The 72089-nt window shown below is 43.3% G+C and overlaps 1 protein-coding gene across 1 annotated transcript; it reads left to right on the top strand.

Annotated features, from left to right (window-relative positions):
- Positions 1-18834: 18834 nt before the first annotated feature.
- On the top strand, positions 18835-65058 carry MTMR7 (myotubularin related protein 7). Its single transcript, XM_044296065.1, has 12 exons — positions 18835-18954; positions 22848-23005; positions 24707-24835; positions 27162-27296; positions 31003-31135; positions 39477-39586; positions 39851-39976; positions 40064-40113; positions 41844-42044; positions 46378-46512; positions 62950-63076; positions 63505-65058. Exons 2-12 carry the CDS (start codon positions 22952-22954, stop codon positions 63865-63867), a joined length of 1563 nt encoding a protein of 520 aa, XP_044152000.1. The 5' UTR covers positions 18835-18954; positions 22848-22951; the 3' UTR covers positions 63868-65058.
- Positions 65059-72089: the final 7031 nt, after the last annotated feature.

Genomic DNA, 72089 nt, shown 5'->3' with positions numbered 1-72089 from the left:
TGTACTGTGTCTTCTCTATGTACGGTATACCTGTGCTCTGTACTGTATCTTCTCTATGTGCGGTATACCCGTGCTCTGTACTGTATCTTCTCTATGTACGGTATACCTGTGCTCTGTACTGTATCTCCTCTATGTACGGTATACCTGTGCTGTGTACTGTATCTTCTCTGTGTACGGTATACCTGTGCTCTGTACTGTGTCTTCTCTATGTACGGTATACCTGTGCTCTGTACTGTATCTTCTCTATGTACGGTATACCTGTGCTCTGTACTGTATCTTCTCTATGTACGGTATACCTGTGCGCTGTACTGTATCTTCTCTATGTACGGTTTACCTGTGCTCTGTACTGTGTCTTCTCTATGTACGGTATACCTGTGCTCTGTACTGTATCTTCTCTATGTACGGTATACCTGTGCTCTGTACTGTATCTCCTCTATGTACGGTATACCTGTGCTCTGTACTGTATCTCCTCTATGTACGGTATACCTGTGCTCTGTACTGTATCTTCTCTATGTACGGTATACCTGTGCTGTGTACTGTATTTCCTCTATGTACGGTATACCTGTGCTCTGTACTGTATCTCCTCTATGTACGGTATACCTGTGCTCTGTACTGTATCTCCTCTATGTATGGTATACCTGTGCTCTGTACTGTATCTCCTCTATGTACGGTATACCTGTGCTGTGTACTGTGTCTTCTCTATGTACGGTATACCTGTGCTGTGTACTGTATCTTCTCTATGTACGGTATACCTGTGCTCTGTACTGTGTCTTCTCTATGTACGGTATACCTGTGCTCTGTACTGTATCTTCTCTATGTACGGTATACCTGTGCTCTGTACTGTATCTCCTCTATGTACGGTATACCTGTGCTCTGTACTGTATCTTCTCTATGTACGGTATACCTGTGCTGTGTACTGTATCTTCTCTATGTACGGTATACCTGTGCTCTGTACTGTATCTTCTCTATGTACGGTATACCCGTGCTCTGTACTGTATCTTCTCTATGTGCGGTATACCCGTGCTCTGTACTGTATCTTCTCTATGTACGGTATACCTGTGCTCTGTACTGTATCTCCTCTATGTACGGTATACCTGTGCTGTGTACTGTATCTTCTCTGTGTACGGTATACCTGTGCTGTGTACTGTATCTTCTCTATGTACGGTATACCTGTGCTCTGTACTGTATCTTCTCTATGTACGGTATTCCTGTGCTCTGTACTGTATCTTCTCTATGTACGGTATACCTGTGCTCTGTACTGTATCTTCTCTATGTACGGTATACCTGTGCTGTGTACTGTATCTCCTCTATGTACGGTATACCTGTGCTGTGTACTGTATCTCCTCTATGTACGGTATACCTGTGCTCTGTACTGTATCTCCTCTATGTACGGTATACCTGTGCTCTGTACCGTATCTTCTCTATGTACGGTATACCTGTGCTCTGTACTGTATCTCCTCTATGTACGGTATACCTGTGCTCTGTACTGTATCTCCTCTATGTACGGTATACCTGTGCTCTGTACTGTATCTTCTCTATGTACGGTATACCTGTGCTCTGTACTGTGTCTTCTCTATGTACGGTATACCTGTGCTCTGTACTGTATCTTCTCTATGTACGGTATACCTGTGCTCTGTACTGTATCTCCTCTATGTACGGTATACCTGTGCTCTGTACTGTGTCTTCTCTATGTACGGTATACCTGTGCTCTGTACTGTATCTCCTCTATGTACGGTATACCTGTGCTCTGTACTGTATCTTCTCTATGTACGGTATACCTGTGCTCTGTACTGTGTCTTCTCTATGTACGGTATACCTGTGCTGTGTACTGTATCTTCTCTATGTACGGTATACCTGTGCTCTGTACTGTATCTCCTCTATGTACGGTATACCTGTGCTCTGTACTGTGTCTTCTCTATGTACGGTATACCTGTGCTGTGTACTGTATCTTCTCTATGTACGGTATACCTGTGCCCTGTACTGTATCTCCTCTATGTACGGTATACCTGTGCTCTGTACTGTATCTTCTCTATGTACGGTATACCTGTGCTCTGTACTGTATCTTCTCTATGTACCATATACCTGTGCTCTGTACTGTATCACCTGTGCTCTGTACTGTATCACCTGTGCTCTGTACTGTATCTTCTCTATGTACGGTATACCTGTGCTCTGTACTGTATCTTCTCTATGTACGGTATACCTGTGCTCTGTACTGTATCTTCTCTATGTACGGTATACCTGTGCTCTGTACTGTATCTTCTCTATGTACGGTATACCTGTGCTCTGTACTGTATCTTCTCTATGTACGGTATGCCTGTGCTCTGTACTGTATCTTCTCTATGTACGGTATACCTGTGCTCTGTACTGTATCTTCTCTATGTACGGTATACCTGTGCTCTGTACTGTATCTTCTCTATGTACGGTATACCTGTGCTCTGTACTGTATCTTCTCTATGTATGGTATACCTGTGCTCTGTACTGTATCTTCTCTATGTACCGTATACTTGTGCTCTGTACTGTATCTTCTCTATGTACCGTATACCTGTGCTCTGTACTGTGTCTTCTCTATGTACGGTATACCTGTGCTCTGTACTGTATCTTCTCTATGTACGGTATACCTGTGCTCTGTACTGTGTCTTCTCTATGTACGGTATACCTGTGCTCTGTACTGTATCTTCTCTATGTACGGTATACCTGTGCTCTGTACTGTATCTCCTCTATGTACGGTATACCTGTGCTCTGTACTGTATCTTCTCTATGTACGGTATACCTGTGCTGTGTACTGTATCTTCTCTATGTACGGTATACCTGTGCTCTGTACTGTATCTTCTCTATGTACGGTATACCCGTGCTCTGTACTGTATCTTCTCTATGTGCGGTATACCCGTGCTCTGTACTGTATCTTCTCTATGTACGGTATACCTGTGCTCTGTACTGTGTCTTCTCTATGTACGGTATACCTGTGCTCTGTACTGTATCTTCTCTATGTACGGTATACCTGTGCTCTGTACTGTATCTCCTCTATGTACGGTATACCTGTGCTCTGTACTGTATCTTCTCTATGTACGGTATACCTGTGCTGTGTACTGTATCTTCTCTATGTACGGTATACCTGTGCTCTGTACTGTATCTTCTCTATGTACGGTATACCCGTGCTCTGTACTGTATCTTCTCTATGTGCGGTATACCCGTGCTCTGTACTGTATCTTCTCTATGTACGGTATACCTGTGCTCTGTACTGTATCTCCTCTATGTACGGTATACCTGTGCTGTGTACTGTATCTTCTCTATGTACGGTATACCTGTGCTCTGTACTGTGTCTTCTCTGTGTACGGTATACCTGTGCTCTGTACTGTATCTTCTCTATGTACGGTATTCCTGTGCTCTGTACTGTATCTTCTCTATGTACGGTATACCTGTGCTCTGTACTGTATCTTCTCTATGTACGGTATACCTGTGCTGTGTACTGTATCTCCTCTATGTACGGTATACCTGTGCTGTGTACTGTATCTCCTCTATGTACGGTATACCTGTGCTCTGTACTGTATCTTCTCTATGTACGGTATACCTGTGCTCTGTACTGTATCTTCTCTATGTACGGTATACCTGTGCTCTGTACTGTATCTTCTCTATGTACGGTATTCCTGTGCTCTGTACTGTATCTTCTCTATGTACGGTATACCTGTGCTCTGTACTGTATCTTCTCTATGTACGGTATACCTGTGCTGTGTACTGTATCTCCTCTATGTACGGTATACCTGTGCTGTGTACTGTATCTCCTCTATGTACGGTATACCTGTGCTCTGTACTGTATCTTCTCTATGTACGGTATACCTGTGCTCTGTACTGTATCTTCTCTATGTACGGTATACCTGTGCTGTGTACTGTATCTTCTCTATGTACGGTATACCTGTGCTCTGTACTGTATCTTCTCTATGTACGGTATACCCGTGCTCTGTACTGTATCTTCTCTATGTGCGGTATACCCGTGCTCTGTACTGTATCTTCTCTATGTATGGTATACCTGTGCTCTGTACTGTATCTCCTCTATGTACGGTATACCTGTGCTGTGTACTGTATCTTCTCTGTGTACGGTATACCTGTGCTCTGTACTGTGTCTTCTCTGTGTACGGTATACCTGTGCTCTGTACTGTATCTTCTCTGTGTACGGTATTCCTGTGCTCTGTACTGTATCTTCTCTATGTACGGTATACCTGTGCTCTGTACTGTATCTTCTCTATGTACGGTATACCTGTGCTCTGTACTGTATCTTCTCTATGTACGGTATACCTGTGCTGTGTACTGTATCTTCTCTATGTACGGTATACCTGTGCTCTGTACTGTATCTTCTCTATGTACGGTATACCCGTGCTCTGTACTGTATCTTCTCTATGTGCGGTATACCCGTGCTCTGTACTGTATCTTCTCTATGTACGGTATACCTGTGCTCTGTACTGTATCTCCTCTATGTACGGTATACCTGTGCTCTGTACTGTATCTTCTCTATGTACGGTATACCTGTGCTGTGTACTGTATCTCCTCTATGTACGGTATACCTGTGCTGTGTACTGTATCTCCTCTATGTACGGTATACCTGTGCTCTGTACTGTATCTTCTCTATGTACGGTATACCTGTGCTCTGTACTGTATCTTCATGTACGGTATACCTGTGCTCTGTACTGTATCTCCTCTATGTACGGTATACCTGTGCCCTGTACTGTATCTCCTCTATGTACGGTATACCTGTGCCCTGTACTGTATCTTCTCTATGTACGGTATACCTGTGCTCTGTACTGTATCTTCTCTATGTACGGTATACCTGTGCTCTGTACTGTATCTCCTCTATGTACGGTATACCTGTGCTCTGTACTGTGTCTTCTCTATGTACGGTATACCTGTGCTCTGTACCGTGTCTCCTCTATGTACGGTATACCTGTGCTCTGTACTGTATCGTCTCTATGTACGGTATACCTGTGCTCTGTACTGTATCTTCATGTACGGTATACCTGTGCTCTGTACTGTATCTCCTCTATGTACGGTTATACCTGTGCTCTGTACTGTATCTCCTCTATGTACGGTATACCTGTGCTCTGTACTGTATCTCCTCTATGTATGGTATACCTGTGCTCTGTACTGTATCTCCTCTATGTACGGTATACCTGTGCTCTGTACTGTATCTCCTCTATGTACGGTATACCTGTGCTCTGTACTGTATCTCCTCTATGTATGGTATACCTGTGCTCTGTACTGTATCTCCTCTATGTACGGTATACCCGTGCTCTGTACTGTATCTTCTCTATGTACGGTATACCTGTGCTCTGTACTGTGTCTTCTCTATGTACGGTATACCTGTGCTGTGTACTGTGTCTTCTCTATGTACGGTATACCTGTGCTGTGTACCGTATCTTCTCTATGTACGGTATACCTGTGCTCTGTACTGTATCTTCTCTATGTATGATATACCTGTGCTCTGTGCTGTATCTTCTCTATGTACAGTATACCTGTGATCTGTACTGACTTTTCTAAATTTAGATTAGTGGTATACGAGTCCCTATCAGATTGGAACAGTTTCATTGGAGTCCAGGAGAAATGGGACTACTTAAAAGTGGCACTATTGAAGGCAACAGAAAATTGCATTAGGCTTGTCAGTAAAAGCAAAAAAAGGAAGAGACCACTGTGGTACTCAGCAGAAGTAGCCAAAATCATTAAAAACAAAAAGATAACATTTAAGAATTATAATTAAAAAAAACACGGATGAAGGGCAAATTTATAAGATTAGGCAGAGAAAGGCCAAACAAGTTATAAGAGCTTCTAAAGCACAGGCAGAAGAGAAATTAGCTCAGTCAGTGAAAAAAGGCGATAAGGCATTCTTCAGATACATAAATGAAAAAATGAAATTAAAACAAGGAATTACCAAATTAAAAACAAAAGAAGGAAGGTATATGGAAGAAGATAAAGAACTAGCTGTTGCCAATTGACCTAATTAGTGTTAATTGGCCTTCCAGCTCTTCGTTATGCTCAAATTTACTTTTTCCAGCCTCTTATTGCTACTTGTCCCAACTTTTTTGGGATTTGTTGACACCGTGAAAATTTGAATCAACGTATTTTTCCTTTGAAATGATACATTTACTCGGAATAAACGTTTGATCTGTCATCAACGTTCTATTACAAATAAAATATTGACATTTGCCATCTCCACATCATTGCATTCAGTTTTTATTCACAATTTGTTTAGTGTCCCAACTTTTTGGGAATCCGGTTTGTATTATTCTAACATCAGACCCTATTCATAAACCTGTTGATCCAGGAGAAGGCGAAAACCCCTGGACACATTCAGCCAATTTGTGGCACAGGGAAAAATTCCTTCTCGACCCCGGGAAAAGGCGATTAGTCCTAGAACCCTGGATCAAAATTATGGATCTGACAATCAGCTAATACTACAGTACATATTTAATTACCACTAATGGTTATTATTATTATTTATGATATTTTAAGTTTATGTTTTTTTTTTACTATTTTTATTGTATTAAGACTATTCCACTATTAACACTGCTATAGCTTATTATACTATTACTATTGTTCATTTTTACTCTAACTTTTAATTCTGCACTATGACTACGCTGTTGATCCAGAAGAAGGCAAAAACCCCTGCCAATTTGTGGCACAGGGGAAAAATTCCTTCTCGACCCTGGGAAAAGGCCATCAGTCCTAGGCCGGAACTGCCTGCCGGATCTGTCAAAACATATGCAAACTGATGGCATTTGTCAGGCGGATCAGGATCCTGATCTGTATGACAAATGCATTGAAATGCCGGATCCGTCTCTCCGGTGTCATCCGGAAAAACGGATCCGGCATTTTTTTATTTTCAAATTTTTTGCGGTCTGATTATACGCAGACCGCAATGCCGGATCCGTTTTGCCGGAACATTTGGGGCTGGATCCGGCATTAATGCATTTCAATGGGAAAAAATGTCACATTCCGTCAAGTGTTCCAGAATTTTGGACGGAGATAAAACCGTAGCATGCTGCAGTATTTTCTCCGTCCTGAAAAGTCAAAAAGACTGAACTGAAGACATCCTGATGTATCCTGTACGGATTGCTCTCCATTCAGAATGCATGGGGATAAAACTGATCAGTTCTTTTCCTGTATTGAGCCCCTAGGACGGAACGCAATGCTGGAAAAGAATAACGCTAGTGTGAAAGTACCCTAAGTATACTCCTATTAATGGTAATAGTAATGCCCAAATGTGCCCCCTCATTAGTTATGCCCAGCTGTACCCCCTTCATAGTAGTTATGCCCAAATGTACCCCCTAGGGTAGGGGGCATGCCTTTTGTCCACTGTGGGCCCCCTTACCCACAGGCCTCGTAGCAGCTGCATGGTCTGCCTCCATTGTAGGTACGCTACTGAGTCTCCATACCCCAGTAGGGATAGTATACACAGAATGTTTTTCCAGTCCTTTAAGGACTCATGCACACGACCGTTGTTGTTTTGCGGTCCGTTTTTTATGGATCCGTTGTTCCATATCTGAGGGTTTTTTTTCTCTAAGTCCTCTTCCGTTCTGTTATTCCACAAAATGTATCCGTATGGTTTCCGTATGCAATCCGTTTTTTGCGGATCGGAAACAGTAACTTATTAATCACCAAACACATGAGCAATATGGGCTAGGCATAGCATTTCTACAGTATGGATCCGAAAAATACGGAAGAAATACAGATGACATACGGATGTGTTCCGTGTGCGTTCCGTATTTTTTGGGGACCCATTGACTTGGATGGGGCCTCGGACCGTGATGTGCGGACAATAATAGGACATGCACAACTTTTTTGCGGAACGGAAATGCTGACCCATTGAAGTGACCCAAAAAAACGGAACGGAAGCGGAAAGAAAATACGTTTGTGTGCATGAGCCCTAACGCTGAGTTCACGTGTATATCCGTTGTTTTCAGATAGTTGTTTTACGCCAGAGCCGGACACAACTGATATCATTTTTCAGCACTTTGTGGACCATTATGACATCCAGCTGGAGGTAGCCAGATAAAAACATGCCCCATGCTATGTTCTTCTATCCATGGCTGGGAGATACCAGACATTACAGCTAATGTGCGGCATACCAGAAATGATCCCATTAGAAAACTATGGGCTTGATTGTGGCATCAGTTTCCTTCCAGTGTCTCTGTACCACTGAAGGGAAATTACAATGGACTGCCATGAGAACCCAACCTAAGTCCACTCATGTATAAAGAGCTATTTTTTTAGGTTCTTGGTGGTTCAAGGTGTGCAGTCACATCTTATTGACCTGTCATTGAGGGTATAATTGTGATAAAAGTTGGTTTCATGCCCATCTCAGACATTAATGGCATATCGCTAGGATATGCCATCAGTGTCATATTTGTACGGGTTCCACCCCTGGGATTCGCTCCTATCTCCAGAACGGGTTCCCAAAGTGTGCCGACATGAGCACTTCGCTCGACGATGCCATTACCTGTAGTCCGCACGGGCGCAGACTACAGCGTGTAGTGCGCACGCGCGGGATTTCAAACAGGCCCAGGGATTCCGTCAGCGCGTCGGCTCTTGAATATATTGTATTAGAGGCGGCACTAGACACAGGCGTTGCTAGAGCTGGTGTCACCTGGTGCGGTAGAAAGCCATAATTCTTTAGCCATATATGGGGGCTATGGTGGTGCTACTGCCATAGAGGGCATCCGTTAGCTCAGCAGATCCCCCCCCCCTAGCAGTCAGAGCCTGGTCTCGGGAGGGGCACTTCCAGATTATTTTCTGTCCGCCGCCACAAAACAATGGTGCTTATAGAACAGACTACACAGTGTAGCGGTATACTGTATATTGTGTGGCACAGTGTATGCTATATGTGTATAACAAACATATTTCATATGAAAACTTACAGTTACTTGGCTTGGCCCTTGGGGATCTCGGACACCACTTCCACACTTTGGCCGGGGGCTCGGCGGAGCTGATGTGTTTTATCCTAATGAGAAAGATTTCATAATAAGGATTTGGAGAAGGGGCAGAGGAATAGCAGAGCAGGGAGAGGCTGGTGCTGCTACTAGGGGGTCATACCATGGGGAAGTAATAAAGCCCACCATAATGCCCCCCCCCCCCCCCCCCAGTAGAAATAATTATCCTTATAATGTGACAGTGCAAAAAATACCCCCTTGTAATGCCCCTAGTTGAGCTAATGTCCCCATAGTGCCCCCATAATGTCCCAATATAAAATACCCCTATATAGTGCCCCCAGTAAATTCCCTCATAGTGCTCCTCTCCCCCCTTTCTGCTAGTGCCCCCCATAATGTACCAGTATAAAATGCCCCATATATAGTGCCCCAGTAGATGCTCTCAGTGTCCGGCCTCTGATAGGCTGCTGGCCTAGTGTCCCCCATAATGCCCCCCAATAATGTGCCAGTAAGTGTACATCTATGCACATGACAGCTGCCCTAACACACCCAGCACTGCTATATCTCTATATTACACCTACCACTGCACACTCAGTGTGCTGGGGCAGCTATCATATATAGAGATATAGCAAGCTGACTGTGCTGGGACAGCTGTCATATAGAGATATAGCAGTGCTGGGTGTGTTGGGGCAGCTGTCATGTGTATAGATGTACACTTAGCCAGCTATAACAGTAGAAGTCTCATATTTTTTCAGTCAGTGGCAATGCAGCTTTTATGGCTTTGTGGGTATGTGCTTTGCCTTTGATACAGAAGGTTGTGGGTTCGAATCCCAGACACATCCTCTCCTGAGGATGGCAATACAGATGACTATGCCTGGGATTTGTAAATGAGAAGTGTGCAAGTTGTGAAACAGGCAGGGTGCTGCTGGTGTCACCCGATGCGGGCTGCAACCCCCTTGCAACGCCACTGGGTGCGGCTGGGCACCAAGTTAGGAAAGGACATCCCCTTGGGCACCTTATGTAAGTCATTAGCATATCACTAAAATCGATTTTATAAAGAAATAAATCAAGACTATTAGTTAATAAGGGCATCATTTAATACAGCTCAGGGAGACCTACAAGTAGCTATGTTTTACTGTAGGGGGTATAATGTGATGACAGAATCCCTTTAAAAAGGAAGCACAAAGCACATTAGAAGGTTGTATAGCTTTCCCTCATTCAGAAGTATATAAAAGTATGTATGTACACAGATGGATGTACGCAGATAATAAGACTACTACTACTCTCACTGTCCTTTTTACTTTTCCTCCTGAAATATCTCACGTCATCATGTATAACATTTCTGTTCCTTTTTATCATTAAAGGTTGAAAACGTCCGCTTGCTCGACCGGATATCTTCTAGAAAGCCCGTCCTGGGAACGCTGTATCTCACAGCAACACATGTCATTTTTGTGGAAAACATTTCAGAAACTCGCAAGGAAACCTGGGTTTGTTAACGTTTACTTTGTATTTGGTAGATACAGAATATTCCTTAGATGTCCATTATTCCCTTCACCTTTCACCTTATTGATTGTTTTAGATTTCTATAGTCTTCTGTTCATCATAGCTAGAAGTTTATGTTATCATACTGCGTTGTTTTATACAGTCGTATCAGATGAACGTTGCTCAAAAAGTCCCCAGCTCTATCTCCTAGTCCAGGGGTCAGCAACCTCTGGCACCCCAGCTGCTGTGGATCTACAACTCCCAGCAGGCCCCATTCACTTCTATGGGAGTTCTGAGAACAGCCAAGCAATTGTGCATGCTGGGAGTTGTAGTTTCACCATAGCTGGAGACTAGGTTCCTGTCCTAGTCTATAGTGAGAGCTGCCTGATACTGCAGGTCACACAGCTCAGTTCATTGAAGTGAATGAGCCTGAGGTGCAGTACAAAGCACAGCCACAACTAAATGTATGGCGCTATGCCTGGTAAACAATGAAGAGACTGCAGTGCACAGGTGAGGGTGAGTGTGGGGTTCAAACCCTAAACAATCAGATATTGATGGCCTATACTATCTATATTATAGTCGCATAAATCCCCTTTAACTCCTTAAGGACCGGGCTCATTTTCACCTTAAGGACAAGGCCATTTTTTGCAAAACTGACCAGTGTCACTTTATGTGGTGATAACTTTAAAACGCTTTGACTTATCCAGGCCATTCTGAGATTGTTTTTTCGTCACATATTGTACTTCATGACACTGGTAAAATGGAGTAAAAAATTAATTTTTATTTATAAAAAAATACAAAATTTACCCAAATTTTGGAAAAATTTGGAAATTTTTAAGTTTCAATTTCTTTACTTCTATAATACATAGTAATACCTACAAAAATAGTTATTACTTTACATTCCCTATATGTCTACCTTATGTTTGGATCATATTGGGAATGACATTTTTTTTTTTGGGGATGTTACAAGGCTTAGAAGTTTGGAAGCAAATCTTGACATTTTTCTGAAATTTTCAAAAGCCCACTTTTTAAGGACCAGTTCAGGTCTGAAGTCACTTTGTGAGGCTTACATAATAGAAACCACCCAAAAATTACCCCATTCTAGAAACTACACCCCTCAAGGTATTCAAAACTGATTTTACAAACTTTGTTAACCCTTTAGGTGTTCTACAAGAATTAATAGAAAATAGAGATACAGTTTCAAAATTTCACTTTTTTGGCAGATTTTCCATTTTAATATTTTTTTTACAGTTACAAAGCAAGGGTTAACAGCCAAACAAAACTCAATATTTATGGCCCTGATTCTGTAGTTTACAGAAACATCCCATATGTGGTCGTAAACTGCTGTACGGGCACACGGCAGGGCACAGAAGGAAAGGAATGCCATACGGTTTTTGGAAGGCAGATTTTGCTGGACTGGTTTTTTGACACAATGTCCCATTTGAAGCCCCCCTGATGCACCCTTAGAGTAGAAACTCTAAAAAAGTGACCCCATTTTAGAAACTACACCCCTCAAGGTATTCTAAACTGATTTTACAAACTTTAACCATTTAGGTGTTCCACAAGAATTAATAGAAAATAGAGATAACATTTCAAAATTTCACTTTTTTGGCAGATTTTCCATTTTAATAATTTTTTTCTAGTAACAAAGCAAGGGTTAACAGCCAAACAAAACTCAATATTTATGGCTCTGATTCTGTCGTTTACAGAAACACCCCATATGTGGTCATAAACTGCTGTACGGGCACACGGCAGGGCGCAGAAGGAAAGGAATGCCATACGGTTTTTGGAATGCAGATTTTGCTGGACTGGTTTTTTGACACCATGTCCCATTTGAATCCCCCCTAATGCACCCCTAGAGTAGAAACTCCAAAAAAGTGACCCCATTTTAGGAACTATGGGATAGGGTGGCAGTTTTGTAGGTACTGGTTTAGGGTACATATGATTTTTGGTTGTGCTATATTACAATTTTTGTGAGGCAAGGTAACAAGAAATAGCTGTTTTGGCACCGTTTTTATTTTTTGTTATTTACAACATTCATATGACAGGTTAGATCATGTGGAATTTTATAGAGCAGGTTGTCACGGACGCGGCGATACCTAATATGTATACAATTTTTTTATTTATGTAAGTTTTACACAATGATTTCATTTTTGAAACAAATAAAATCATGTTTTAGTGTCTCCATAGTTTGAGAGCCATAGTTTTTTCATTTTTTGGGCGATTATCTTGGGTAGGGTATGATTTTTGCAGGATGAGATGACGGTTTGATTGGCACTATTTTGGGGTGCGTATGACTTTTTGATCGCTTGCTATTACACTTTTTGTGATGCAAGGTGACAAAAAATTGCTTTTTTTGCACCTTTTTTTTTAAATTACGGTGTTCACCTGAGGGGTTAGGTCATGTGATATTTTTATAGATCAGGTTATTACGGACGCGGCGATACCTAATATGTATACTTTTTATTTATTTATGTAAGTTTTAGACAATAATATCATTTTTGAAACGAAAAAAAATCATGTTTTAGTGTCTCTATATTCTGAGAGCCATAGTTTTTTCAGTTTTTAGGCGATTATATTTTGGGGTGCATATGACTTTTTGATCACTTGCTATTACACTTTTTGTAATGTAAGGTTCTTTTTTTTTTTTTTTTTTTTTTTTTTTTACACGGTGTTCACCTGAGGGGTTAGGTCATGTGATATTTTTATAGAGAAGGTTATTACAGATGCAGCAGTACCTAATATATATACTTTTTTTTTATTTACTTAAGTTTTACACAATAACAGCTTTTTAAAAACAAAAAAATGATGTTTTAGTATCTCCATATTCTGAGCCATAGTTTTTTTTATTTTTTGGGCTATTGTCTTATGTAGGGGCTCATTTTTTGCGGGATAAGGTCACGGTTAGATTGGTACTATTTTGGTGGGCACACGTCTTTTTGATCGCTTGTTGTACTTTTTGTGATGTAAGGTGACCAAAAAAATGGTTTATTTAGCACAGTTTTTATTTTTTATTTTTTACGGTGTTCATCTGAGGGGTTAGTTCATGTCATATGTTTATAGAGCCGGGGGGGGGGAGAAGTACACAGTGGGGGAGATTTATCAAGACTGGTGCAAAGGAAAACTGGCTTAGTTGCCCATAGCAGCCAATCAGATTCCACCTTTCTTTTCCCAAAGGAGCTGTGAAAAATGAAAGGTGGAATCTGATTGGTTGCTATGGGCAACTAAGCCAGTTCTACTTTACAGCAGTTTGAAAAAAATGTCCGCACTCTCAAACACTTTATTCACCCCTGTGGTTACAATGTTTTCAGCTCATTCACAGGGTGTTTTTTCAACCTATGAGCTAAAATGTTGCGACTAGTGTTGAGAGAACTTGTGTTTCAAGTTCGGCGTACAAGGTTCAGGTTATCTAAGAATTCCGTTATGGATTCCGCTACCACGGACCATAAGGGTCCATTCACACGTGCGCAAATTGCAGATTCACCAAACACGGACACCGGCCATGTGCTTTCCACATTTATTTTGCGGGGCCGCGGAACAGAAGTGCGGATGCGGACAGCACATGGTGTGGTGTCCGCATCTTTTGCAGCCCCATTGAAAATTAATGGGTCCGCACCCCTTCCGCAAAATTGCGGAACGGATGTGGACCCCTTATGTGGACGTGTGAATGGACCCTTAGTTATGGTCCGTGGTAGCAGAATCCATAACGGAATTCTTACATAACCCGAACCTGAACCTTGTACGCCAAAATTGAAACACAAGTTCGCTCATCCCTAGTTGCGACCACAGGGGTGAATAAAGTGTCCATTGGCCTGCACCTCCATATTGATATTTGGCCTGATGTGCTGCCATTGTTATATATTAGGGCTATTCCTGCAGTATATAAATCTTTTGCCAGAGGTACCGTAGTTGTGCATTGCGTGTGTGTGTATATATATATATATATATTACTTTTTTTGCAAAGCAAGGTAACCAAAAAATGGCTGTTCTGGCACAGTTTTTATTATTTTTTTCTTACAATGTTCACCTGACAGAGTAGATAATGTGACATTTTTATAGAGCACATAGTAATGGTGCGGCAATACCTAATATGTCTGTTTTTTTTGTTTTTTTTTATTTACACAATAAAAATATTCTTGAAAAAAATCACATTTTGGTGTTTCCATTTTCTGAAAGCCATATTTTTTTGGGGGCGATTGTCTTAGGTAGGATCTCATTTTTTGCAGGATGAGTTGATAGTTTGATTGGTACCATTATGGGGCACATATGACTTTTTGATTGCTTGGTATTAAACGTTTTGTGATGCAAGGTGATAAAAAAAATCGCCAGATGGCTTGGATCACATACTTTTTTTTATAGAACAGGTCGTAACGGACATGCCCATACCTAATATGTGCATTTTTTTAAACTTTATTTGAAACAATATCATGTTTTTATGTCTCCATTTTCTGAAAGACATATTTTTTTTATTTTTTGGACGATTGACTTATGTAGGGGCTCATTTTTGCGGGATGACTTCACGGTTTGATTGGTACTGACTTTTTTGATCACTTTTTATACAATTTTTTGGGAAGTGCGGTGGGCAGAATTATAATTCCATCATATTATTTTTTTTTTTTTTTTATGGTGTTCACTGTGTTGTAAAAGTAGCATGATCCTTTTATAGATCAGGTCCTTATGGATGCGGCGATACCAAACATGTTTAGTGCTTTATATTTTTACATTGTTAACCAAGTATGTGTGGATATAGGAAGTTTTTTATTTATTTATTTATTTATATTTTTTTTTACTTTTTTTACCCTTTTTTATTTTTACTTTTTTTGGGACCCAGAGACACTTGGTTCTTGAAGATTCAGTGGGTCTAATGCCTCTACAATACACTGCAGTACACTGTATAGTGTACTGCAGTGTATTGAACTTAAGCCTGATCAGGCTTAGATATACCATGGCAAGCCGGATGCCTTTGAAGGCATCTGGTTGCCATGGTAACTATCAGGATGCTGCCACAGCGCAGCGGCCTGATGGTCAGGGGAGCACCCAGGAATTTTGTCTAGGAGGGGTCCGAAAGGCAAAAAAATGTGGCATGTGTAGTGCGCTGTGCTAATTAAATTTTTCAAAGCCCCTTTATATTTAAAAATGCAGGGAAGGGGTGTAGTGTGTTGCGCTGATTCTTTTACTTGGCGATTCTATTTTTTGGGCCCCGCCCATTATTAAAAGCCCCTCCTACATATAATAGGCCACTCCCAACAAACACTGTACAGCTGACATTCTATAGTTGCGGCCTGTCTCTACACATCATACGGAGAGAGGGGGAGGTCTGTCCTGGCTGCACTGCCTGCTTCACATTATACAATAAACACCTCCCTCCCCAGATCCTGCTCAAGGCCTGTGGTTCCCCCCACCATCTGCCACCCGCCCGTGGCCTGCTGCCCCCCTTGACCATCCTCACCCAGCTCTGAATCCTCCTTCTGCAAATGGCAGGGGGAGGAGCCAGAGCATCTCCTCTCCTACATAGCGCCACATACCTCTTACATCCAGTGATGTCACCTTTGTTGTAGACGTTCTCTTTCTTTAGCTTCTCCATTCAGACCAGACCGCCATGATGATTTTTCTGCCATCTCCCATCTCTGCAGAGATTAACAAACAGACATTAGTTTCCCACATTTCCATCATCTTCACATCTTCTGAACACCCTTTCCTGCCACCCCCAATACTGTGCCCGCTGTGCCCCCAATACTATACTGCAGAAACAGTCCCCCTGGAAATACTACTACCACACAGATAGTGCCCACTTCAACAATTATTGGCACACAGTGCTCTAAAAAAATAACTGCGCCCAGACACTAATAGTATAAAGATAATGTTCCCCAAAAATGATTGTGCTAAGCTGATACTGTGGCAGGGTGCCCCCCAAAGTAACAGGGCTCTCCAAAATATAAATAATTCTCTGCCAGAGCACACTTAGTAGTAATAATGCCCCTATAGTGCCCATACTAGTAATCATGTTCCTCATAGCCCCCCAGTATTAGCAAAGCTCAGCATAATACCTCCTAGTACTAATAATTCTCCCTACAATATGACTGTACATGAAATACCCCCGCTTAGTAACCGCTGTTGAGCTAATGTCCCCATAATGTATGCCAGTATAAAATACCCCTATATAGTGCCCATTAAATGCCCTCATAGTGCTCCTCTCCCCCTTCCCCATAGTGTCCTCCATAATATGCCAGTACAAAATGCCCCTTCTAAGTGCCACCATATGCCCCAATAGTGCTCCTCTCCCCCATAGTGCCTACCATAATGTGCCAGTAAAAAAATGCCCCCTTAGTGCCACCAGATGCCATAATGCCCCCATAATGTGCCAATAAGGATAAAGGCCCCTTTAGAGCCCCCACTTCCCCTTAGTGCCCCCAAATAATGCCCCTATAGTGCCACCAAATGCTCCATAGTGCCATTCTCCCCTATAGTGCCCCCATAATGTGTCAATAAAAAAAAGCCCCTTTAGACCCCCCAGATGCCCCCATAGTGCTCCTCTCCCCCATGGTGCCGCCCCATAATGTGCCAGTAAAAAATGCCCCTTCAAAGTGCCACCATATGCCCCAATAGTGCTCCACTCCTCCATAGTGCCGCCCTCCCCTATAGTGCCTCCCATAATGTGCCAGTAAAAAATGCCCCCTTAGTGCCACCAGATGCCATAATGCCCCCATGTGCCAATAAGAAAAAAAGGCCCCTTTAGAACCCCCACTTCCCCATAGTGCCCCCAAATAATGCCCCTATAGTGCCACCAGATGCCCCATAGTACCGTTCTCCCCCTATAGTGCCCCCCATAATGTGTAAAAAAAAAGCCCCTTTAGAGCCCCCATAGTGCTCCTCTCCCCCATGGTGCCCCTTAAATAATGCCCCTATAGTGCCACCAGATGCCCCATAGTGCCGTTCTCCCCTATAGAGCCCCCGTAAAAAAAAAAAGCCCCTTTAGAGCCCCCATAGTGCTCCTCTCCCCCATGGTGCCCCCCAAATAATGCCCCTATAGTGCCACCGGATGCCCCATAGTGCCGTTCTCCCCCCATAGTGTGTAAAAAAAAAAATCCCCTTTAGAGCCCCCATAGTGCTCCTCTCCCCCATGGTGCCCCCCAAATAATGCCCCTATAGTGCCACCAGATGCCCCATAGTGCCGTTCTCCCCCCATAGTGTGTAAAAAAAAAAAAAAAAAAAAAGCCCCTTTTAGAGCCCCCATAGTGCTCCTCTCCCCCATGGTGCCCCCCCCCCCCCCATAATGTGCCAGTAAGAAGTGCCACCCAAAAAAAAAGTACCACCAGATGCCCCATAGTGCCGTTCTCCCCTTTAGTGCCCCCATAGTGCCAGCTCCCCCCCTCCAAAAACAAACAAACAAACAAAAATAAATACACTGATACTTACCTCCATCAGCAGCGATGCAGCCCTCTTCTGGCCTGTGTCCCTGCTGTGTGCTGCCCGGCTCAGGCGGCGCGATGATGACGTCATCGCGCCGCCTGAGCCGGCCTCTGATAGGCTGCAGGCATTAGTGCCTGCAGCCTATCAGAAGAACAAGGGAGGGACACACCTCTCCCTCCCCTGCCGCAGCACAGCACAGGCATCTGTATCGCTGTCCTAAGGGCAGCGATACAGATGGATTATATGGAGATGAGCGCTTCCACAATGGAAGCGTTCATCTCCTACTGCCCCCCACCACCACCGCAAATGCCCGCATTTACATCCAGGGCCGCGCCGCCTGTGGTGATCGGCGGTGCGGCCCTGAAGGATAAAAAATAATTTTTTGGGCTAGTTGTTCTGGGGGGGAGGGTCCAGACCCGCTGGACCCCCCCTGTAGGTGCGCCACTGCCGATGGTTAGCCCCTCCATACAGCAGTCCCTGGGGTTTGCGGAATGGAAGGGGTTATATGGCCGGCATCGGTGCCAGCATGTCGGCCGTTACATTACACTAACTCTGCCCCGCTGCCGCTCTGCCATCCTGATAGGGAGGGGGGATGCTGCACGCTCTGCATCTTGAAAAGAGGGGGAGGGGGAGCTGCGCGCTCTGCATCTTGAAGGGGTGGCGGGGTGTTGTGTGCACTCTGCCATCCTGGGGGGGGGGTGCATCGCCACCACTCGCCCATCTATAAAGGAGGGGGGGATTATCCCTTCAAGCATCGGGACGCTGCCAGGGCGCGGCCCAATACAGAAGGACTATATAGTGCGGTCCTAATTAGCTTAATTGGCGTCCGCAGCATGGCCGCATCACAAACGCATTCCCAGTAATAAGCCTCGGCCATTATGCTCCTGCTTTCCATAGCTTTCTGCTTCTTCCTCTTGTGTTTCCTTGTGTCACCCCTATCAGCGCGCAGAAGACGTCTTATAACAGGTTTGCTGTGATATATATTTATAGATTCTTCACAGTCTGATCTCTGCCATTGAGAAACAAGCGACGACTGCTTCAGGTTGCCCCTTACTCCTCCGCTGCAAGAACTTTCAGATTCTACAGCTCATCATCCCTCAGGAAAGAGACTGCCATGATATCTACTTATCTCTAGCCAGACTCTCCCGGCCAGGTATTGTATGAACAGAGGATGAAACCCATACAGATAGTTTTGTAGTATGGATAACTGTTCCTGTGCTGATATGAAGAACTGACTCCTCACTACAGTTTTCCGTGGTCCTGTCACCTCTCCAGACCTGCCTATTCTTGGTAAATAATTGTATTCCTCATTAAATAACAAAGCTGGAATATCTTTTCCTATGATTATAGTGCCGTACCTCTAGTTTTCCTTCTAGAAGTTTATGAATAAGGGTCCAACTTGGTGTTAGCAGTTGGGAGCGTGTCCCTGACGCTGGCAGCACTGATTGGATAGTGTCAGACTGTGCAGGGACACCCGCCCTCTGGTAACACCCAGTTATTCATAACTTAGCATACAGTTATACGAATAGATGCTACAGAATAGTTATTACATGGGGAGATGCAGGCGGTTACTAAAACAGACATGTCAGGAGAGGTGACTGCTCTTCTTTAAACTTTCCATAGGAATTACAGTTTTGTGGGAATATCCATTAATTTCAAGGGATCCCTCAACAGTCGAATGTCCATAGGGACATCCAAAAGTTGGAGCATCCACTAACAATCTAGTATGTGCGAGGATTGTCAAGGCAAAATGACTGACACTTTAGGGTTTCTCAGGGAATCATTTAAAATGGCCGCCAGCAAACTGTCCTAGAATGAGAGGACTGGTTGCCTCCACTCCAGAGCTACCTGGGGGGTGAGAGGGCAGGACCTCACTACACACTAGGCCCTGGCACTTGCATATACTATGCATTGGTCAGATTTCCTGTCAGACTGTTCAGCCATGTTGGCATATCACAGACAGGATCACACCATTACCATCTATTGTAGAGCAGTGTAATGACACCCTCGCACCCCCCTAGGCAGCTGTGAAAGTGGAAGCAACCAGTCCTACACACATTCTAGGACAGGTTGCTGGTGGCCATTTTAAATCATTCCCTTTTGGATTATCGCACTTCCAACTTTGTGCTTTCCTGTAGACAACCATCACCACAGTTATCTGCTTACCATCCACTATAGATTTTACTTGTATTTATAGGGAGAGGATGGCAATGGCTGTCTGACAAATGACGTTGGAGAAATACTGATATATTATGAAGCTTATATGGCACCAGAATGCTATTTTATTGACTGTACAAAACACAAGTCTAAAAACACCCTCAAAAACATGAAACAGAAAAGGACAGTGCATGTGACCACAGTATTAATATTCCACCTATAATCACAATGCAAATGACCATATAAATACCATGGGTGATATTTACAGCATCATGGTGCAATACCTCATATGGCCCCCGTACACCATCACAAACCGTGGACAGTACTACCTAGAGTCCTCAGAGGACAACAGCTAATAGTTTATCAGTAGATACAATATCAGTCTGCCGCATGGCGATATGAGCTGCAGTGACTTGCAAAAGTTTGGGCACCCCTGGTCAAAATGACTGTTACTGTGAACAATTAAGCAAGTTAAAGATTACATTATTTCCAAAAGGCATAAGGAGTGAGTGGTGCCAGCAGGCCTCACACGCTTATCTTAATTTGTGCCGGTTTTCTCTGAGCTACTGAAGATTTTCTGGTGGACGATGACCTAATATATGATGAGATAAATCTATGTGTCTCTCTAAAATGTACTGGTATCAACTTTTAAGGGGTTGTACCAGGAGTAACATGTGTCACCTGTCCTGTACTTCATCACTGACGGTCTAACCACTAGGACCCTCACTGATCACGAGAACAGGGGCATGTGTGGAGAAGATGCACTGCCACTCCATTCAATCCCTATGGGACCTCCATTCAAATGAGAGAGAGAGGACCACTAGTTTTTATCATTGTGGGGGGTCACAATGGTCAGACCCCCACCAACCAGATACTTATGACGTATTCTGTGGATAGATGATGTGTCAGCCTTGGTACAACCCATTTCATTTCAACAATGGCCAGACAAAGTGCACACCAGCGCGAATCGTCCGTCGCCAATATGCCCATGTCTTCGTGTACCTGTGTTATGGAATAACGAAGATGTGAACCCTCCAGTGATTGCCATGTGAACTTTGTTTCTTATGTATGGATTGCCAAGCTGAACTGCTACATAGAGCACCACCTAAGATTAGGGCTGCAGCTATCGATTATTTTAGTAATCAAGCATTCTATCAATTAATCATTAAACATTTTTCTTTATTAAAAGTCATCAGCCCCCTATGTCATCATTAGACCCCCCTGCCATCAGTCCTCAGCGCCATCAGCTCCCCCCAGTGCCATCAGCTCCACTATGCCGTCAGTCCTCTGTGCCATCACCCCCCATGCCTTCAGTACTCTGTGCCATACCCCCAATGTCTTTAGTACTCTGTGCCATCACCCCCCATGCCATCAGTACGTGCCATCAGCCCCCCCATGCCATCAGTACTCTGTGCTATCACCCCTCATGCCATCAGTCCTCTGTGCCATCACCCCCCATGCCATAAGTCCTCTGTGCCATTACCTCCCCATGCCATCATAACTCTGTGCCATCACCCCCCATTCCATCAGTACTCTGTGCCATCACCCCCCATACCATCAGAACTCTGTGCCATCACCCTCCATGCCATCAGTCCTTTGTGCCGTCACCAGACTATGCCATCAGTACTCTGTGCCATCACCCCCATGCCATCAGTACTCTGTGCCATCACCCCCATGCCATCAGTCCTCTGTGCCATCACCCCTCATGCCATCAGTCCTCTGTGCCATCACTCCCCATGCCATCAGTCCTCTGTGCCATCACCCCCCATGCCATCAGTCCTCTGTGCCATCACCCCCCATGCCATAAGTCCTCTGTGCCATTACCTCCCCATGCCATCATATCTCTGTGCGATCACCCCCCATTCCATCAGTACTCTGTGCCATCACCCCCCATGCCATCAGAACTCTGTGCCATCACCCTCCATGCCATCAGTTCTTTTGTGTCATCACCAGACTATGCCATCAGTCCTCTGTGCCATCACCCCCCATGCCATCAGTCCTCTGTGCCATCACCCCCCCATGCCATCAGTACTCTGTGCCATCACCTCCCATGCCATCAATCCTCTGTGCTGTCACCCCCCATGCTATCAGTACTCTGTGACATCACCCCCCATGCCATCAGAACTCTGTGCCATCCCCCCATACCATCAGAACTCTGTGCTATCCCCCCATGCCATCAGTCCTCTGTGCCATCACCCCCTCATGCCATCAGTCATCCGTGCCCTCCACTCCTAGCCATGAGTGATAGCAGCAAACAGTGGGAAAGTCACAGGAGTGCTAGTCATCTATATTGGAAATCATTTCAACAACTTCTCATGACCCTGAATCGTCCTGGCATACTAACGTACATGTTCTAAGATGTGATGCTACACATACCACCATATAAATCCCTGCGCCTATCGATGCAAGCTTATACTGATGTCTTAGAAGAACCAAAAACAGTTATAGTTGTGTTTATCAAGGAACAGGTTTCCTCAGGGTAACAACCTCATCTTGCGCTTGATATTTGTACAGTGGGAGAATGTACTAGGTCCTGATGAAAATATGTTGTAGGTTCTTAGTCTTCTATAGTGTAATGGGAGGTTTTAGTGACATGACTGGTGTCTCTATATGTGACACTGGCCAAAACTCTCCTTATTCGTGTCGTGTTTATTACCTATAGTCATTGTATTTTGTGCTTTTATTAAACTCTTTGATATGTTGTATCAGCATTTTGCTGTGATGATTGGAGTAATGAGTGTTGCATTGTAGGCATCTTATTCTAAATGATATTCTGCACATTTCTGTAGCATTTTTTATATTAATATAGTGGGATATGATATGTTTTATATTACTTTATTATTCGCGTTTCTGTTGCTTTAATATTTCTTATGTTCTCTCGGTTCCTAGTCAAGTATGAGGAGCTGTATTGCTTTTCTTTCAACCCAAAATTGGACAAGGCTGAGCGGGAGGAAGGCTGGAAGCTAATTGACTTGAAAGAGGAATACATCCGAATGGGGGTACACAAAAGCCTGTGGCAGCTCAGCGATGTTAACCGGGACTATCGTGTAAGTAAAGACAATCCTCGAGCATCTGTAATCATATACCGTATATCAGGACAGAGGGAATAACAAGCTGGGTACCAGTGGCACTAGATAGAAGGTTCTACCGATATTTGACCTCTTTTCATAGAAAATGCATCTGCTTCCTGCATTTTATTGTCTCATGGTTTCCGAGCGCCTGGGTTGGCTTGTTCCTGTGGTGAATTTGGGCTATCGTGTTAAAATACCTCCCCCAGAGTACTGATACCTTCCTCTACATAACTAATATAAGCGAGTGCAAAGACACAGTGGTGTAACTGCGAGAAAGACTGCGAAAAAAACTGTTATGGATGCCTCGGCATCAGGTGCAGATGACAATTGCTCATACGCTATGAGTCATAGCCTCCAAAATAGATGACTATGGATCTACCCACCTTTTCCCAGAACTGCTCATCTGCAGAGGATAAAGGAGGCCATACATCTCCGATAGCTGTTGCCAGAGCACTTGTTCCGCTGACAACCATCCTTTCCACCCCCCACCCACATGCATGCTCATTAATAAGCAGCGTATCTCCTATAAGAACAAAGGATCAGGTGTGTGGAAAAACAACATGTCCAATCCTTCATTCACCTGACATCAGATGTCAGGACATTAGGACATCCATCATACGCATTAGGTGGTTGGCCAGTTCTGTCTAAATCAATGGGTTAGGTCGAAAGTTAAAGGGTAACTGTCATATTTTATAAAATTTTTTGCTAAAGTGTAGCGCAAGTGTAAGGTAACAATTTTGCAATAGACTTTATTTATCCAAAACTTTTATTTTTGGTAGAAAACTGGGGCTGAAATGGCCCTGGGAGACAAGGCTGGGCACAGGAGTCTTAGGAGTTAAAATTACATTTATATTCCCCCTTTCTATACAATCTAATGCTCCGTTACCTTCACTGACCTGCGATCCCTGTGATAATAATTCATGTAGCAGCCGCGGAAGTAGAAGCACTGTGCAGTGAGCCGGCTGCTGCTTCATGAATTATTATCACAGGGATCGCAGGTCAGTGAAGGTAACGGAGCATTAGATTGTATAGAAAGGGGGAATATAAATGTAATTTTAACTCCTAAGACTCCTGTGCCCAGCCTTGTCTCCCAGGGAAGCACGGGAGGCAGAAGCACAGAGTCTGCACAGCCCGTCTCCCCTTTTTTTATAGGAGGCGGATGGCCCTTAGCAACGCTCTTTTGAAGAGTGCTTCTAAGGGCCATTTCAGCCCCAGTTTTCTACCAAAAATAAACATTTTGGCTAAATATAGTCTATTGCAAAATTGTTACCTATCACTTGCCCTACAGTTTAGCAAAAAAAGAAATAAAAAAATATGACAGTTATCCTTTAACATGAGATCTTAAAGGGGGGAGGGGGATGTAGATGATAGATGTATGATCTCTAGGTTCTGACCACTGGCACCCCCATCACAAAAACAGGGGTTCCCATTTGGAGAGACGGTCATACGTGTGTACTACTCCATTCAATTTTTAAGGGAACTGATGGAAATAGCTAAGCACAGAATAACTGTATTTCGTATATGTCAGCCCTTTGCATGGTTTATCTGGGATATGAACAAACATCAAAGTCTAACAGTTCTGTATATATAATTGAATGCTAACTGTAAGATGCATTGTCTCTCTTGTGCACATAATATATGATGATATAATAGAAGAATCCAATTAATTTCTTTCAGGTTTGTGATACGTATCCAACGGACCTTTATGTACCTAAACCTGCCAGTGTGCCAATCATTGTTGGGAGCTCTAAATTCAGGAGCCGAGGACGATTTCCCACTCTGTCCTACTATTACCAGGATAACAATGTAAGTATAAGACAATACAGGGCAGTATACTGCAGTGTTAGGCTACTTTCACACTAGCGTTCAGAGCGGGTCCGTCTGATGTCTGCACAGACGGATCCGCTCCTATAATGCAGACGTTTGCATCCGTTCAGAACGGATCCGTCTGCATTATAGTTTAAAAAAAATTCTAAGTGTGAAAGTAGCCTGAACGGATCCGTCCAGACTTTACATTGAAAGTCAATGGGGGACGGATCCGTTTGAAGATTGAGCCATATTGTGTCATCTTCAAACGGATCCGTCCCCATTGACTTAATTGTAAGTCTGGACGGATCCGCTTGCCTCCGCACGGCCAGGCGGACACCCGAACGCTGCAAGCAGCGTTCAGGTGTCCGCTTGCTGAGCGGAGCGGAGGCTGAACGCTGCCAGACTGATGCATTCTGAGCGGATCCGCGTCCACTCAGATTGCATTAGGGCTGGACGGATGCGTTCGGGGCCGCTTGTGAGCCCCTTCAAACGGAGCTCACAAGCGGACACCCGAACGCTAGTGTGAAAGTAGCCTGACAGAGCAATCGATAAGCCAAAGGTCCCACATTCTATCAGAATGATGATATGTTCCTCTGTGTCTATTAGGCCAGGTCAGATGTAGAAAACGAATGTCTCTCTTTACTAAAGTACAGAATAGGAGATGTAGTACATTCAACAGTATCAGAACACAGTTCCAAATAATTCACAGTGCAAAGCTTCCCAGATAGCAATGTATGGATTGGAGCATGGATGGGACTTATAGTGCTCTTTCCTCTCTTTCTTTTCAAAGTCCCTTTCTACAGAATCTACAGTATGGCTGGCAATATTACTCTTGCAATGGTGGCTGTAATTTCCAACTGATACAGGGTTTTAGATACGACTTGCCAGGTTGTGTCCAAGTGTGAAGGGGGTCTCAACAAAGTCCCTTCCACAGCAGTAACTTCTATCAGCTTTAATCTGCAAATACCTTACTAACGGACTCCAGTGCTCGGCCATGCAGATTCTGGTTCTTTCCTTTGTCTCGTCCTCTTTTTGGAGTACTGTAGAAATGGTGAGGTCTTTCACTCAGTGGATAATCCTCAGAGAAGGTTATTCACTGTAACTTTGGTCCAGTCCTGAAGTGGAGCATATGTAGACGCTTCCTCTCTCTTCCTCTACTCTATACTAGACTGAGCTAGGGGCGGACCCATGATCCACTACCAACTTTTAGGAGCTGAAGCAGGGTGGTCAACCCCATCTCATCCATACCGAAGCTATGCTGGGTACATTACACAATATAAACACATAAAATGACATTAAAGAGGACCTTTCACCGATTATGACACTGTGAACAACTAAGTATACAGACATGTAGAGCGGCGCCCGGGGATCTCACTGCACTTACTATTATCCCTGGGCGCTGCTCCGTTCTCCCGCTATGCCCGCCGGTATCTCCAGCCACTAAGTTATAGTAGGCGGAGATTTCAGTCACTAAGTTATGGTAGGCGGAGTCTGCCCTTGTTCTGCTCTAGTGCTGGCCAATCACAGCGCAGAGCTCACAGCCTGGGAGGTTATTTTCTCCCAGGCTGTGAGCTCTGCAATGCGATTGGCCAGCGCTACAGAAGAACAAGGGCAGACTCCGCCTACCATAACTTTGTGACTGGAGATACCGGAGGGCATAGCAGGACAACGGAGCGGCGCCCAGGGATAATAGTACGTGCAGTGAGATCCCCGGGCGCCGCTCTCCATGTCTGTATACTTAGTTCACAGTGTCATAATCGGTGAAAGGTCCTCTTTAAAGGGGTTATCCAACCCCTATAATGACCCCCCTGATGCCCGGGCACCTCATACAGGTTATACTTACCCAGCTCCCCGTCACCCGCGTCGCACCTGATCCCCCGCATGGCCGCCACTGCTTCTCCCGTCATATGGGAGAATTTCCCGAAGTATACCTCTAATGGAATGCAGTGATATATGCCACTGTATGGGCCTATAGTGCCATACATTGGCGAAAAGCTCTTAGTATAAAAAAAATAAATCACACAGCATACCTTTTACTGTATACTGCTGAATAGAAAAGCCTGCAACTCAATTATATACAGCAACCTACCTCGTATATGGCAAAAAAGACAACCTTTCTGTATATGTCAGGTGAGCAAGGACTCATGGATACATTTGCCATATTCATTGGCAGCTTTACTAGCGCATATACCAAATGCAGTTTACAGTCTCCATGTGAGCACCATTCCATGACCAATCTGTAATAAAAAGCTAAATGTTGGGTGCATTGGGAAGCATAACTGGAGTCTTTATGTTCTGTATTTGTTACATATTTTTCCTGTAGGCCTCCATTTGTCGAAGTAGCCAGCCCCTGTCAGGCTTCAGTGCTCGCTGTCTGGAAGATGAACAGATGTTACAGGCGATAAAAAAGGCGAATCCGGGAAGTGATTTCCTTTATGTTGTTGACACCCGACCAAAAGTAAGTGCATTATGTTAAACGGCTGCTAGAAGTGAGTCTTAGTTTTTGTCTATGGGGCCATTTTTACAGGATAGAAATGAACGGAGCATGAAACGCTTGAATGTGGATCTGTATTTCCACCTCTTCATCTTACATGTAATGAACACCACTATAGTATAGAAAATGACAAAGCCAGCAAAACCCACGGCCTGGGCAGCATCTCTCTATTCTTCTCTATACACCATGTGCAGCAAGCCCCTGAAGAGTCGGAGTGGAGGATGGGAGTAGTGGTGGCTCTGGTTGCAGAAAGCCATCATATTGGCTTTCCTGAGGGTACATTCACAAGAACTTAAGCCGCCCATGCCTGTGCTGTGGACCGCAAATTGTGGTTCACACTGCACGAACACCAGCCATATAAATCCCGTATTGCAGCGTGGACCCATTCACCTGAATGGGTCCACGATCTGCAATATTTGGCAAAAGATAGGACGTGTCCTATCTTTTGCCGTGCAGAGGCACAGACCAAAAAGCCCACTGAAGTTCTTCCACGGGCTTCCGATCCGTGCCCCTGTGCCGTATCTTGAGGATTGCGGACCCATTCAAGTCAATGGGTCCGCATCCGTAATACAGGATTCACACGGCCGGTGCCCATATATTGCAGAACCGACGGTTGTGGTCCGCAAAACGGACAGGGACGTCCTACGGTCGTGTGAATGGACCCTTACACTGTTGCTTGCTAGGGCAAGTGCAGTGAAAAGAGGGCACACCCTTTCTTCTCTCGGCACACTCCCTGGTGTTAGGACGCCTGTCTGATGGTAGTTTGGGGTGCCCTTGGTGTTGACGTTTGTATTGGTGTAAGGCAGGATGTGTAGAGTGCAATGGCCCGTGTATGGTGTAGAGGTCAGTAACCTGGCCAGATTTAACAGAATAAACCTCTCTCTTTACTGTAGTGCAAAATGAGGGTTGTAGTATTCCCAGCAGTCTCAGAACACGGTTCTAACAATGTACAGTGCAAGTCTTCTGTATGGATATAGGCCAGGTTTAGATTCAATGTGCTCCTTCACTCTTGCTCTGCAGAATCTGAGGCTGATAATAATAAGATAGCTGTAAGATCTAGGGAAACGACCAACCAGGTCCTGTCTAGGTGTGAATGGTGTCGTCGCAGTATTCCACTCACAGCAGTAATGTCTATAGCTTTGGATGGCGGTGTACGTTACTGACTCCATTTTCTCGTCATTACAGATTCTGGAATTTCCTTTCTCAGTGTACAGATGGTCCTTTCTTAGATCATGCAGAGATGGCTAGTCTGTAGCACATGGACTGTAGCAATGTGTTTTCAGATACTGTAAAAATGGGATGTTGGTCATGAAGGGCACACATAGCAATATCCATAGTTTACACATCTACAAGGACATGCCTGAAATGAATGGATTAGGCTACTTTCACACTTGCGGCAGAGTCGCCGGAACTGCCTGCCGGATCCGGCAAATAGTATGCCAACTGATGGCATTTGTAAGGCTCATCAGGATCCTTATCAGTCTTAAAAATGCCTGATCAGTCAGGAAAATGCATTTATTTTTTTCATCTTTTTTTCCGTCTGTGCATGAGCTAACCGCAAGGACGGATCCGGCATTCCGGTACTTTGAATGCCGTATTCGGCACTAATACATTTCTAAGGAAAAAAATGCCGGCTCCGGCATTCAGGAAAGTCTTCAGTTTTTTGGGCCGGAGATAAAACCGTAGCATGCTGCGGTTTTATCTTTTGCCTGATCAGTCAAAATGACTGAACTGAAGACATCCTGATGCATCCTGAACGGATTACTCTCCATTCAGAATACATGGGGATATACCTGATCAGTTCTTTTCCAGCATTGAGCCCTTTTGACGTAACGCAGTGCCGGAAAAGAAAAACGCAAGTGTGAAAGTACCCAACCACAGATAAAACCTTTTATCTTCCTCCCTTTGTAAGATAGAAAGCGCTGCCACCCAAAGTCTTCTCTGTGATATGCACTCGCCACTCATCTATTTAGTTTGATTCTCTGGATATGTTAATAAACTGCCTCTGCCTTGGTGAAGCACGAATGTGCTGGATGATACGATCAGGATGGGCCCAAGGCAAAATGTGAGAATGCCCCCACATATACAGTCCCCCCAAAACAAGAATAGTCACAACCCTTCCACAGCGTCAGTCATGTATCCCTATGACCATGTCTTTACAGTGCCAGCCAACAGTGGTGACATGAAATCCAGGCCACCAAATGCTCCCCTGCCTAGGGCTGGCCCCATCGTCACTCACTGACATGTTACAGCGCTGAGTGCTGTCCCTATAAATGACAGCAGTGGTGACTTAATGCCCCCATACGCATTAGTGTCCTGTATTGTTGGCTGCACCCGCCGAGAATAGCGGTTTAGCTGATGTCAGGGGAGAGAAGGATCTGGCGTACTGAATTTTTAGCCCAATCCTTTTGTTCCCCCAGGATATAAGCTGGTTCCAGAAATATCTAGCAGTGGCTTTCCCCTCTCACCCCATTGACCCCCGTTGGGAGAGATAGGTGACTGCTGATCATGTTGGGGGGCCTTGTGATGAGCCCCCTTTAGCAGGGAATGCAGCTGCACCCAAGACAAATGGCTCTCCTGCTTACTACTGACATGGATATCATTGTGACAATATACTGGATGGTATTATTTATGATACAGGTATTTTAAACAAAATGTCCATAATGGGTTAACCTAGTGAGTGCTAACAATTCCCAGTGTGCCGTTTTCAGGTGGCATTCACACGGCCGGCACCTGGCATCATGGTCTGGACCCATTGACTTCAGTAGTTCTGTGGTCTGTATGTTGCAGCGAAGTACAGGATGTCCTATCTTTTGCGGCATGGATGAGCAGATGTAGGAGATTCACGGCAACATGCGGACCATAAAGCCTTTGAAGTTAATGGTATTCCTGTTTTGTGGATCAGCAGTTTGCGGACCATGCTAATGCCACCTTGGGGAAGGTTGTATCCCACATCTGGCCTCTGGAGAGACCTCTGAGAGCCAGGTTCTCTAATCCTTATTGCTGAAAACAGCACTAGTGGTCTGATAGGTTGAGAACAGCTGACGGACAGTAACTCACAGTGCTCCTCCCACATATCCTTTTCAGCTGGATGCCAGGCACAGTCAGTCAGATAGTACAAAGTACCTCATAAATTGGTTTTAAGAACTGTATAGTGGGAGACAACCCACTTAGGGTAATTTCACGTCTGTGGTGGCAATTCTGTAAGAAGCCTTTGGGGCAGGTTCCACCCAAAAAAAGGACAACATATTGTTGCATGCAGTGGTAGGTCATCTGGTGGAATGAAGGAAGCCATATTGTAAACTAGATAGACACCATTAAAATTGGTGATGTACACTTTTTTTGTTTCTCTGTTCCTACATTAGAACAGAAAAATGAGCATGTGCCGCAGATGTGATCATAACCTGAAGCTGTCATTTTTTATTTATTTCGAGGTTCCCCAGGAAAGGAGGACATATTTCAGATTACAAAGTGCTGTAACGTTTTATGTATACGCTGCATGCCTTGATTTCTTTTCTTGGGAATCAGGAGGAGGACATGTATAATGTCAGCTCATAGATTCCAGTTATTTTGTATATATATTATGTTCCTTAAACAACACTGTCTATAAATACGGCTGAACTGTAGCTTTTTTAAGCTCAACTACAATAACCTCCTGATATGTTTCCAGCTGAATGCAATGGCAAACAGAGCAGCCGGAAAAGGCTATGAGAATGAAGATAACTACTCGGACATTAAGTTTCAGTTTATTGGCATTGAGAACATTCACGTGATGAGGAACAGTTTACAGAAGATGTTGGAAGGTAAATATTCTTCACCAGTGTTTTACTGGAGGAGTAACATGAAGCTCCGGAGCCCTAACATATAACTGACCACATACCGGTATACTGTATCTGTTGCAATGTGTATGGATATTGATATACAGCAGTGTATTGATATGTGAGGTAAGAGGTATAAATTACACCACGTACCTCACATGCCGGTAAACTGCTGTATATTCCATATATCTGTACCCATTGTTTCTATTATGCCTCGTACTTCACATATCAGTACACTGCTGTCTATACAAAATAGCGGTACAGACTGCATGTATCTTACCATATAATAGATGCAGTGTGTACGGATATACAGTATATACAGCAGTGTACTGATATGTGAGGTACGAGGTATTATAGATGCAGTGTGTACAGATATATAGTATATACAGCAGTGTACTGATATGTGAAGTATGAGGTATAAATTACACCTAGTACCTCACATTACAGTAGACTGCATTATATTCTATATATCTGTACCCACTACATCTCTAATACCTCGTACCTCACATATCAGTACACTGCTGTATATACTATATATCTGTACACACTGCGTCTATTATACCTCATATCTCAGTACCCTGCTGTATATACTTTGTCTGTACACACTGCGTCTATAATACCTTGTACCTCACATATCAGTACACTGCTGTATATACTATATATCTGTACACACTGCGTCTATTATACCTCATATCTCAGTACCCTGCTGTATATACTTTATGTCTGTACACACTGCATCTATTATACCCCATATCTCAGTACACTGCTGTATATACTTTATGTCTGTACACACTGCATCTATTATACCTCATATCTCAGTACACTGCTGTATATACTTTGTCTGTACACACTGCATCTATTATACCTGTTACCATGTGACCATCGGCAACATGTGACCTGTGACGTCACACGTCCTTTTACCCACTCCATTCTACCTTATACCATGAGGCTCTGCAATGTTATGTTTATATGTGTTTTGTACAGCTGTGTTGGTGACATTAGAGCTAGTTCCAACAAGAACAATCCACATGCATGAGACGTGCAGGTGTTCACACGGAAATCCTTCCTGCTGGCCAATAGTTCTCTTTTCGGCACCATAGAGGGTTATTTTTCTTTTCCATTTCCTCAGGAGGAACAAGTGCCATTGGTGTAAGGGGAACACCATCTAGGATGTAAAGAAGAAACTTGGTGCAATACATCTTTGCGGTCGTTTTTTGGCTTTAAAAAGCCATATTTTGCATAAAAATATGAATAAGTCTCAATTTGCTCAAAAATTAATTTTTGGGGCCATGCTTGCCTAAAATGTGTGTGATTTACTGTGAGATGGCATGACTTAAGTTAGATTCATGAATACTAAACCCAGAAAATGGGACAAATATATATATACTATGGCCATGTCCTTTTGACCTCCTTGATTTTCTGCTGACAGTTGGGTGAGCAGAAGGGCTTAGACAAAGGGTGAGGCTTTGCCAAAGGGATTTCCCATACTCTAGATATTGATGACCTATTCTTCAGATAGATCTTCAGTTTCAGATTGACGAGTGTCTGACACCAGTCACCCCGAATTAAGCTGTTTTGGGCATCCAATGGAGCTGGAAGCACAGTATTCTGTCCACTGTGTAGCGGCTGTGCCGGGGTTTAGCAGCTCAGCTCCGATTCAGGGGAACGAAAGCAGAGCGGAAGTACGCCAACTGGAAAATACTTAGTGGATGGAGCCTTTTGACCATTGTATAGTCTTTGACCCAGGCGGCCGCCCAAACAGCTGATTGGTAGGATGGCCATGTTTCAGGTTTCAGATCCCCACTGACTAATCTGATTGGTTTCTATGAGGTAACTTCCAGTCCAGACTGGACCAGGTATGTTACCTCATGTGGATGTTGTGTATCTAGACTTTTCAGAGGTGGATGATACTGTACCACATAAAAGGTTGGTACATAAAATCAGAATACCCAGACTAAGGGAAAATCTATATGATTGTTATATAAGTTAAACATCTGGCCTGTCCTTTAGTGATCCATTCAAGAACCTTGTCTTAGGTAGGAAGCCTACGAGGGTTAGTAAAATCTATTTGGCATATTAGAACTTTTTGGATTGGTTTTGGACTATATTCGTTATGCCTCTCCTCTTTACAATATACTGTCTCCAGATTTGAATCTCTGTTTTCAGTCTGGCAAGAAACTTGATAAGTTCAGGTAATATAATCCACAGAGTACGTGGATGAAGCAGGATTGTGGCACTAAGTTTAGCTCAATTGCGTCAGTAACCTTTGGTTTGTAAGATAAACAGGTCAGTGGTTTTGTTCACTTTCATTTTGGATCCCCTCAGTACAGATAAACATGAATGGAGTACATCCATGAACTGCACACATGCATTGGTTGAATGAAGCCAGGGACTTCTTCAGGATTAGACGGTGATCGTGTTTAGCCCCACAGTCTCCTAAGAGCTGTCAGCAGGAGAATGAACTGTTGGGCATGTTTGATCCCTTATTCCTCTGAAAGATAAGCAGTGTCTGGCAGCTAACTTTTCTTTCCCCATAAAAATAAACCTGCACACTTAGCCGTCCTGATAATGCATGTTAACGAAGGTTTCAAGAGAGGTAGGTATGTTATGTACAGTACTGTGCAAAAAGTGTTAGGCAGAATGCCTTCAAAAATCAGTGTTCATCAATGAACTAAATCCAAGTGAGTGAACAAAAGAGAAAGCTAAATCTAATAACTTTTTCCTGTGATCACCCTTTGCTTTAAAAAGGTACACTTCCACACAGTTTTTGAAGGAACTTGGCAGGAAGATTGTTCTAAACATCTTGGAGAAGTAACCACAGATCTTCTGTAGATATAGGCTTGCTTCCTTCTTTCTCTTCATCTAATCCCAGACAGGCTCAATGTTGACATCAAGGCTATGTAGGAGCCATATCATCACTTCTAGGACTCTTTGTTCTTCTTTACACTGAAGATAGTTTCTTATGACATTGGCTGTATGTTTGGGGTCATTGTCCTGATGCAGAATACATTTGGAGCCAATTAGACACCTCCCTGATGTATTGCATGATGTATAATTATCTGCCTGTATTTCTCACCATTGAGGACACTATTAATCCGGAACAAATACTATTTGGGGGGATGTATGCCTTTTTGATCACTTTTTATTTTATAATGCAATTGATCACGGCATCTGAGGGGTTTAATGTCCGTTGTTGGAATTATGTCCAATCACAGACACTGCGGGCAGTTGTCTGCTGTATCCTACAGCAGTCTTTGGAAGACTATGGCGCTGCCACTCAGCTCCTGAGCGGGCGCTATGTGTAAAGCCCTAACTATTCAAATGGGTTAGAAGCAATTTTCACCTATTCAATGGATAGGTAATAATTGCTAGATTGGTGGAGGTCAGACGACTGAAATGCCCACTGATTGGCAGAATGGGTTGTCCCATGTTCCCTGTTCAACCAGAGCGGTTGACAAGTGTTGCTGCTCCATTCCAAATCTGTGGCACTGACGGGGATAACTTAAGCTACTTTCACATTAGCGTTTTTTGCGGATCCGTTATGAATCTGCAAAAATGCTTCTGTTACCATAATACAACCGCATGCATCCGTCATGAACAGCTCCGGTTGTATTATGTCTTCTATAGCCATGACGGATCCATCATGAACACCATTGAAAGTCAATGGGAGAGAGATTTGTTTTCTATTAATGTCAGAGAAAACAGATCCGTCCCCATCGACTTACATTATGTGTTAGGACGGATCGGTCTTACGCCGCACCACATCGCGGACAGAAAAATGCTGCAGGCAGTGTTATTCTGTCCGTGATGGGAGCGTAGCCAAACGGAACAGAATTCATTTTGTTAACTGGACCAGGGCCGTCTTTAATATTGATTGGACCCTGGGCAAAAATGTACTTGGGCCCCCTGGATCCCGCCTTCCCACACTTTAGCAGGCAATCACGCCCTTCACCGCAACACACACAAAATCCACACATCTGGTAGAGTACAGTGAATGACTGTAAATACTTCCAGTTCTGAAGACTCCAGCGGCTCAGGATCAGTGCTCTGGGCAGCTGGGCTCAGGCTGGAGGTGGGCACCGCTCTGCAGGAAGGGGACCAGGGCTTGGCTCACCCTAGTGTTACAGTGCACCCCAGCACCCCACAGTATGCTATACAACACCCCAAACTATACACAACACCCCAAACTATACACAACACCCCAAACTATACACAACACCCCAAACTATACACAACACCTCAAACTATACACAACACCTCAAACTATACACAACACCCCAAACTATACACAATACAGCCCCCCGCACTATACAGTACGGCAGTATAGCACTCCACACTATACCGCACCCACAGTATACAGTACAGAAGTATAGCACTCCGTATACAGCCCCCCCACACAGTATACAGCACCCCCACACAGTATACAGCCCCCCCCACACAGTATACAGCCCCCCCCACACAGTATACATCCCCCCCACACAGTATACAGCCCCCTCCACACAGTATACAGCCCCCTCCACACAGTATACAGCCCCCTCCACACAGTATACAGCCCCCCACACAGTATACAGCCCCCCACACAGTATACAGACCCCCCACACACAGTATACAGCCCACCACACAGTATACAGTCCCCCACACAATATACAGCACCCCACTATACAGTAGTTTACAGTATATTAACATAACAGCCCCTGTCACCTTTTTTTGATGTAATCTTCACACAAAAAAGCTCCACAGTTAACTTCTGCAACACTCCTGCTAGGACCTGTGATGACCTCATAGCCATGTGACCAGTAATTGCTAGGTTACTGGTTACATGGTGATGATGTCATCTAAGGTCCTAAATCACAACGTTAAAGTACACAGACAGCTTGACACCCGGGGCAGTAGCTAACGGGGCTCAAGAGGCAGCTGCCTTGGGCCCCCCAGGAGCAACTGGGCCCGGGGCAGCTGCCCCTTTTGCCCCTTGGTAAAGACGGCCCTGAACGGGACCCCCATTCTGGCAATAGGTGAGGGTATTATTTAGTATTATTTGAATATGAGGAAGAGTGACATTAATACTGTACAAACTATTATTACTATTAATGAAAATGAGTCAAACCAGCTGCATCCATCTGTGGTAAGCCCTATTTTCGGGTTCTTGTCACCATAAGTACAGAGCAGGTTACTGGCTGGCTGAATGACATATGAATGACATATGAGGCTTCAGGAAGGGGTACTGGATCTTATTGAAGAGACTCCGTGTTGTATAGAGACATTTTCCGACAGTGCTCCATGGGAAAAATTGCAAAAATACAAATTAGTTCAAAATACTAAATAATATTTTAAGCATGCTTTTTTAAGATGGACACCATAAAATTAAAATTGTAAAAATCTAATATTTGTTTTTTTCACCTTCATAGTAAGGCTCATGGTGAATCTCTCTTCAACCATTTCAACAGTAAGCCTGCAGGAAAACGACTCCCAGTGAGCTCAAAATCCCAGTTGTCAGATACAGTTTATACAGTGGGCTTTATGTTGTTTTTTTAATGGTCACTTCAGATTCTGAACTTTGAGGCCCCTATAGATCTCAATGTACTACACAATAGAATATTCACTGCATTTTTCAACAATTTGGCTTTTGTTGATCTTCATTTCCATGAAAAACGGATGCAACAAAATGTCTCTTAGTACTGAGAACTATTATTCAGGGATCATTCTTTGAATTGTCAGGTATTGTTTTTTTTTTCCTGGATGTTCTAGAAAGAGGTGAGGACTCAGCAGTTGGCCTCCAAGATTATGATTTCATCATAAGGTATCACTGTGGAGTCTTAAGACCTTGTCTTCTCACAGCTTGATTCTTTCCTTTTAGTAGGAAGCTTTATATTTACCACGTCACTGTTATGCATTGTTACTTATTTTTATGCTATGTGAATGTTTATGCAACATTGACCACTGAGCTTTTATTATATAATTCTCAGTAAAGCTGTGTTCTGCTGCTAAAAATATTCTAAAGATAATATACAATCATATTTCTTGTACCTGCAGAATTTAATTCTAGTAGCTTCCTGCTTCATGACTAGCTGTGTTTTGACCCTAAGTTGAAATGCCTTGGATCGAATGCTCTGGGGTCACTTATCAAGTTGCAGAACAGTCTCTATATTATTAGATAATAGAGTATTATCTATGTTCCTATAAGAATGTTTGCTACACAAATGGCCACTATGTTTTTTTATATATCATTGCATACACCAAAAGTAACAAGTGAATATATGAAACATTCTAATAACGTAAATTGTATTATTGAAAATGCCTCTGTTTCCACTTATCAGCTCTGTTTCTCCCTTTCCCAATAACCTTCACTTTGAATACTGTGGTAAATCTGTCTTGAGATATCAAAGCAGACTGTATGCCTAAATCATTGTTCCTGGGCAGCAGATTTTGCGGTCTAATCAACACTCTAATGTCCAGGAACAGTGAATCTGTATGGGGATCACTGATGGCAGTAGCAAGTGCTCATCCCCATACAGTGGAGGGGATTGCTGTATTTAAATGCTGTGCTTCACCTCCACTGACAAGCAGGCAATAGTCAGAAGGAACACTTCCTCCCCAACAATCTCCTGCTCCATTGGATTGTACAAAAGGGCCCTTACAAACAGATGTTGGAGTAGGTAACTGTTATTTCCTACTGCAAGTTCTTCATTCACATCACTACTGCGCAGTATCTTTCTATAATGTCCCATACAATGGTATGTAAAAGTTTGGGCACCTCTTGTCAAAATTACTGTTACTGTGAACAGTTAAGCAAGTCGAAGATAAAATCATCTCCAAAGGCATAAATTTAAGATGACACATGCCCTTTGTATTTTAAGCAAAAACTTTTTTTTAAATCTCTTACATTTTTTCAAAATAACAAAAAAGGAAAAGGGCCCGAAGCAAAACTTTGGGCACCCTGTATGGTTAGTACCGAGTAGCACCCCCTTTGGCAGTTCATAAATGCATTTTGTAGCCAGCCAGCATGCACTGCACTTTTCAGGTCTATCCGCAGATTTTCAATAATGTCCAGATCAGGAGATTGTGAGGGCCATGTTAAAACCTGCAGCTTGCGCCTTTTGAGGTAGTCGACTGTGGAGTTTTATATGTGTTTAGAAGCCATCCTCTTTTCAACTTCAGCTTTTCTACAGTTGGTGTTATGTTTGCTTCCAGAATATTCTGGAATTTCATTGAATCCATTCTTCTCTCTACCCATAAAATGTTCTTGTGCCATTGGCTGCAACACAACCTCAAAGTATGATTGATCGACCCCAATGACTATTCTTTTTATTACATTCTGTGCCTTTTATTACTCCAAACATACCTTTGCTCATTGTGGCCAAAGAGTTCTATTTAACCTTATCGGTCCACAGGACTTGTTTCCAAAATGTACCAGGCTTGTTTAGATGTACTTTTGCAATCTTATAATGCAGAATTTAGTCGTGAGGACGCAGGAGAGGTTTTCTTCTGATGACTCTTCCATGAAGGCCATATTTGTGCAGGTGTCTCTGAACAGTTGAACAATGTGCCACAACTCCAGAGTCTGCTAAATCTTCCTGAAGGTCTTTTGCAGTCAAGTGGAGGTTCTGATTTGTCTTTCTAGCAATCCTACAAGCAGCTGTCTCAGAAATGTTCTTGTTCTTCCGCAGCTTCGCTTGACCTCCACTGTTTCTGTTTACTGCTATTTCTTAATTACATTTTGAAGTGAGGAAATGGCAACTTGAAAATGCTATCTTCGTATAGCCTTCTCCTGCTTTGTGGGCCTCAACCATCTTCATTTTCAGAGTGTAAGGAAGCTGCTTAGATGCACGTCACTTTTATAAACTGTCCCTTTGAATTCAGAGCTCACGCATAAAATGTTTTTACATTTTATGAAAGTGACGTCTATCACTGTATTTTTATGTGAATGTTTTATAGAAGTGTGGAATGTCTTATAGAAATAGTAACTGTTGATGCCAGCCAATTTTTTTATATTATTTTTTTATTTTTAACTTTATGCCTTTTGGAGCTCATTTCATCTTGCTTAACTGTTCACAGTAACAGTAAGTTTGACCAGGGGTGCCCAAACTTTTGTATGCCACTGTACAGTACTGCTTGTGCATCTCAGTGATAATTAAAGGGAGCAGAATCCTGTGCACACCATCAGAGACATCGTAGCAGCTAATCTCCACTTGCTGACTGGAATTTAAAGGTGGAAAATTATGGTCATATAACCCCCTGTAAATATACATTTACTGTATAAAATGTGTATTTGCAAAATTTTGTGAAGCTGGCCTATTTCTACTTACAGTATCTGTTTATATGATTGCAGTATGTGAACTCCGATCTCCTTCCATGGGTGAATTTCTTTGGGGTCTTGAAGCCTCTGGATGGTTAAAACACATCAAAACAATACTGGATGCTGGCATCTTCATTACAAAGGTATTCAGATGTGTCGTATCTGTGTCCGCTACATCCATATTCCACAGCCGGGCTGTGTGCTTCCATAGTCTTTATCTTTGAGCATGGGCTGATTTCATAAACGAATGCAGTCTGAAGGGTTTATCTTTATTTTATATGTGTAAAGAACACTTGTGTAGACAAGAAACACGTCATTAAAAGTTGATAGGACATTAAGGTGCACACTGACTTCCTAAATTAAGAATATGACTTTTAATAATATGTTGGTATCATTTTCATATTCAGGCCGTGTCAGAAGAGGGCGCCAGTGTGCTTGTTCATTGTTCCGATGGATGGGACCGCACAGCACAGGTCTGCTCTGTATCCAGTCTATTACTGGACCCTTATTACAGGACCATCAAAGGATTTATGGTAAGAAAACTATTTAATATTTGAGGTGATAGGGATTTACTCATTATTGTTTGTCTATTCTTACGTATTTCTATTTTACTCAAACAGGTGTTGATAGAAAAAGACTGGATTTCATTTGGACACAAGTTTAACCACAGGTAATACATGCTGGAAAAGCAGTCTGAATATTGAGCTTCTCACATAAACAGGAGCTGTTACCTCTTCTGGCATGTGTTTTAGTAACTACTTGCATTTTCCTTAACAATTCTGGAGCATCTGTTCTTCTGACTCTATGCTGTAACATTCCTCTAGTATTCCTGCTAGAAGTTTATGACTAAAGATCTGTCTGGGTGTTACCAGTTGGGGATGTGTACTTGCACAGGCTGGCACTGATCGCCCTGATTGGATAGTATCAGATTGTGCAACTGGTATCATCAGATGGATATTTGCATATTACTGGCAATTCATTCCTTAACTTCTAGTAGGAATAATAGAAGAATGGCACAACTTAGAATTATAAGAATAGATGCTCCAAAGAGACATGCTATTAGAGGTGACGGGTCCTCTTGGGTTTCCCTATATTTTGGGCTAAAGGCCTACCCCATAAAAAATTGATTTAACAATAATTTTAAAAGGAAAGCTAATATTTAATTGTATGTTTTTGTGGTCTGGCCATGGTAACTTATAGTGGCCAGATTTTACACTGTAGTGTATGGGGATCCATCAGAAAAACACAATGGTACCTTTTCCATTTGCTTTTTTTTTCTTATTGACTTTATGACATCCGTGAGACATCAGGTTCACAGGCTGTCATCCATCATATGAGGTTAGCATGGAAGCTCATATTAAGGCTCCATTCAGACGTCCGTAATGTGTTTTGTGGATCCGCAATACACGGACAGTGGCAATGTGCGTTCCGCACTAATAGAATATGCCTATTCTTGTCCGCAATTGCGGATAAGAATAGAACATGTTCTATTTTTTTCGGGAACGGAATTGCGGACCCGGAAGTGCGGGTCCGCAATTCCGTATCCGGGCAGCACATAGAAATGAATGGATCCACAATTCCGTTGCGCAAAATGCGGAACGAAGTTGCAGACGTGTGAATGGACCCTAAGCGCGTCTTAATATTCTGCAGTGATGACGGAAGGATTCATATGTTAGACATCGGATATGGATATCGAACGAATAAATCCAGGAAGACAAGCAGAAGAAACAGGAACAGGCACATAGTGGTGGTATTAGTATAGTGTGAAGTTATACATTTTATTTTATTTTTGTAAAAGGCAGGGGACCTTTAAAAATACTTATACTCACCATCAAGAACTCCCACCATTCCAGCACTGCTCACACACTCCTCCCCGCTGCTGCAGCCATGACATGTTGTTGGCTGCAGTGATGATGTGCATGTATACCACGTGACCACAGCCTGAAACCACTGCAGTGATGATGTGCATGTATACCACGTGACCACAGCCTGAGACCACTGCAGTGATGATGTGCATGTATACCACGTGACCACAGCCTGAGACCACTGCAGTGATGATGTGCATGTATACCACGTGACCACAGCCTGAGACCACTGCAGTGATCACGTGCGATATATGGGTACATCATAGTTGCAGTCATAAAAACAAAGCCCAACTGAGAGAGAACTTGAACCGAGGGGTTCGGTGTGGTGGGTATAAGTTACTATTAATATTTTAATAGTTTCCTTGCATTTTTTTAAATAACTTAGGACACCCCTTTAAAGTTATTATGTTACTTTTAACATTATTATTATTATTACAAATTAATTTATATTTAGGTTTTAGCCATAATTGAACTCAGTTGAATAACCTGGAAACCTACTTTGATTGAATAGCTTTTCATTAAATCTATACTTTAGGTACGGACATTTAGACGGAGATCCAAAGGAAGTTTCTCCGGTGATTGACCAGTTCCTGGAATGTGTCTGGCAGCTCATGGAACAGTTTCCCTGTGCATTTGAATTTAACGAGAGATTCTTGGTCCACATACAACATCATGTATACTCCTGTCAGTATGGAAACTTCCTGTGCAACTGTGAGAAGGAGAGGAGAGAACTGAGGTGAGACAATAAGCCATCTGTATTTCGTCAGTGTAGCTTGTAGGAATGTAATATGGCCTCTTTTTTTGTTAGAAAGGTTCTAAATGATTAACTGATCACTGGGTGTCCAACAGTTGGGACACACAGCAGATGTTTAAAGGGAACCTGTCATCAACTTTATGTCAACCTCACTGAGAGCAGCATAAAATAGTGACAGACATGCAGATCTCAGCAGTGTGTCACTCATGAGCTAAAAGTAAGAGGTTACTGAGAACCAGCATCATAATCATTGCAGCCCAGGTCTTGAAAAGAGTCAAATCTACCTAGGAAGAGTCATGGTTATACATAATCTCCTGCTCTCTCGCCCATCTGCTGATGATTGGCAGTTCTCTCCTAGAGAGTAAGGGAGAAAACTCGGTATTAGGCCTCATGCACACGACCGTTGTATGCATCCGTGTCCGTTGTTCCGTTTTCTGTGATTTTCTGCGGACCCATTGACTTTCAATGGGTCAGTTGAAAACTCGGAAAATGCACCGTTGTTCATACGCGTCAGTGATCCGTGTTTCCTGTCCGTCAAAAAAATAGGACCTGTCCTATTTTTTTCATGGACAATGGTTTACGGACCCATTCAAGTCAATGGGTTCGTGAAAAAACACGGTGCACACAAGATTGTCATCCGCGTCAGTGATCCGTGTCCGTAGGCTACTTTCATACAGACGGATCCGATCTCTTACAGGGGACTGTGATCAGCACAATTAACCCCTCAGGTGCCGCACTGTAAGAGATCAGGGGCTGCCAGGCAGCAGGGGGCAGACCCCCCTCCCTACCCAGTTTTAAATTCATTGGTGGCCAGTGCAGCCCCCCCTACCTCCCTCTACTGTATTAATTTCATTGGTGACCAGTGCTGCCCCCCACAGCCCCCCTCCCTCCCTCTACTGTATTAATTTCATTGGTGGCCAGTGCGGCCTTAGCAATATTAGAATCATTATACTTACCTGCGCTGTCTGTGACCGGCCGGGCGCTCCTCCTACTGGTAAGTGACAGGTCTGTGCTTTAAGCAATGCGCCGCACAGACCTGTCACTTACCAGTAGAAGGAGTGCCCAGCCGGTCACAGACAGCACAGCAGGTAAGTATAATGCTTCTAATATTGCCAAGTAACCATGGCAGCCAGGACTGCAGTAGCGTCCTGGTTGCCATGGTTACCGATCGGAGCCCCAGCAAATAAACTGGGTCTCCGATCGGAACTCTCCGCTGCCACCAATAACGGGAGACAGGAGGCCGCACTGGCCCCCAATGAAATTAATACAGTAGAGGGAGGGAGGGGGGGGGGGGCCGCACTGGCCACCAATTAAATTAATACAGTAGAGGGAGCGAGGGGGGGGCCGCACTGGCCACCAATGAAATTATTACAGTAGAGGGAGGGAGGGGGCCGCACTGGCCACCAATGAATTTAAAACTGGGGAGGGAGGGGGGTCTGCCCCCTGCTGCCTGGTAGCCCCTGATCTCTTACAGGGGGCTATGATACGCTCAATTAACCCCTCAGGTGAGGCACCTGAGGGGTTAATTGTGCGGATCACAGCCCCCTGTAAGAGATCGGATACTGCCAGGCAGCAGGGGGCAGTCATGTCCACAGTTCTTAGTATATTCCAACTTGAAGCATCCCCATCACCATGGGAACGCCTCTGTGTTAGAATATACTGTCGGAGTTTTCACAATGTAACTCAAATCCAATGGTATATTCTAACATAGAGGCGTTCCTATGGTGATGGGGACGCTTCAAGTTAAAATATACCATCGGATTGGAGAAAACTCCGATAGGGACTCCTGACTTTGCATTGAAAGTCAATGGGGGGCGGATCCGTTTGCAATTGCACCATATTGTGTCAACGTCAAACGGATCCGTCTCCATTGACTTGCATTGTAAGTCAGGACGGATCCGTTTGGCTCCGCACGGCCAGGCGGACACCAAAACGACTTTTTTTTTTACTCTCCTTCATGTCTGGTGATCCTCCAAAAATCACAGAAAACACACGGAAGAAAAAACGGACACGGATCACGGAACAACGGAACCCCGTTTTGTGGACCGTGAAAAAATACTGTCGTGTGCATGAGGCCTTAGACTGTCAGTCCTCAGCAGGTGGGCAGGAGAGCAGGACCATGACGCTTCTCAGGTGGCCGTGACTCTTTTCCAGGCCCAGTCTGCAATGATTGTGATGTTGGTTCTCAGCAACCACTTACTTTTAACTTATAAATAACAGACCGCAGAAATCAACTCACCTGTCTCTACTTTATTCTGACGTTAGTGTGGGCAGCATAAAGTTGATGACAGGTTTCCTTTAGGCCGCATGCACACGAACATGGTGTGTTTTGCGGTCTGCAAAACGCGGATCCGCAAAACACGCATGGCGCCTGTGCGCGTTCCGCAATTTGCGGAACGGCACGGACAGCCTTTACATATAACTGCCTATTCTTGTCCGCAAATCGTGGACAAAAATAGGACATGTTTTTTTTGCGGGGCCACGGAACGGAGCAACAGATGCGGACAGCACATGGAGTGCTGTCCGCATCTTTTGCGGCCCCATTGAAGTGAATGGGTCTGACCAAACCAACGGTCATGTGCATGAGGCCTTAAAGGGTTTCCCAAGATTTAAGTACAGATGACCTTTCCTCAGGATAGGTCCTCAATATCTGCACTTTGGATCCATTTCCGCTGCATACAGGTGAGCATTGTGGCCTCTTCCTAGTCCTGTGACGTCACACGGCCAATGTGCAGCTCAGTCCCCTTTTAAGTTAAAGAAGTTGTCTGAGTTATATAAAAACTTGGGCAACCCCTGAAACCTGCCTAAAATAATAAATGAATGTATACTCACCCATTTTCTCCCCTGATAGTTCCTGTGATGCTCTCCAGTCCTCCCCGCTACTCTTTGTTTTCCTGGCTGCAGTGGTGACGTTCTGTGCACACAGGTCACTGCTGCAGCCAATCACTGGCATCAGTAGAGACGTACCATGCATAGCTGGAGCCAGCAATTGTCTGCAGCTGTGACCTGTGCACAGAACGTCACCACTGCAGCCAAGAAGATGACGCCGGCAGTGGGAGGACCAGAGCACAGTGCGCGAAGACACAGGGACAAAAACAGGTGAGTATTCGTTAATTTGTTAGTTTAGGACATTTACAGGGATTGCCCAAGTTTTTATATAACTCGTACAACCCGTTTAATGGATTTAAACTGCGATACCAAGCACAGCCGCTATACAATGTACAGCTCTGTGCTTGATATATTATAAAGAGGCCGCAGTGCAGCCACAGTATTGGCAGCTGGACCCCGCTTATCAGATATTGATAACGTATCCTGAGGATGAGGATACGTTATATAAGTTCTGGAAAACCCCTTTAATTCCCCTGCAGTGGCACCACAGAAAAGAAATATAAAAGAAATCTGTCACCAGAATTTTTGTGATTCAACCAACACCATGAGGTTATGTCACTTGTTATCAGCGTTCTAAACATGCCCTTGTTAAAATTGTGTGTTTCACTATCTATCAGTGAAAGAACTTTTTTATAGGCACGTACTATGTGTAAATTGCATACCTGGAGTCATTCGGGCAGTGCTCCTTGACTGATGTCCACCGTTGACATCAGGACTAGCTACACACATTGGGCCAGATTTATCATGACTGACAGCTCACTCCACTTTCACATATGGCTAAAGTCAGTTTTAGCCAAGTCAGATTTATGATCGGCCCTTTAAGACTGTAATAAATGTGGTTTGACGGTAGCAGTTTATCCGTCAGTAAGCAGCTTTACAAAAGTTGCACGTTTTTATGAAAAAGTTGCACGTTTTTATGAAAAAGTCGCACGTTTTTATGAAAAAGTCGCATGTTCTATTAAAAAGTCTCATAAGATAAGCATGGCCCTCACTGGAGTGAAATTGCAACTTTTTTGTGACTTTTTTGCGACTTTTTAAATAGTCCCAATAGTAAATCTGTCTAGAGATTCATTTACATAAGAAAACACGACCACTTTCAGAAAACTAGCGAACATAGTGCAGAGCAGAAAAAAGTCGCAAATTTGTGCGCAGTTTTAGCGTTTGGGACTTTTTCACTCCATTATTCTGACCTGAGCTAATGATAAATCTGGCCCATTCTGTCTGCTGCACTCTTTTCCTATTTCAGTAAATATAATTCATACAGATTTGCCCTCTAGTGGTGGTTATGAGCAGAGGACATTTTTGTAGGCGTAAAAGTTCTCAAAAAAATGTATATTGGTGGTTTCATAGAAATAATGTCTCCAATGAAAGTGGTTCTCATAATACGTAAAAGCTATTAACTTATTGTACAATTGTCATCTTCTAGAATTGAGGAGAGAACTTATGCTCTCTGGTCTTACTTGTGGAAGCAGCGGCTGGATTATATGAACCCATTGTACAGACCTGACCACAGTCAGACACAAGGAACTCTGAGACCAAACACCACTCCATGCCATTTCAGGTAAGAGGTTATGTTGTGTTCCTCCATGAGTTACAGTAAAAAAAAAAAAAAGCAGCAGAACCATAAGACATCACTCACGTATGCTTTAGATACAGAGACTTTAAGCTAAATTATGAGTTTTATGCAATGGAACGATGACTTTTGATCCCAATATTAAAAAGTGGTAAAAGTGTCTTTCAATCGAGAAATCCGAGGTGCCACACCCGTCACCTCTGCTCCTTGGAAGAACATTTCGACATAACCATATAACATTCCACGTGACCTCTGAATGTCCGGAGGGGCAGTTTACCTACATATTCCAGTCCGTCAACAGGAGGGTGATCTATGAACAATGTAAATACATCCACTCTTTATGGGAAGATCTACAGCAAACATTAAATTGTTAAATTGCCTCCAATGAACTGGACCCTTGGCAGTACCTCCAATCTTGGCCCTATAGCAGGGATGGCCAACCCGCGGCTCTCAAACGCATGCGGCTCTTTGCCACTTGAAGTTCGGCTCTTGCAGTGAAGCTGGGAAGCAGGTGAGCAGCCTAATAGAGAACATGGCACGTGCCACTCTCAGCGCGCACCATGTTCTCTTCACTAGCACAATAGAGAAGGAGGGAGTCATTCCTTCTCCACTGTGACGCGGCTGCCGCTGCCACCAATGAGGACGTAGCAGGGAGGAGAAGGGGAGCGGCTGTGGCCACTGCACCAGCAATGAATGTAATTAATTCAAGTATAGGAGGCAGAGAGTGCGATCCGCCGAACCGCGGGACCTGAGGGGTTAATTGCCGCGGTTCAGCGGTATCGGCACCCGCTGCCTTTTATACTTAAATTAATGTGTTAATTGCATTAATTGGTGGCGTAATAACAGTACACATTGGAAAAAAAAAAAAGATGAGTATTCTAAATAACGAATATATTCGCTATATTGCTTCGTCTTTTAGAATATTACGAATATTCTAAAAAACCAAGTTATAGCGAATATTCGTAGAATACACATATAGACTGCAATTTAGCTAATATAGTGCTATAGTATATTTCTTTTTTTATAGTGTACATTTTTTCCAAAACTAAAGTTCAGAAGAGGCAAAAAAAATTACACAAAAAAAAAAAAAAAAGATTATAGCACTACATTAGCTAAAGTAATATATACGAATATGCTAAAAAACTAAGGTACAGCAATATAGAGAATATTCGTAAAATACACATATTAGCCTAGCCATAGCCATAGGAAAGTTGCCTTATACAGTTAAAAGAAAATTCGCAATATGCGAATAATTAAATCGCATATTATTCGCGATAAATAGACTAATGACGAATATTCGATTTCGACGAATATTCAATTGAATATTCACGAAATATCGCAAAATCGAATATGGCACCTCCTGCTCATCACTAGTAGTCATACGTTTTTTTTTTTTTTTCTGGCTCTTTGCGTCCGTAAGGTTGGCCACCCCTGCCCTATAGAAATATAACCAGAGTGATCCATATTGTACTCATTCATCGTTATGTAGGATAACCTCTGGGTCTGGAGTAAATATGTCAACTGCGTATGGGAAGGACTGCAACAGACATTACATCACCTCCAATAAACTGGGTACTCGGAAGTACCTCCAATCCTTGCCCTATAGAAATATCACCAAATTGGTCCTATTGCATTCGACTTTCTGTAGGATAATCTGTGCAGAGTTGCTACAAAAAGAAAGCAGTGTTGGCATAAACCTGGGGATTCTAGCTCTCCCTGTTTTGCCCTAGCTCCTGCACTGGCCCTGTTTTGTCTGTCCACAGAGCACCCTCCCTAATAAGGGTGACCCCATCCAAAACCTATCTCTTCTATAGGAATGCACTACTTTGCCCTAGGACAACCTGCAGCTAATATCCCTACTGTGGAACACTGATGATCCTGCTTGTCGCAGCTAGAACTTACTATGTATAGTTCCCCCCTTGGGGTATAAACAGCAAGAATTGCATGCTCGCATTGATGGGAGTAAGGGATGCTTGTCCATACATCCGCAAGACTTGCATATCTGGGATGATGGTGCTAGGACCTAGACCTGCTAGAGCAGGGCTAGGTTCCGGACAGGGTCACCCTTATTAGGGAGGGTGTTCTGTGGATATGCAAAACAGGGCCAGTGCAGGAGCCTCAGCTAGAGCAAAACAGGGAAAGCTAGCATCCCCAGGTTTATGCCAACACTGCTTTCTTTTTGTAGCGACTCTGCACAGATTATCCTACAGAAAGTCAAATGAGATATGACCAATTTGGTGATATTTCTATAGGGCAAGGATTGGAGGTACTTCCGAGTACCCAGTTCATTGGAGGTGATGTAATGTCTGGTGTAGTCCTTCCCATACGCAGTTGACATATTTACAATCTTCAAAGATTATTTTTTGAATTTGTGTCTTTTTATATTGAATATATATGAATTCTAATAAAATTTAAGTTTTAGCTAATATAGTTCATTCTTCTCTAAAATTTACCTTTTATTGTAGCATGTCGTAGAAGCCAGAAAAGTATAATATTTCAGCCTCAGTGTTTGTTTGTTTTTAAAAAGGCTCTGTCACTAGGATCAACCCTATTAAACCAGCCGTACTTCCTGGTAGGGCTCATCATGCTGAATAAAACAATACCTTTAGTTTGTCTGTATGCTAAACAGCTGCAGAGATATCTGTGTTTTATTCATAATTAAATTAGAAGTACCAGGAGGCAGGGTTGAATCCTTTGAGCACTGCCTTGTAACACCTCCTGTGCTCTGCACACACCCCTCTCCACTTGATTGACAGGACTAGACTGCTGAGGGCAGAGCTGTGTTCTGGATCTGTGTCCTAGTATGTACATATCATTTACACTATGTACTATAGCTTCACTACACTGAGATATGTATGCTCAGAAAGCTTATATACATATTACTGCTTTTTTCACAAGCACATTATATGTGTTAATTTATAAGCATAGAAAAAACATATTGATAATGCTACAGATTAGTGATAAGTACTTTATTTTGGATGTAGAGATCCCAGGTTTGAACCTTGGGAGAGACGTCTAGGTTTTTTTTCTTCAGATATTTTTTTCCTCAGCAGTTAACCCATAATATAAGCCTATATCCTTATCATATTGAGAATTATGTTTTTACGCTTTACAAAGCTAATAAACATTTCTGGTTTCCTTATAATCATATATTGTGCCTGTGAATAAATAAGTGATAGATTTTAGGTTTCTAAGAAAAGAACGTGTTGTTCTTTCCTTAGAAACCTAAAATCTATCACTTATTTATTCACAGGTACAATATATGATTATAAGGAAACCAGAAATGTTTATTAGCTTTTTATTCTCAATATAATAAGGCCTTTAATTGTTTTTAATTGTTTTTATATGATTCTATCATTTATTAAAGTATTGCATTTTATTATGGGTTAAATGAGAGAGAAAAAACTGAAAAAAGTTTATGTAAGTCTCTCTCTCCTGGGACTTGAATTTAGGATTTCCACATGCATGACAGACCACTAATCACTAAGCTATGCCATTTACATATAATTATAATCATATATTGTGCTTGTGAATAAAGCAGAAATATGTATGTCACCTTTCTGAGCAGATCTCAGTGTGGTGAAGCTTTAGTACACAGAGTATATGATACGTAGGTGCTAGGACACAGCTCTGCTCTCAGCATGTCTAGCCCTGTCAATCAAGAGAAAGGAGGAGTGTGCAGGGCACTGGGGGTGTTACAAAGCAGTGCTCAAAAGATTCAGCCCAGCTTCCCGGTGCTCCAATGTGTTCATTTGCATATAAATAAAACACTGATATCTCTGCAGCTGTTTAGCATACAGACAAAAGAAAGGTATTGTTTTAATCAGCATGATGACCCCTACCAGGCAGTATGTTTTAATAGGGTTGATCCTGTAACGGAGCCTCTTCTGGGCAATAATTATTTGTGATTATTCCTGGAACCTTGGAATCCTTGCTTGACAAAAGTAAAAGTGTAAATATGTGAAATATTATAATTTCTGTAATCTTGGAAAACTATCAGGCTGTTAGAGTTTAAAGCTTAAAACGGTTGTCTCTCCAGGAGAATGCCATATGGGTCGCATGGGGGTTCCTTCTCTATGAGTGCTAATTATAACTGGTTTCCACTCTGGCAGACATGGCCATTAAAAAGTAACTTCAGAAGCCGGAGTTACCGCAATCAGCTGGTGATTAGGCTGACTTTGATCCCAAAAGAGGTTGTCATGGTGATGTCTTAACTGGAACCCTATACCCCACCTTTCTTGAGTACCAGGCATTCACATTAATTTGTCACAACATATGTTCCCCAGGGTATGCGCCCGTGCAGAGACAGCTGCCATGTGGCTATAAAACAGGTGCATGGTTTTCTAATTGACTGTTATTGTTAACAACTCACCCTTCCCGCTTTCTGGCCACAATCTTCTTTCCTTTACAATACAGACCTCTCATTCTTTTCATGACATTCCTACATTTCATACATACAGAAACCTACACACCATTAACCCCTAGCAACTTATCAACACCCTACAATTATTACTGACCACAATCTCTACTCCTTCTTGTCCGATGACACGAATCAGTGTGCACCCACTGTGCCATCTAACTGGTTTGGCTGTGGGCTAGAACCTAAGGGTGTCATTACAGCGCTCCCCTGGTATTAACCATTTAACCCCTGTATAGAACATAGAATGTGTCGGCAGATAAGAACCATTTGGCCCATCTAGTCTGCCCAATATACTAAATACTATGGATAGCCCCTGGCCCTATCTTATATGAAAGATGGCCTTATTGCAACACGCCAGACCTGCAGGGTATGACGAAGTGAGGTCACAGTTATGGGCAATCGAGGGTACTCACTATATTGGAAGAACCCTGGGCAGGCGCGTGGCAGTGAAGGAGAGGTAGACACAGTTCCTCTGTGGCACGCTCTGTAGATAGGGACTAGGCCTGATGGTAGTTGAGGTGCCCTGGATGTTACGGGTATTTTGTGTGCCTGGGGCAAGGTCCCTGTGGTATTCGTGACGCCAGTGCCTTTGGACGGTGGCACGCCGGTTGGTGGTTGGAATGATGAAGGTACACAAGTATATAGTGAACCAAAACGTAACTTTACTGAACAATCCAACTTTGTACAGCAGGTGTAGCACAGTCTTCAGATTACAGTTCCACAAAGGGGCTTATTCACAATATGGCAGGCAATAGTCATGCAAGATACACTGAGGGTAAATTCCACAAGCACTCAGCAGCAGGTTGTACCTTTCCCAGAATCAATGTACACCGTCCTTTATAGAACTCCTGCTCTGGCTTTATATCTCCCAAGGCCCGGATGCCTAAATGGGTGGCTTAAATCCTTGGTTACTTCCTTCCTCAGGTATTATACTTCTTGCTGCACTGTCTAAAGGTTCTCTGCCCTTCAGGGTCACTTTGCTTACCCTGGGTCGCCTCCTCCTATCAGGTGGATAACTGTAGGTTTCTCCCAGGAGGTTGAATCCTGCAACTGGGGTATCTCTTCAGAGCTAACTTAGGCTCTCTTGTTCTCAGGCAAGCTGGAGCTTCTCAACAGCCTCCTGGACATCACTAGCAGCCAGGGCTATCCAGCTGCATGTCAGGAGCAGGCTCTTGAACCTCTGTCTTCTTAGACTCCTGACTCTGCACTACCTCTCCCTGTCTGGGCCTGGACATTTATACTAGGGGCTCCCTATCTCCCTCTAGTGTCTGGGATGTCTAACTACACCCAACTAGGCCTGCTACTGCATCACACAGGGGTACATTGCATGTAAAAACACATTAAAACATACATTAAATGCAGAATTAAATATGACATTCCTGTTCCTTGTGAGTAAGAGTAACGCGCACACCAATTGACCCTTGTGTAGTGCCCACCCATACCTAGTGGGACACTACATACCCCCACGCTATAACGTTGCCCGTCCTCGGCGTAACATGGAGGGTCCCTGCACAGCTGGATACTGCACCTGTAATAGGGAAGATAAAGCAAAGCAGGAAAACACATCTACATTTGCTAAATATACATTATATGTATACATCAGGCAGTTCCACTGGATTAGGAGCAAGTAATGGTGAAAAGGGGCGTCGTTCTCTTCTCTCAGGATAAAACAATGGGAACAGGGGCGCTGACCTGGCACAGCGTAACAATAAATACCAGGATAGTCCATATAATACTGTTAAGTGCAAATTGTCCATGATAGAACAGTTGTAGTCCATGGAAAATGTAAAAACATTAAATAACAATTCTTGGAGGCTCAAAGCATATAAAATGAGTCCGTACCCAGGTTCTTTTCTTTTTGTTTAATCCACAGCTAAGTAAAGATATAGGATCTTAGACAGCATAGCAAGAATCACAGAGGCTCGCACGAGGTGGAGTCCATCTCTGGGCACAATACTTTAAAATAGTAGCAAAATCTCAGAGGCTCATGTGCATTGGAGTCTATCCCTGGGCCCAATTCCTTTAAATTCCAGTTGCATAATAAAATGACAGCACATAAAATAGTCCACATTATTTAAATGGCATACACTTTAAAGTAGTGCTGTAATACCCTTAATCAACCTGAAAAGGGGGTTAAAGGGTTAAAAGGCGCAACATGAAAACAGGCACAACTGGGTTTTCACTCTGAGAAAGCAGGCAGGAGGTCCTGTAAACAAGATGGCCTTGCTGCACGTGGTATTTCAGTGGCTTGCCGCCTCCACTGAGCCGTGGGTAACTGGCAGCAGCAACAGAGGGCCAAAACAACGAAGGACTCCTGTCCTGAAAGGGTTAAATCTTCTTTAGGATCCCTTGGCAAATAAAGCAAACATCAAGGGCCTAGCAGGCCAATTCACAGGGGCAAGTCATATCCACTTTGCATTTCAGTGGTGCTCCCTGGCTCCATTTGTATATTGGGCCTGTATTGAGCTTCAACAGGTGGATGTGCCCACAACACCGTATTGGGGGGCAACTGTAACATAAATGGACCCCTAATAGGTATAGGCCCCATAGGCCTAGGGGTGATCAAAGTCGCTGACCTCACCGGAGCAGGCATAACAATCATAGGCTGCTGCACTGGCCTGGGTACCTCTGCTGCAAGCCGTCCGGTGGGTTCTGGAACGACTGGCTCTGTGCGCCGGTGCACAGCGTATGAGGATCCCACCACAGGTGCCGGTACTAAGGAGGGACGACTGGCAGGGACAGGTACTCTCACCTTAGACCCGGAGACGTCCGAGTCCTTACGTCTTCTTTCTTGTAGGTCAGGTGGAGTCCGGATCCTGGCGGAGGCAGTCTGGCGTAGCTCCCGTAGTTTCAGCTCCAGCCGCACGATCTGGTCGTCCAGGCTTTCGGAGTCGGGATCGCTGGTCTCCGCTGTCGCCGTCGGCACTTGGAAGGTGGGTGGTTCGTCCTGCGCAGCCGCTGCAGGCTCAGGCGAGGCGTCCGCTTTCCTCCCTCTGCGGATATTCTCCAGGGCAGCTCTGAATCTCTCTGCATCCTGAAGCTCACGGACAGTTTTCTCCCTGCGAGGCAACTCAGGTGAGGGCCATGGGCTAACCCTCTTCTCTACCACTGTCGGCTGCCAAAATACGTTCGGGCCAATGAAGGAGCCCCTTTCTTGAAAAGCATGATGGGCCGGTCCTGGAGAGCACATAGGTTCTTGCTCGCAGCCAGGGTTGTCCTCCGGAGAGCACACAGGTTCGTGCTCGCAGCCAGAGTAGTCCTCATCAAGGTCCCAGTCCTCTGTCTTCTTCTTAGGACGGGACACGGCAGTGGCGTAGGGGCCTCGCAGGCCCTCAGCAGGGGTACATTCAACCTCCTCTCCCTCGCGGAGGTTATGTAGACGTTCTGGGAGGTAGCTCCGCTTGACGGACCTCCTGTTGACATATAAGTCTCGTCCAGTCAGGTAGTCTTTTATAAAACCGAAGCCTCGGTCCTTGTCAAAGGCCACAACCAACCCCGTTCTCCTTTCCAGGCGGGGTTGTGTGTCAGTGTGGCACTCGTGAACGGTCTTTGCCAGTTCCTCGTAGTAAATTTTGGTTTTAGTTGTCTTCTTTATGGCGGCCTCCCGAATCTCTGCCATTAGAGCTGACCACTTGAACGAGGGCTGGAAGAAGTCTCTCCAGGAGCCGTAGTAGGTCTCCGGTTGCGTCCTCGGTGGCGGGCAGGCGGGTCTCTCCGGTCCCGGAGAGTAGGCCGGTGGAGCGTCCTTTTGCTCAACACCAGTCACATTCATGTTTAATAAATCAGGCGCGGACATATCAGCAGGAAAGTCCTCACTCCTCAACATGCTCGATCCTTCTCTGGAGAGCGACAGGGTGGCGCCAACAAGTTCAGACAGATCCTCCCATTGCACTGGGAGGCCGCCCCCCAGGTACTCCAGTATGGGGGAGGCGGAGTCCATCACAGCAGACATGCAAATGTCCAGACTGGGCGGTGGCGCCAGCATACAGCCTTCCCGCACTTTTAGCAGAAGGCGCCAATTTTTACCGCCAATTTAGGATGAAGATGACGCAGCAAACAATTTTAATCCAGCTAAGCGGCCATCTTTGAGCAAAATAGCTGTCTATTCACTGACAGCAAGCGGTGACTTAAATAAGTAGAAAACAGTCCACACAATGCTATTTTCACACCGCAGTCATTACAGTTCACTTTGGCCCAGCAATTTTCAATAAAACAATTGGGGCATGTCACTTTAAGACGATTTTCAGCACACAGTTTTTAAATCCGCTATGGCGCAGGAATATTCGGATCCTGTTCGTGACGCCAATTTATGCAACACGCCAGACCTGCAGGGTATGACGAAGTGAGGTCACAGTTATGGGCAATCGAGGGTACTCACTATATTGGAAGAACCCTGGGCAGGCGCGTGGCAGTGAAGGAGAGGTAGACACAGTTCCTCTGGGGCACGCTCTGTAGATAGGGACCAGGCCTGATGGTAGTTGAGGTGCCCTGGATGTTACGGGTATTTTGTGTGCCTGGGGCAAGGTCCCTGTGGTATTCGTGACGCCAGTGCCTTTGGACGGTGGCACGCCGGTTGGTGGTTGGAATGATGAAGGTACACAAGTATATAGTGAACCAAAACGTAACTTTACTGAACAATCCAACTTTGTACAGCAGGTGTAGCACAGTCTTCAGATAACAGTTCCACAAAGGGGCTTATTCACAATATGGCAGGCAATAGTCATGCACGATACACTGAGGGTAAATTCCACAAGCACTCAGCAGCAGGTTGTACCTTTCCCAGAATCAATGTACACCGTCCTTTATAGAACTCCTGCTCTGGCTTTATATCTCCCAAGGCCCGGATGCCTAAATGGGTGGCTTAAATCCTTGGTTACTTCCTTCCTCAGGTATTATACTTCTTGCTGCACTGTCTAAAGGTTCTCTGCCCTTCAGGGTCACTTTGCTTACCCTGGGTCGCCTCCTCCTATCAGGTGGATAACTGTAGGTTTCTCCCAGGAGGTTGAATCCTGCAACTGGGGTATCTCTTCAGAGCTAACTTAGGCTCTCTTGTTCTCAGGCAGGCTGGAGCTTCTCAACAGCCTCCTGGACATCACTAGCAGCCAGGGCTATCCAGCTGCATGTCAGGAGCAGGCTCTTGAACCTCTGTCTTCTTAGACTCCTGACTCTGCACTACCTCTCCCTGTCTGGGCCTGGACATTTATACTAGGGGCTCCCTATCTCCCTCTAGTGTCTGGGATGTCTAACTACACCCAACTAGGCCTGCTACTGCATCACACAGGGGTACATTGCATGTAAAAACACATTAAATGCAGAATTAAATATGACATTCCTGTTCCTTGTGAGTAAGAGTAACGCGCACACCAATTGACCCTTGTGTAGTGCCCACCCCTACCTAGTGGGACACTACATAATGCCTATCCCATGCATGCTTAAACTCCTTCACTGTATTTGCAGCTACCACTTCTGCAGGAAGGCTATTCCATGCATCCACTACTCTCTCAGTAAAGTAATACTTCCTGATATTACTTTTAAACCTTTGCCCCTCTAATTTAAAACTATGTCCTCTTGTAGCAGTTTTTCTTCTTTTAAATATTCTCTCTTCTTTTACCTTGTTGATTCCCTTTATGTATTTAAAAGTTTCTATCATATCCTCTGTCTCGTCTTTCTTCCAAGCTATACATGTTAAGGTCCTTTAATCTTTCCTGGTAAGTTTTATCCTGCAATCCATGTACTAGTTTAGTAGCTCTTCTCTTAACTCTCTCCAAAGTATCAATATCCTTCTGGAGATATGGTCTCCAGTACTGCGCACAATACTCCAAATGAGGTCTCACTAGTGCTCTGTAGAGCGGCATGAGCACCTCCCTCTTTCTACTGGTAATTCCTATTGCTATACACCCAAGCATTCTGCTAGCATTTCCTGCTGCTCTATGACATTGTCTGCCAGCCTTTAAGTCTTCTGAAATAATGAGCCCTACATCCCTTTCCTCAGATACTGAGGTTAGGACTGTAGCACTGATTTTATATTCTGCTCTTGGGTTTTTACGCTCCAGGTGCATTATCTTGCACTTATCAACGTAACATTTTAGTTGCCAGATTTTTGACCATTCCTCTAGTTTTCCTAAATCCTTTTCCATTTGGTGTTTCCCTCCAGGAACATCAACCCTGTTACAAATCTTTGTGTCATCAGCAAAAAGACACACTTTACCATCGAGGCCTTCTGCAAGTTCCCTAGGGACTAAAGCATGACATCAGTCATGTAAGCCATCATGTGACCTTCACAAGTATGTGACCTGACTACCTAGATATCTAACAGGTGAATAGTAAATAGTGTATTAAGGAGCAGTAAATACTGTATATCCATAGTACTACCTGCAGCAGTATCTCATCATGTCTATCAGTATCTGTGTATGCTATGTTTGTTTGTTTTTTTACACTAAACTTTGTTAACATGACAACATCACCTAGAGACAGGCAACAATTTTACAACATCACCTAGAGCAGTAGTGGCGAACCTATGGCAGGCGTGCCAGAGGCGGCACTTAGAGCCCTCTCTGTGGGCACCTGTGCCCTGGAAAAAGTCTAAAGCGTACCAATATGCCGTAGACTTTTCCTGCCATTCATCAGCCCAGGGTGCACTATGAACGGTACAGGCAGTGCATTGAATGTAGGCAAGCTATTATAGCTAAATTATAACGTACATGGAAGATATACTATATTGGAATGTAGTATTCAGGTTAAATTGCTGTGTTGGCACTTTGTGATAAATAAGTGGGTTTTTGGTTGCAGTTTGGGCACTCTGTCTCTAAAAGGTTCGCCATCACTGACCTAGAGGCAGGCAGTCATGTAATCATAAACAGTAATGTAGTTACTGTAATAAACACAATAAAATCTAAATTCCACTCCTAGCCCTATTTAGTTATCATATAAATATGCCCTGTGTGCGGTCATTTAATACTGCTGTTTACTGAATGTCAAGGATTATATTATGTGACGTGTCATATGACTGATGTCATTGTGGCAGAACCCGCCTCGCCACTGGGCATTGGAGAGGACTGGCTACCCGCCTCCTACCTGCTGACTATGGCCCCTGGTAAATTTGTACGTTTGAATGCAATTTGGGCATGTGGTGTTTTGTGTTGCTGCTGCTGGCCTTTTGGGGACCATCTGTGGACATGTGACTTTTGGGAACAATTGCCTTTGAGACTGTGTAGCAGATTGCATTCGGACTGTCTTGAATATTGTGTATGTTGTTATGGGTTCGGTTGGATTGTGTTGCGATGTATTGTGGGCTGTGTGTATCTTGCTCTTGCTGTGATGTTAAAGGCATTGCTGTTCTGTGCCTCTTCTCCTCCCCCTTTTCCTGTCCCCCCTCAACTCTCCCATCAGCTCTTGCTATTGTCGGGCCCCACCCTTCCTTGTACCATAGCCCTCCATGTGCCCTATTGTATGCAAATGAGGCTGTTGGGGGGGTTTAAAGTAGGTGTGCTATGTCCAAATAAAGGGAGTTCCTGTTTTTACCCTCAAGGTGAAGTGTAGTCTCATTCTTGGGGGAGGATTTATTGCATGCTGTCCCAGTTTGACTGCTAGGAGTGTAAACCTATTCGTATGGTTTCCTATTCAACTGTCTACAGCATTCATATGCTTGAAGAGGATTTATATGCTGCTTCGGTTCGGTGATTGTGGTGTCTGCCAGAGTGCTTGGAGACCTCAGGAAAACGCTAGGAGCATCCGTCAACGGAGGTACTCAGTCGGGGTGCCAGGTGATCCGTTACAGTCATGTTTCAGTTAGGCCATGGATACATTACATAGGACTGATACATAGACTATACCATTCTACTGTATATAGGGGTCAACTGCCTGATATAAGAAAGGTATGCATTCAGAATTTTAAATACATGTATATTAAAAATTGTACAGTTTAAACAAATACAGTAAAAAAATAAAAACTTAGATACCCCTTTAACCTCTCGCTCTTCTGACATCTATCCTTTCTCTTTTAAACATTCTGGTCTACTCACAAATAAGCTTAAACTGTGTAATAACTATTTTCTAACTCTTCTTGACCCATTACAATCTGGCTTTCACACTCTACACTCTAAACTGCCCTTACCAAGGTGTTTAATGATCTCCTGACAGCAAAAAGAAATGGCAACTACTCTCTACGATTCTTCTGCATCTCTCTGAAGCATTTGACACTATAGACCACAAACTCATCCTTAGTATGCTCCACTCTATTGGCCTCAAGGCCTGTCTGTCTTTGTTTTCTTCCTATCTCTCTGGCCACTCTTTTAGGGTATCATTCGCTTGCTCTACTTCTCATCATCCTTTTTTTGTTAGGGTTCCCCAGAGTTCAGTTCTAGGCCCCCCACTTTTTTGTCTTTACAGCCCCTATCAGACAGACCATCAGTATATTTGGCTTTCAGTGCCATCGTTATGCTGATGACACCCAATTAGATACCTCATCCCGTGACATCACTCCAACAGTACTACAAAATTCCAGGAATTGTCTGGCAGCCGTCTCAAACACCATGGCTCTTTCTGTCTGAAACTGAATGTTATGGGGCAGATTTATCATAAGTCGCAAAATATTTTTTACACCATTCACTACAGTTTTGTAATGTGGATAGACAAGTGGGTGTGGATAGCTATGTTAATGAGTTTCACTCTAGATTTATCATTGAGACTTTTTTTTAAGTCGAAAAAAAGGTGTAGCTCCAGTAGGAGGATGGAGCAGGAAAACTGAAGTAAATTTTCTAGACAAAAGGGTTAGGTTTAAGGATAAAACTAATTTATCAAACATGTGACATTTGATAAATGTGGCATAAAGTATGCCAATGCACATCTTTTCTTGGCTTCCCATATTCAGTCACTGGCATGTTCATGTCATCTGTGCCTAAAGAATTGTATAATGTGGAGAGACAATCTGAATCGCACCTCCTCATTCCTATACTAATGACTACTGTACGTATTTTGCAGCATTTCTATTGATAAAACATGGCTATACAGCACAAGTATCAAACATTTGCTGTGCCCTAAAAGAGGCATTAGTATACAGTTTGATCAAAGAGCATAGGCCCACTTACCGCGACAAGGTTGCCTCTTGTTAAGTGGGAACCTACTCTATCCATAGCGCAGTGCCGTGCGGCGACCACCGCACCAGCAGGCAATGGGATCCAACAGCCACAATGCGGCCCCACCTTGAGGCAGAGCCACCTAGGCCTCGGATCCCATCACTCCACCAGCACGGCACAGAAGCAGCGGCGGCCACCGTCCAGCGCCGCATGTGAACTGGTGCAAAGGGATCACCTGTTCACAGCTTCTCAGGAACTTCAACTGAGATGGGGTAGGAATTATTTAACCCTTTGCAGACTACTGCTAAATTAAAAGCACCTGTGCCACATGGGGAGGAGTGCTGACTCAGAGCAAATGTTTGATACCAGCGCTGTATAGCCATGGTTTATCAATAGAAATGCTGCAAATTACGTACAGTAGTCATAAGTATAGGAATGAGGAGGTGCGATTTAGATTCTCTCTACCAACCATGATTTATATGCCGTCTGTCCATTTTTTCTTCCCCCTAAGTCTGCACTCCTCCCCATGTGACACAGGTGCTCTTAATTTAAATTAGCAGAAGTCTGCACAGGGTTTTAATTCCTACCACATCTCAGTTGAAGTTCCTGAGAAGCTGTGAACAGGTGATCCTTTAGCACCAGTTCACATGCGGCGCTGGACGGTGGCCGCCGCTGCTTCTGTGCCGTGCTGGTGGAGTGATGGGATCCGAGGCCTAGGTGGCTCCGCTGTACAGTGGGGTAGCTGTGTGGCTGCTGGGTCCCATTGCCTGCTGGAGCAGTGTGGAGACGCGGTGGTCGCCGCACGGCACTGCGCTATGGTTAGAGTAGGTTCCCACTTAACAAGAGGCAACCTTGTCGCGGTAAGTGGGCCTATGCTCTTTGATCAAACTGTATACTAATGCCTCTTAATAGTGCACAGCAAATGTTTGATACCAGCGCTGTATAGCCATGGTTTATCAATAGAAATGCTGCAAATTACGTACAGTAGTCATAAGTATAGGAATGAGGAGGTGCGATTTAGATTCTCTCTACCAACCATGATTTCTGTGCCTAAAGAATATCTTGAGCATCTGCCCTTTTCTCATGGTGGAAATAGACCAAACTCTAGTTGTTGCTTTGATTCATTCTTGTATTAATTACTGTAACTAATTACTAATCAGTCACTAAACTCTCCCTCCTTCAGTCTGTCCTAAATGTTGCAGCCAGACTCCTCTTTTTGTTCAGCCACCGCATTGATGCGTCTAGCCTATGCCAGTCACGTCAAACTTCTCATACAGGTCAAACTTCTCATCCACACCCACATAACTCTCTACAGTGCTGCAGCTCCCTACATATCCTCCATTATTTTTGTCTAACACCCCACTCACGCTCCCCGTTCTGCCAATGATCTAAGATTAACACCCTCCATAATTCAAACCTCTTACTTCTTCTTCAAAACTCACCTCGCTCTTTGGAAGGCACTGCCCCAGGCAATTACATTTATTCCCAACTTGCTTAGCGTTCAACGTGCCTTAAAAACACATCTTTTAAGGGAAGCTTATCATATTTTCTAAACTGACTCTTCCCCCTTTAACCGCCCCCGCCCTTCATTCTTCAGGCCCTAAATCCATCATCCAACAGTAATCCCCACACTCAATGCACTAGCTCATGAAGCTCCATCTGCACTTCTCTATTTAGTACAAAGATGGCTGGACCACTTTAGAAAACTGTCCATTTTGTGCCACCCCTATTCCCTTAAGCCTGTATTACACAGGCCGATTGAGCTAGCGATTGTCCCTCCCGGCAATCACTTGCTCGCTAACAGAGGAGACCACTGCAGTTATGTGCAACAATCTCCTCCGCAGCATGGGGAGGAACGATTGTTATGCCATCGCTTGTCCCCATACTGTTTAGTGGTTTGCCGACGGCAAGTGCTGATTTTTGAGCATGCTTAAAAATCTGAATTGCCCGATGAATGAGTGTTTGCTCATTCATCGGGCAATGGTCGGCAGTATTACACTGCAAGATTATTGCGAACGCTTGTTAGCGAATATCGGCTGGAAAATCGGCCAGTGTAATACAGCCCTTACAGATTGCAAGCTCTTGTAAGCAGGGCCCTTACTTCTAGTGTTTCAGTTGTATATTAGCCTGTAATTCTGTGATCTCTTTTTATTTGTACATGGATCCTCTGAGTTGTAAAGCATCACGGAATATGGTGGTGTTATTGAACCTTAATCAGGTTCCACTGATTATCATGTTAAATCCAAATTAGTAAAAAGTTACCGAGCTCGGATCGGAGAATAATTTGAGACACAAACCCTATGTGTCCAACAAGATCATTCCACTTTAATGAAACAATGTGTAAGATAATATAATAATTACAGATAAAGGTGGCGGATACAAGCCAACCTTCATAAACCATAAACTAACATTTGACATTTACATTGATTGGTACAGAAGAGGGATGATCCCTTGTACTCCCCGTGTATGCACTCCCCTTATCTATGTTGTTCACTCTTTGGCTGCTCGCCCAGAACTGCACATTGTTGCACTCACAGTGGCGCTATAGATATAAATATTATAAATTTTATTAATAATTGATTCATGATGGCCACATGGTTTTGCAGGTTTACTAACAAAACGATGCAGCCATTAGCAATGAACAAACAATAAATCAGTCAGTCAGTTTGAAAAACGAAAAGACACACAGGACTGCATAATTTTTGGCAGCATCGCCGCCACCTCTCAGTCACTACATGAGACCATACCCTTAGGACTTATCGATGATCTAAAGCTATTCAGAAATAAATCCTGGACTGACCAAGAGTTCTCACAAATATTTGTCAAATTAGATAGCAAAAATGAATTGGGAGTATTACATATGAAATGTGCTAGATTATAACTTTGTGCATATTTTAACTCTTCAACCTTGTTTTTCAATAAATGTGAAAGGTTTTGGAGGGGCCTCTACAACCGATTTGAGAAAGGAATGCACCCTCGACAGTCAGTGACTGATTTTCTTCAGGCAGTAAAAGAAGAGACGCAGCAGCTTGAGGAGGAAATGGAGTTCATGGAAAAGGTATCTGCTGCACTACTGCATAGAAAATCCATTTCACCTATGTGCCCTACTTATAGACAACTACCATAGTTTACTTATCATGTTTTACCGCTTAGGCTTCAACGTAGACCGATTCAGCTTCCCATGTGAGAAAACATTTTAATGAAGACATATGTACAGAGACATCTCAGAAGATAATCTACAAAATGTGTCCATGGTTGTTTATGGAGTGCCCTAAACGTCTTTGGTGCTCCTTGGAGATGTGGTCCTCTCTGACACAATGCCTGCAAGAAAGTGTCACTTGGCATCTTCAAGTTAAAAACATCTCTGAGCACCAAATGTGTTATGGCTTTTTACCAGACACATTTGTTTATAGGAACAGGCATATTTTTACGTAAAGAGAATAGGAAATGGGTGTAACTTTTGTCCTCTCACAATTTTCCCTTTAGAGACTAGCAAAGCTGGAAACCCGAGAGACAAATGAAACCAATAAGATTATCAATGACCAGCAAAAAATCCATAACTTCCAGATGTCCATCACCAAACTCTCTCCGGCTAATACGCCTCAAGATTACAGCACCAACCTGAAGTTGTTTCCTTCCCGCAGTCCATCTCAAGGTGAGGAAGACTCAGCCCTCATCCTAACCCAGGACCATTTAAAGAGCTCTGACCCCGACCTGTCTGCTAACAGTGACCAGGAATCTGGAGTGGAGGACTTGAGCTGCAGGTCTCCAAGTGGCGGAGACTCATTACCTAGTGAGGACAGTGGGAAGGATCCTGATTCGGATGAAGCAGTATTCCTGAATGCTTAGATGTTATAACCACGTGCTATCTTATTACATGTTTATATTTATTTATAGGAGGATGTAAGCGGAGAAGAATATACTGGGGGGAAGTAATCAACTATGTTCACACTTAGGTAGTTGTCTGCGCAAACAGAGACCAGAGCATATGTGTCTGTGAGCTCTGGAAATATGCTTAAGCAATTTTTTATTTATTTTTTTGCTTTTAAGACAAAGACCTAGGTTGCCCGTATGACCTTATGTTTAGTTTACTTACATAATTCCAAGACACATGTCTACCTTTGGGGCTACAACCAGAGCACGAATCATGTCACAGTATATGCATTTATTAGGATCTAGATTGACACAGGAGCCCTGTACTGGAGGCATGTGTACTTACATACTATACAAGTTTAGATCCACTATTCCTCATAATAATCACATATTGAAAATGTGAAAAAAAGGTCTGAATGTGGCTTCCTTTTTGGAAAATTAATGATAGATTACAGGTGGCAATACGCATTGGCTAAACGGCAGCTTAACCTGCCAGTTTTGGCAGGACTGGCCAACCATCAGTGTATGAGGTTGTTCCAAAACTCATAAGTAAAAAATTTCCAGCTCACCATACATATTCGGTGCACAGAGTGGACCGGACTTGTCCTTTGGATAGTTGAACAAATTCTGGAGTCTCCAGCATCCGAAAAAATCAACGTCATCTTTGAGGGTGGTGAAGTCTTACCTATGTACTTTTAACCGGAATTTAAATAAAGACGACGTTTAATTTTTCGGATGCTGGAGACTCCAGAATTTGTTCAACTATCCAAAGTTCCAAATTTCCCCTGATGACAGTCAGTGGAAAAAATGATGTGTCATGTTGGATCTCAGAGGGGAAAAGCTACCACCAGATGTACACTCGGCCACCTTAAATTGCACCGTTGGACATCATTTTCCTGCCCCCTTGGGTTTGGCCAACCATCACATTTACAGGTTAGCGTATCACATGTCATGTTGCTACTCCATTTATGCCATCCTGTGGCACTTTATAGTGTATCTATAACCTGATAATGAAACAAGACCTCACAAATAGTATTTTAAGACTCCAAAAAAAATAAAGTATAGTTACAGATCATTTCCTTCTGGACATGTTTCTTTGAACAATACAAACAAAACATTTTCAATCTTTTAGGTGGATGCAAAACATTGCAAAAATGGAAGTGTCAAAGTATAAATACAGTCTGAGGAAAATTAAAAGAATTAAAAAAAAAAAACTTAGTATGCTGGGCAGCTCTTGTCTGTAGACTTCTATATACAGTGGGATGCGAAAGTTTGGGCAACCTTGTTAATCGTCATGATTTTCCTGTATAAATCGTTCGTTGTTACGATAAAAAATGTCAGTTAAGTATATCATATAGGAGACACACACAGTGATATTTGAGAAGTGAAATGAAGTTTATAGGGATTACAGAAAGTGTGCTATAATTGTTTAAACAAAATTAGGCAGGTGCATAAATTTGGGCACTGTTGTCATTTTATTGATTCCAAAACCTTTAGAACGAATTATTGGAACTCAAATTGGCTTGGTAAGCTCAGTGACCCCTGACCTACATACACAGGTGAATCCAATTATGAGAGAGTATTTAAGGGGGTCAATTGTGAATTTTCTCTGAAGAGTAGCAACATGGGGGTCTCAAAACAACTCTCAAATGACCTGAAGACAAAGATTGTTCACCATCATGGTTTAGGGGAAGGATACAGAAAGCTGTCTCAGAGATTTCCGCTGTCTGTTTCCACAGTTAGGAACATATTGAGGAAATGGAAGACCACAGGCTCAGTTCAAGTTAAGGTTCGAAGTGGCAGACCAAGAAAAATCTCGCATAGACAGAAGCGACGACTGGTGAGAACAGTCAGAGTCAACCCACAGACCAGCACCAAAGACCTACAACATCATCTTGCTGCAGATGGAGTCACTGTGCATCGTTCAACCATTCGGCGCACTTTACACAAGGAGATGCTGTATGCGAGAGTGATGCAGAGGAAGCCTTTTCTCCGCCCATAGCACAAAAAGTGCCGCTTGAGGTGGGCTAAAGCAAATTTGGACAAGCCAGCTTCATTTTGAAATAAGGTGCTGTGAACTGATGAAACTAAAATTGAGTTATTTGGCCATAACAAGGGGCGTTATGCATGGAGGAAAAAGAACACAGCATTTCAAGAAAAACCTGCTACCTACAGTAAAATATGGTGGTGGTTCCATCATGCTGTGGGGCTGTGTGGCCAGTGCAGGGACTGGGAATCTTGTCAAAGTTGAGGGACGCATGGATTCCACTCAGTATCAGCAGATTCTGGAGACCAATGTCCAGGAATCAGTGACAAAGCTCAAGCTGCGCCGGGGCTGGATCTTTCAACAAGACAACGACCCTAAACACTGCTCAAAATCCAATAAGGCATTTATGCAGAGCAACAAGTACAACATTCTGGAATGGCCATCACAGTCCCCAGACCTGAATATAATTGAAAATCTGTGGTGTGACTTAAAGAGAGCTGCCCATGCTCGGAAGCCATCCAACCGTAATGAACTAAAGATGTTTTGTAAAGAGGAATGGTCCAAAATACTTTCAACCAGAATACAGACCCTCACTCGAACCTACAGGAAGCGTTTAGAGGCTGTAATTTCTGCAAAAGGAGGATCTACTAAATATTGATTTAATTTCTTTTTTGTGGTGCCCAAATTTATGCACCTGCCTAATTTTGTTTAAACAATTATAGCACACTTTCTGTAAATCCAATAAACTTCATTTCACTTCTCAAATATCACTGTGTGTGTCTCCTATATGATATATTTAACTGACATTTTTTATCGTAACAACCAACGATTTATAGAGGAAAATCATGACGATTAACAAGGTTGCCCAAACTTTCGCATCCCACTGTAAATGAAGTAGAGTGGTAACCCCATTGATGGTGACATATTCTGTAGTTAATGTACCTATCATTTCAATTTAATATTATGTAGGGATAGGAATGTAAAACAGTTTTGTAATATAATTTATTAGGGAAAGATGGTTCTTTGTAGTAGAAAAAATAAATAATAACAAAACATAAATAATAATAAAACAGGATTTAAAGAGTCTTCCTAGCAAAGCTCTGAGTGTTGCTTAGGCTACTTTCACACTTGCGTTCGGAGCTCCGCTTGTGAGTTCCGTTTGAAGGCTCTCACAAGCGGCCCCGAACGGATCCGTCCAGCCCTAATGCATTCTGAGTGGATGCGGATCCGCTCAGAATGCATCAGTCTGGCACCGTTTGTCCTCCGCTCCGCTCAGCAGGCGGACACCCGAACGCTGCAAGCAACTTTCGGGTGTCTGCCTGGCCGTGCGGAGGCAAACGGATCCGTCCAGACTTACATGTAAGTCAATGGGGACGGATCCGTTTGAAGTTGACACAGTATGGCTCAATTTTCAAACGGATCCGCCCCCCATTGACTTTCAATGTAAAGTCAAAACGGATCCGTTTGCACTATCATGAACAAAAAATTTTTTTTGTTTTTTTGTTCATGGTAATGCAAACGGATCCGTTCTGAACGGATCTAAGCGTTTGCATTATAGGTGCGGATCCGTCTGTGCAGACACCAGACGGATCCGCTCCGAACGCAAGTGTGAAAGTAGCCTAAGTTGAGTCCTTCAGCATCTACTAAGTGCTAGCAGTCCCGTTCTCTCTTTTCCTTGCGCTCAGTAACTAACAGAGAAGCGATAAAGGAGCAGAGCTGTCAGACCACTGGCAGCAAGTCATATAAGCAAGAACACACAGGCAGAGATCACTGCAGCACATATAGTAAGGCAGGGACTGGGGCACTGAGATAAGAGGCAGGCTGAGAAGCCTGTATGTTACACATAGGCGTCTTCAGCATCCGCAGATGCTGAAGCCAAGCTCTCCTTAGCAACGCTCAGAGTGTTTGAGTACTCTGACTTCTAGTAAAAGTTAACATCTTTCCTTTATAAATTATATTACAAAAATGTTTACCGTATCCTTGTCCCTACATAATATTAAAAATAAACTGAAATGTTAGGTACACTTTAAGAAATTCACCGTAGTCCACATGTTAGGTTTACAGATTACATTTCTCATCTCTCTTTTTACTGGGATGGAAAAGTGGGGAGGAAGATAAAGCTTGTCTTCCTTTAGCAAAGGCTTCTAGACAGAGAAGTGTGGTTCAGCACACTGTGATTAAAGGGGTTGTCCCGTTACACACTTTTCTTGTAAAATCTCCCAAAGAGGTAGAAATGGTCACAGGAAGTGGTTTGACATATGCGCTTTTTTTTCCAATTTTCTGCATCCTGCAGCTGAAGATGAATGCTTAAGAAATAATTGAATTAGCACTTTCTTTCATGGGACAACCTCTTTAAAAGAAATCTCAGATCTCATTATAAGAGTATGAAGTTCTTTAGTGCGGCCAGGATAGAGTCTGTACTTTTGTATGTCTGTGGGAATCCCAGATCTTTACATGTGAGCCAGGTCTAAGAGCCATAGGGTTCTCCTGAAGTGCTTCCAACACTGTGGTTTTCAGAATGAACACTGATTCTTTTATAACAATCCTCCGTGGTAGATACATTTAGGGATTATACCGTCACATAAGGTCAGTTACCGCACTGAGCTGGCTGTAGTAAGGTAAGCGTCAATGTTGTGTAGTGCCCCCCTGCTGTGCATAGCTTGCGGGTGTTCCTGAAATTCTGAATGGTTATTAAAGCTGCTATTAGTTTCTTTTGTAAGCTGCATGGATAATTTCACTTTTTGACTTTGCTGCTTATAGTTACCAATATCCTATTGGTTCTATATGTGTTTACAAGCACTATAAAAGAACAAAGCTGCTAGATGCAGTTGAAAAAGACCATCATAGGATAGGTTCCCCTTCAAACAGCAGATCCCAAAATGTAATGAAAATGGGAGGCATTGCTTAAAAGGGGTTGTCAATAATTAGAAAAAAAAATACTGTTGTTTTTACAGAAATCACGTCACCCGTCCATAGTGTGGTGCATCTTTACATTGCAACTACAGCAGCAGGCACCTGACCATTGACTTCACATCTTGGTCGTGCACTGCAGTTTTTAATTAGCTAGTTCCAGCAGCGGACTGGCCATAGACCCTACAGGGAAATGTCACTTCCGCCAGCCGGGTACATTATGATCTGATGCTCTAAGCATTATTTAGTGCTAGGAGCATCAGGCACTTATCCACCTGGCCAGCAGCCGCAGGTGCTCTCCTGAGTTCAAATAATTCGCTGTCTTCAGTAGGTTTATAGGGCAGTATTTTATGCTGCACTATGATATTTGGTTCTGCTGGGGCGGTATTTTGTGATGCACTACAGTATTGCTGGCCCCACCCATATCTGTTGTCAGTTTGGTCTCACCTACAACTGGGGCCACTTTTAGTTTTTTTTTTTTCAGGGCTACTTTAAGTTCCCAGTCTGCTACTGGCTGGTGCCTGTCTATCCTGAGCTCACCTTGTAGGCCTAAATCCAAGAGAGGTAGGGAAGTACAATCTTGTATAGGGAACCATCTGTAATGGAATTTTAAACAAAAATATGACACATCTGCACATGTTACCGTCTGCATGGACCTGATGCATATTTGCACTTGCTTGCTCTTGCATTGCGGTCACGCCTATGTGCACTTGTCCATTTATTTTACTTTCTCAGGATGTGCTTAATCACATTTTCTTTTTCCATGGGCTGTGTCTAATATTTCTGCTCAAATCCATTTACATGAATTTGTGTTTGACTGGAATACCAGACAGGCCATGGACAACTGGACAGATGTGGCGCTGTTTCTGTAATTCTTGACAACCCTTTTTAAGTGAAAATCAAAAAACGTATATACAGTTATGTGCAAAATAATAGCAGTGTGCTTAAAACAACTCAGAAGAAGCTCATTCCTCATAATAGCATTTATTTCCGTATACACAAAGGCACTGGGAGCGCTGAGCATTCAATTCCAAATGAAACTGAAAATGAAGATGAATAATACGCTGTTCAAAAAAGAGTATTTGCAGTTTCAGTTACAAACTCGAATATTTCTACTCTAAACTAAAATGTGTTTACAGATTTAGCTTTTCTGTTAATAACTGAACTAATATTTAGTTGAATAACCTTTATTTCTGATGACTGCTTTACATCTGTGTGGCATGGAGACAACTAACATCTGACACCTTGTACTACATTCCACAGTTCTTCTGCATTCTTGGGTTTGGCATCAAAGACAGCATTTTTATGTCACTCCACAAATTCTAAATCGGATTGGGGTCTGACCACTTCATAACATCAATCTTGTTGGTCTGGAACCAGGATGTTGCCCACTTGCTGGTGTGTTTAGGGTATTTGCCCTGCTGAAACACCCATTTCAAGGACATTTCTTCTTCACTATAAGGCAACATGCCCTCTTCCAGTATTTTAATATATTCAAACTGGTCCATGGGCCTGGTATGCGATAAACGGGCCTGACTCCCGAGTATGAGAAACATCCCCAAAACATTATGCTTGCACCTCCATGTTTTACAGTCTTCATAGTGAACTGCGGCTTAAATTCAGTGTTTGAGTCGTCTCACAAACTGTCTGCGGCCTTTAAACCCAATAAGAACAATCCTGCTCTCATCTGTCCAGAGAAGGTTGTGCCTCTTCTCCTTAGGCCAATCAATGTGTTCTTTGGCAAACTGTAACCTTTTCAACATGTCTTTGGCTGTTGGCTCCACGACGCGTAGGCGTCTTCTGATTGTTGCAGTACTCACAGGTAACTGAAGATCTTCTTTGATTTCCCTGGAGCTGATCATTGGATGCTTCTTTGCCATTCTTGTTTGTCTATGATCTACACGGATGGTAGTATTTCTTTTCCTACAACATGTTTTGGGTTTTGTTTACCATTTTATAGCATTGGAGATCATTTTAGCTTAGCAGCCAATTATTTTTTGCACTTTTTTATGTTTTCCCCTCTCCAATCAACTTCTTGATCAAAGTTCTTACTTCTTCGGTACAATGTGTGGAACAACCCATTTTACTCACTCTGCAAGCGCTAAAACCAGCAGGTAGAACATTTGCTGCCCTCCTTTAAATAAGGGCCATACTCTGTTTCTTCAGAGAATGTATGACCTCACTAATTGAACTGCACACTGCCATTAATTTGAACACCCCCTTTCATGAAATGCATCAATTAGACCCAATGAGCAGCGTGCATGTCATGACTGTTGGTTGCCCATTACCCCTCTACACCTAATCATGCATTTTTTCCCATGTTGTATCATCTTTTCAGCCAAAAACTGTAATTAAACACATTAGTGATGTTAGACTGCTATTATTTTGCACATAATTTGTAAGTGAAGCCTCTTAAAGGACTTGCTTATCCTTTTTTACGTGATGTCCTGTCCTCAGGATAAATCAACACTAGCTGATCGCCAGAGATCTGACACCCAGCACCCCAACCAATAAACTGTTTTGTTTGGCTCCATCACAGGAAATCAGTGCTGAACCTACAGAGCTCCAGCAGGACACCATCAATCTTCTATGTCCTGACCACTCAGCATTATCATAGGTCCTCATAGCCACCACTGAGAATCCAGCATAGGCAAGAAAATGAAAGATGTGCTTGTTTTAGGTGTATTGTCCCTATGAAAACACTGAACGTGGCAGGAGGTGTCATTGGGGTGCAAGTAGTACCTCTGGAGCTTTTTATTCACAAATTCCATTTTAGTTTATGGCTTTATTGCTTATTTTTGTGACGGATATTAAAATGTCATACTCTATTTTTTTATTTTCTGTTGCATATTTTTTGTTATTTATATGCAGAAATTTATTTGTGTTTTCAGATGTTAAAAAATATGATGTCAAGCAATATTACCCTAATCGTGACTATATCAATATAAAATATTTATGTAAAGTAGTCTATTCCGTAATGTGTAATTAAAATATTTTTTTAAACACATTTGTATTGTGAGTGTATAATTTCCAAACATAATAAAGAGAGAACCACCGCACACTCAAGGGTTATAGCAAAGTAAAGTTATTTTTATTCGATTTTTTTGACAAATCCTCCAAATGAGAAGCAAAAAAAAAAGGACCGATTGCAAATAATTAAATTGTGACTGTTTTTCTTGACGTTTCGGTCACAGACGGACCTTGGTCACAAGAGTCACTAAAAGAAAAGAAGAACTCATTAGTGATAAGGGAAGGGGGTTGGAGATAAGGTAAATAGATCCAATATAAAGAATAAATACTA

Source organism: Bufo gargarizans, chromosome 1, assembly GCF_014858855.1.
Source record: "Bufo gargarizans isolate SCDJY-AF-19 chromosome 1, ASM1485885v1, whole genome shotgun sequence".
Classification (NCBI taxonomy): domain Eukaryota; kingdom Metazoa; phylum Chordata; class Amphibia; order Anura; family Bufonidae; genus Bufo; species Bufo gargarizans.
This window is presented reverse-complemented; position numbering and strand designations above follow the sequence as displayed.

What these genes read in the sequence shown, in the direction of transcription:
- MTMR7 (XM_044296065.1), top strand. Translation starts at nt 22,952, where the DNA reads ATGGGGGTACACAAAAGCCTGTGGCAGCTCAGCGATGTTAACCGGGAC. An exon ending in ACTATTACCAGGATAACAAT is followed by an intron (nt 24,836 to 27,161) that starts GTAAGTATAAGA and finishes TTTTTCCTGTAG; the next exon opens with GCCTCCATTTGTCGAAGTAG. An exon ending in GGACACAAGTTTAACCACAG is followed by an intron (nt 40,114 to 41,843) that starts GTAATACATGCT and finishes TCTATACTTTAG; the next exon opens with GTACGGACATTTAGACGGAG.